General features: G+C 43.7%; 1 protein-coding gene across 5 annotated transcripts; it reads left to right on the forward strand.

Annotated features, from left to right (window-relative positions):
• The first annotated feature begins 590 nt into the window (after window positions 1-590).
• LOC139544534 (poly(ADP-ribose) glycohydrolase-like) lies at window positions 591-48,598 on the forward strand. Of its 5 annotated transcripts, none has more exons than XM_071351741.1 (24): window positions 591-729; window positions 2,635-3,333; window positions 9,328-9,423; window positions 10,203-10,436; window positions 10,521-10,680; window positions 11,054-11,520; window positions 11,760-11,873; window positions 12,171-12,263; window positions 12,407-12,478; window positions 15,360-15,446; window positions 15,727-15,887; window positions 16,003-16,082; window positions 16,296-16,362; window positions 16,725-16,800; window positions 17,197-17,344; window positions 17,546-17,624; window positions 17,738-17,846; window positions 17,938-18,046; window positions 18,600-18,728; window positions 19,117-19,225; window positions 45,889-45,997; window positions 46,089-46,197; window positions 46,742-46,870; window positions 48,091-48,598. In XM_071351741.1, exons 2-24 carry the CDS (start codon window positions 2,743-2,745, stop codon window positions 48,201-48,203), a joined length of 3,441 nt encoding a protein of 1,146 aa, XP_071207842.1. In that variant the 5' UTR covers window positions 591-729; window positions 2,635-2,742; the 3' UTR covers window positions 48,204-48,598. The 5 variants fall into 5 exon arrangements, with proteins under 5 accessions (XP_071207842.1, XP_071207843.1, XP_071207841.1 ...); XM_071351742.1 differs by having other exon boundaries at window positions 11,057-11,520; XM_071351740.1 differs by having other exon boundaries at window positions 10,521-10,679; window positions 11,047-11,520.
• The last annotated feature ends 23,491 nt before the right edge of the window (window positions 48,599-72,089 follow it).

Below are 72,089 nucleotides of genomic sequence, written 5' to 3' on the forward strand. Positions count from 1 at the left end.
AGATGTAGGATTTTAATTTGATAACTCCTTTGCTGCCAAGACTTGATTTGCCTTAACCAAAAATGTATCAACCCCTACAAAAATGTCCATTAATTATAATCCACATGAAATTTCAATTTCAAATTTTCCTGGAAAATTTCAAATTATTTTCCTGCATACCAAAACTTGCTCGAGTTCTGTTGTTCTGTCTGTCTGGAACTACTGAAGGAGCCGGTGGCTATTCCCTGTGGACACAGTTACTGTAGAAGCTGTATTGAGGGCTACTGGGATCAGGATGATCAGGGCATCTACACCTGTCCTCAGTGCAATCAGACCTTCACTCCAAGGCCTACTCTGAGGATAAATAACATGTTGGCTGAGGTGGTGGAGACACTGAAGAAGACAGGACTCCAGGCTGCTCCCCCTGCTCTGTGCTATGCTGGACCTGGAGATGTGGCGTGTGATTTCTGCACTGGGACCAGAAAGCAGAAAGCCCTCATGTCCTGTCTGGTGTGTCTGGTGTCTTACTGTGAGACTCACCTCCAGCCTCACTATGAACTTCCTGTACTAAAGAAACACAAGCTGGTCAAAGCCACCGCACAACTACAGGGGAAGATCTGCTCTCATCATGACCAACTGCTGGAGGTTTACTGTCGTACCGATCAACAGTGGATCTCGTATCAATGTATGATGGATGAACATAAAGGCCATGATACAGTGTCAGCTGCAGCAGAGAGGACTGAGATACAGGTTAGACCAGAACAATTCTAAACATAGAATTTAAGACACAGTAGGAAGACTGTTTTAATAAGAGAGAGAAAAAGTAACATTGTTCAAATAAACGTGATCCAAGGAGAATAAATATGAACGTGAAACCTGAGTTATGAGCATTTGAAACCCCATTATCATTCTGAATGCTCTTTTATCAGTCCAAAGTTCAGTCTCTCTAATACATGTTGTGTTTTGTAAAAACCATAATCATTCAATCAATTGTGTGCTGTGGTGACTGTGTAGTAACTGTGTGCTGTGGTGACTGTGTAGTAACTGTGTGATGTGGTGACTGTGTAGTAACTGTGTGCTGTGGTGACTGTGTAGTAACTGTGTGCTGTGGTGACTGTGTAGTAACTGTGTGCTGTGGTGACTGTGTAGTAACTGTGTGATGTGGTGACTGTGTAGTAACTGTGTGCTGTGGTGACTGTGTAGTAACTGTGTGATGTGGTGACTGTGTAGTAACTGTGTGCTGTGGTGACTGTGTAGTAACTGTGTGCTGTGGTGACTGTGTAGTAACTGTGTGCTGTGGTGACTGTGTAGTAACTGTCTGCTGTGGTGACTGTGTAGTAACTGTGTGATGTGGTGACTGTGTAGTAACTGTGTGATGTGGTGACTGTGTAGTAACTGTCTGCCGTGGTGACTGTGTCGTAACTGTGTGCTGTGGTGACTGTGTATTAAATGTGTGATGTGGTGACTGTGTAGTAACTGTGTGATGTGGTGACTGTGTAGTAACTGTGTGATGTGGTGATTGTGTAGTAACTGTCTGCTGTGGTGACTGTGTAGTAACTGTGTGCTGTGGTGACTGTGTAGTAACTGTGTGCTGTGGTGACTGTGTAGTAACTGTCTGCTGTGGTGACTGTGTAGTAACCGTGTGCTGTGGTGACTGTGTAGTAACTGTCTGCTGTGGTGACTGTGTAGTAACTGTGTGCTGTGGTGACTGTGTAGTAACTGTGTGATGTGGTGACTGTGTAGTAACTGTCTGCTGTGGTGACTGTGTAGTAACTGTGTGCTGCGGTGACTGTGTAGTAACTGTGTGATGTGGTGACTGTGTAGTAACTGTCTGCTGTGGTGACTGTGTAGTACCTGTGTGCTGTGGTGACTGTGTAGTAACTGTCTGCTGTGGTGACTGTGTAGTAACTGTGTGATGTGGTGACTGTGTAGTAACTGTGTGATGTGGTGACTGTGTAGTAACTGTGTGATGTGGTGACTGTGTAGTAACTGTGTGCTGTGGTGACTGTGTAGTAACTGTGTGCTGTGGTGACTGTGTAGTAACTGTGTGATGTGGTGACTGTGTAGTAACTGTCTGCTGTGGTGACTGTGTAGTAACTGTGTGCTGTGGTGACTGTGTAGTAACTGTGTGCTGTGGTGACTGTGTAGTAACTGTGTGATGTGGTGACTGTGTAGTAACTGTCTGCTGTGGTGACTGTGTAGTAACTGTGTGCTGTGGTGACTGTGTAGTAACTGTGTGATGTGGTGACTGTGTAGTAACTGTGTGATCTGGTGACTGTGTAGTACCTGTGTGCCGTGGTGACTGTGTAGTAACTGTGTGATGTGGTGACTGTGTAGTACCTGTGTGCTGTGGTGACTGTATATGAACTGTGTGCTGTGGTGACTGTGTAGTAACTGTGTGCTGTGGTGACTGTGTAGTAACTGTCTGCTGTGGTGACTGTGTAGTAACTGTGTGCTGTGGTGACTGTGTAGTAACTGTGTGCTGTGGTGACTGTGTAAGAACTGTGTAATGTGGTGACTGTGTAGTAACTGTGTAATGTGGTGACTGTGTGCTGTGGTGAATGTGTAGTCACTATGTGCTGTGGTGACTGTGTAGGAACTCTCTCATTTCTCTCTCTCCCTTCCTCCCTCTGTTTCTTTAACTCCACCCTCTAGCATAACCAGGAAGTCCCTCCCCCTCCCACAAACTCTCTTCTGAGGAAACGAAACTGATCTGAGCCTCTCTGTCGTCTGTCTGTGTGAGAGTGAACAACAACAGTCTAAATGGCTCAGCAGGGAGTTCTGCTGGATCAGGACCAGTTCTGTTGTTCTGTCTGTCTGGAACTACTGAAGGAGCCGGTGGCTATTCCCTGTGGACACAGTTACTGTAGAAGCTGTATTGAGGGCTACTGGGATCAGGATGATCAGGGCATCTACAGCTGTCCTCAGTGCAATCAGACCTTCACTCCAAGGCCTACTCTGAGGATAAATAACATGTTGGCTGAGGTGGTGGAGACACTGAAGAAGACTGGACTCCAGGCTGCTCCCCCTGCTCTGTGCTATGCTGGACCTGGAGATGTGGCGTGTGATTTCTGCACTGGGACCAGAAAGCAGAAAGCCCTCATGTCCTGTCTGGTGTGTCTGGTGTCTTACTGTGAGACTCACCTCCAGCCTCACTATGATCTTCCTGTACTAAAGAAACACAAGCTGGTCAAAGCCACCGCACAACTACAGGGGAAGATCTGCTCTCATCATGACCAACTGCTGGAGGTTTACTGTCGTACCGATCAACAGTGGATCTCGTATCAATGTATGATGGATGAACATAAAGGCCATGATACAGTGTCAGCTGCAGCAGAGAGGACTGAGATACAGGTTAGACCAGAACAATTCTAAACATAGAATTTAAGACACAGTAGGAAGACTGTTTTAATAAGAGAGAGAAAAAGTAACATTGTTCAAATAAACGTGATCCAAGGAGAATAAATATGAACGTGAAACCTGAGTTATGAGCATTTGAAACCCCATTATCATTCTGAATGCTCTTTTATCAGTCCAAAGTTCAGTCTCTCTAATACATGTTGTGTTTTGTAAAAACCATAATCATTCAATCAATTGTGTGCTGTGGTGACTGTGTAGTAACTGTGTGCTGTGGTGACTGTGTAGTAACTGTGTGATGTGGTGACTGTGTAGTAACTGTGTGCTGTGGTGACTGTGTAGTAACTGTGTGCTGTGGTGACTGTGTAGTAACTGTGTGCTGTGGTGACTGTGTAGTAACTGTCTGCTGTGGTGACTGTGTAGTAACTGTGTGGTGTGGTGACTGTGTAGTAACTGTGTGATGTGGTGACTGTGTAGTAACTGTCTGCCGTGGTGACTGTGTCGTAACTGTGTGCTGTGGTGACTGTGTAGTAACTGTCTGCTGTGGTGACTGTGTAGTAACTGTGTGCTGTGGTGACTGTGTAGTAACTGTGTGATGTGGTGACTGTGTAGTAACTGTCTGCTGTGGTGACTGTGTAGTAACTGTGTGCTGTGGTGACTGTGTAGTAACTGTGTGCTATGGTGACTGTGTAGTAACTGTGTGATGTGGTGACTGTGTAGTAACTGTCTGCTGTGGTGACTGTGTAGTAACTGTGTGATGTGGTGACTGTGTAGTAACTGTGTGATGTGGTGACTGTGTAGTAACTGTGTGCTGTGGTGACTGTGTAGTAACTGTGTGCTGTAGTGACTGTGTAAGAACTGTGTGATGTGGTGACTGTGTAGTAACTGTGTGCTGTGGTGACTGTGTAGTAACTGTGTGATGTGGTGACTGTGTAGTAATGGTGTGCTGTGGTGACTGTGTAGTAACTGTGTGCTGTGGTGACTGTGTTGTAACGGTGTGCTGTGGTGACTGTGTAGTAACTGTGTGCTGTGGTAACTGTGTAGTAACTGTGTGCTGTGGTGACTGTGTAGTAACTGTGTGCCGTGGTGATTGTGTAGTAACTGTGTGCTATGGTGACTGTGTAGTAACTGTGTGATGTGGTGACTGTGTAGTAACTGTGTGCTGTGGTGACTGTGTAGTAACTGTGTGCTGTGGTGACTGTGTAGTAACTGTGTGCTGTGGTGACTGTGTAGTAACTGTGTGCTGTGGTGACTGTGTAGTAACTGTGTGCTGTGGTAACTGTGTAGTAACTGTGTGCTGTGGTGACTTTGTAGTAACTGTGTGCTGTGGTGACCAGGGTTGGGGAGTAACGGATTACATGTAAGGCATTACAAAAAAGCAGTAACTGTAATCCGTTACCAGCAAAAATATTGTTATCAGATTACAGATACTTTTGAAAAACTAGATGATTACTTAGAGGATTCATTTTAAATTCAGAAAGCATGTTTGTGGAAAAAAAAACTTTGACAATTCTCTGTTTTCTTAATGGCATTCAAATCAGCATTGAAAAAAAGGGGCAAGTTTCAGTTTGTTCCACCTGAGCGAGTCTGACCACAAGTCAGAGACCACTATAATAACACACCAAATGTGTTTGATGGATCGTGGTTAAAGAGCAGGAATAGTTTTTTGTAGGCTACAGTCCAAGCTGTGTCTTCCAATGGTGCGACTGCTGTCGGCATCCAAAGATGATTCAACATGAATAAAGGCTTAGAGGTAAGGATGACAGCAGTGGTGTAGTCTACTGAGATACGGATATCACTTTTTATTGATATCTACATAGCGCATCGATGTGAATCACACTGCTGCTCTCTCATTTAGCTACAGTTGAAGCCGGAAGTTTACATACACCTGAGCCAAATACATTTAAACTCAGTTTTTCGCAATTCCTGACATTTAATCCTAGTAGAAATTACCTGTCTTAGGTCAGTTAGGATCACCACTTTATTTTAAAATTGTGAAATGTCAGAATAATAGTAGAGAGAATGATTTATTTCAGTTTTAATTTCTTTCATCACATTCCCAGTGGGTCAGAAGTTTACATACACTTAATTATTATTTGGTAGCATTGCCTTTAAATTGTTTAACTTGGGTCAAACGTTTCGGGTAGCCTTCCACAAGCTTCCCACATTAATTTGGGTGAATTTTGGCCCATTCCGCCTGATGGAGCTGGTGTAACTGAGTCAGGTTTGTAGACATCCCTGCTCGCACACGCATTTTCAGGTCTGCTCACAAGTTTTCTATAGGATTGAGGCCAGGACTTTGTGATGGCCACTCCAATACCTTGACTTTGTTGTCCTTGAGCCATTTTGCCACAACTTTGGAAGTAAGCTTGGGGTCATTGTCCATTTGGAAGACCCATTTGCGACCAAGCTTTAACTTCCTGACTGATGTCTTGAGATGTTGCTTCAATATATCCACATCATTTTCCTGCCTCATGATGCCATCTATTTGGTGAAGTGCACCAGTCTCTCCTGCAGCAAAGCACCCCAGAACATGATTCTGCCACCCCCGTGCTTCACGGTTGGGATGGTGTTCTTCTCCCCATTTTCCTCCAAACATAACGCTGGTCATTATGGCCAAACAGTTCTATTTTTCTTTCATCAGACCAGAGGACATTTCTCCAAAAAGTACGATCTTTGTCCCCATATGCAGTTGCAAACCGTAGTCTGGATTTTTATGGCAGTTTTGGAGCAGTAGCTTCTTCCTTGCTGAGCAGCCTTTCAGGTTATGTCGATATAGGACTCATTTAACTGTGGATATAGATACTTTTGTATCAGTTTCCTCCAGCATCTTCACAAGGTCCTTTGCTGTTGTTCTGGGATTGATTTGCACTTTTCGCACCAAAGTACATTCATCTCTAGGAGACAGAATACGTCTCATTCCTGAGCGGTATGACGGCTGCGCGGTCCCATGGTGTTATTACTTGCGTACTATTGTTTGTACAGATGAACGTGTTACCTTCAGGCGTTTGGAAATTGCTCCCAATGATGAACCAGACTTGTGGAGGTCTACAATTTTTTTTCTGAGGTCTTGGCTGATTTCTTTTGATTTTCCCATGATGTCAAGCAAAGAGGCACTGAGTTTGAATGTAGGCCTTGAAATACATCCACAGGTACACCTCCAATTGAATCAAATTATGTCAATTAGCCTATCAGAAGCTTCTAAAGTCATGACATAATTTTCTGGAATTTTCCAAGCTGTTTAAAGGCACAGTCAACTTAGTGTATGTAAACTTCTGACCCACTGGAATTGTTATACAGTGAATTATAAGTGAAATAATCTGTAAACAATTGTTGTAAATCATAAACAACAGAGTAGGGCTGGCTAATAAGTCCTTAGTTTTTGGTTTATGATCAGGTCAAATTAATTTGGCTTATCTATACTTCCATATTTCCAAGTCTTATTCCTGAACATCAAGGGGTATAACATTTAAAGGAGTGACGGGAATTCTGATTGTCACGGCTTTCTTCCTGGGATGAAGGAGAGGACCAAAATGCAGCGCAGTTAGTGTTCAACATGTTTAATATAACGAACTGTGAACACTTACAACAATACAAAAACAACAAACGCGAAAACCGAGACAGTCCTATCTGGTGCAGAACACAAACACAGAGACAGGAAACAACCACCCACAATCCCCAACACAAAACAAGCCACCCATATATGATTCTCAATCAGGGACAACGATTGACAGCTGCCTCTGATTGAGAACCATATTAGGCTGAACACAAAAACAGACAAACTAGACACACAACATAGAATGCCCACCCCAACTCACGCCCTGACCATACTAAACAAATACAAAACAAGGGAAAACAGGTCAGGAACGTGACACTGATAGACTTTGTTTTTTAATGTAAATATATAATTTAATCATATTATTATATTTAGTAGAAAGCGATGGGTTAGAAGAAGCCTACATAACCAACCCATAAAGTAAAATGTAACATCCACATATGGCCAGCTATGTAAACTTTAACATTTATTTATCCTGCAATAGATGTCGTTCAATTGGTAACATACATTTTTGTCTTCTTCTAAAGCCTCTTAAGGGGAAAGTAATCTAAACGTAACGGAATGTAATCAGATTACGTTGCTGAGTTTGGACAGGTAATTAGTAACTGTAATGGATTACTTTTAGAAAGTAAGATACCCAACCCTGGTGGTGACTGTGTAGTAACCGTGGGCTGTGGTGACTGTGTAGTAACTGTGTGCTGTGGTGACTGTGGTGATTGACATGTGATGTAGGTGAGAACACAGTTTGGTTGAGAGGACTGGCCTTTTTAACAATCAACAATATATATATATTTCTTACCTTTATTTAACTAGGAAGTCGGGGCACCAAGGAAAATATTCAGATTACAAAGTTATAATTTATAATTTTACTATCTGATCAATTAGTCTTCGAATTAATGAATTATTATTTACCTCACGTCAGTCTCATTCCAAACGTCGTAAATTGTTGGTTATCTGCACGAACCCAGTCTTCACTATGAGTCATCCATACATCAATTGTCTTAAAATCATTTATTTACTAACTAAGTAATTTACAGAAATGCATAAACAAACAGTAGATAGTTACAAGGAAATGATAACGGAGTTTCCCTAGTGGGATAAACCGGTAAACGATAAACCACCTTTTGGTGGACAAAAAGGGAAGTGGGGGTCAACTGAGATGAGACACTACAAAGTTGATAATTATAACAATTTAAATGCTAATCCTTTGCACATGAACGCTCACTCATTCGGGAACAATTGCAATCAATATATATATTTACGCTCAGTGTGTCGTCGGGATCTCTGTTGAAAAGTTTGTTTCTGATGGAGAGTCTGTCCGCCTTCTGTCGTGGTTAGAATGGATAGTTCAGAGTGACATTCATTCATGTCGGTCTTCGCGTTCAATGATACCAAATTCCTAGCTGCAGACTAGTAATTAATATCAAAGACTTGTTCTTATTCTGTCGGTATCGATAGTCTAAGAGTTTAACCACGTGGTATGGTTAAAAGATTCAGCCATCTACTCAAACCTTAGGTTTATGGTCTCTACTCAAACCTTGGCCCTCTCGTGGTAAGCTGGTCTGCAACCTTTAGCCATCTCGTAATTGCGGTAAGCTCGGTCTGTTGATAGAAAACCGGGGTGGGGGTTTTATTCGGAAGAGCAGAAAAGGGCCTGTCCCAGGACGCCAGACCATAACTGTGCTCATGGGCGGTCCTCTGATTTAGTTAAACTCCAAAGGGAATCTTCATTAAACAGTCCAAAATCACATTACACAATTTCACAAACAGTATCATCCTCACTCATTCATCTTATACAACAATTAGATGTTAGCCTCATATCTGAGGCTATTGTATAAACAGCGTTATGGTAATGTGGCCATATTGTCTCTCATGAGTTTTACAAAATTGTAACAAATGGACCAGTTCGTAGCTGGATTCTTCACCGATCTTTTATACATTCTCCAGAACATAAATACTGTTCGGACCTCCAGTTCTGTGAGGTGGAAGAAATTCCTTTGTTCTCTCCATGAAAACTTCCTCTCTCTCTATACTGTGGCCATGAGGAGATAATCTCCTCCAGGAATTTACGACCTGAGGTTCCAGCAGCCTGAGTGTAGGAGACAGAGAGAGGGGGATGGTGATCGCTGTACCCAAAGAGGGCAACGTCATGACACTACCCTCTATGTTACTTCACTGTTGAACTATTGGACACATTAGAAAAACAGTATGATGGGTCCACACATATGGCTTTACTTCATTTTACTTTTTTATTTTCACTGCATCAGGTAAAACGTAGACAGACGTTTCAGCATTTTAGCATTCTTCAGTGTGTAGGTACCTACGGGATTTTCACACCAACCAAACCTTTGGAAGAGCGTGATGGTCCCCTTTTAATTATTGTAACTAATGGACATATAAAACTTGGTAGCTCAATGAAGAGTGTTTCACCACAGAGTCAGCTGGGAATGAGTCAGCAGAAGCTCCAGCAGAGAGTCCAGGAGAGAGAGAAGGTGCTGAAGGAGCTCCAACAGGCTGTGGAGTCTCTCAAGGTGAGTATTATTATTGACCAGAGGATATGCACATTTTACTTCCCTCCTCCAGTCAGCCAGTGAGGGAGAGGCCCTCTCCAATCAGACTTTCTGAGTCCCACTGTGGGGAACAGGCAGGGCCGGCACTAGGCATAAGAGACATAAGCTGTCGCTTAGGGCCCCAACCCCCCCTGAAAAGGTTTGAGGGACTCAGCCAGGTTCTCAACTTCCTGTTGAGAGTTAGAGAGTTAGTAGAATACACAAGTTGCAATTTTGAAATGTGGTTGTGGATCAGCAGTGTTCCTCTTGTTATGTCAGTCACTGACAGTCACTCAATTAGCCCATGTCAGCAATACATTTTTAGATTGGTAAGTTAGTCTAGCCAGCTATCTAAACTTGTAGTTATCATGGCCAAATTACCGATTGAGCACGAAGGGTACCTGCCCATGGGCCTTGACCTTCAGGGCAGGAAATTAGCTTCAAACTGCAAAAATGTATCTCCACACCATGGCTAAATGTGTAGAATTGCAGGAAATGTACTTTAAAAAGGAAACATTTTCTCTCTACCGTCAAGAGGGGGGACACTAAAATGTTTTACCCGCGAGGTGGGGAGACCCCCAGGCAAATCTCTCTTAGGGCCTCCAAAAGGCTTAGGTCATCCCTAGGAACAGGCTGTCTGGGCTCCTAGTCACAGAGAGGATAGACTGATAACATGGAGCCTTCACTATTTTGTCCTCTTCTCTCTATTCATTCTATCTCCCTCTCTCTTTCTTTCTCTTGCTCTCTCTCTGTCCTAACAGCGCTCTGCAAATGCAGCAGTGGATGACAGTGAGAGTATCTTTACTGAGCTGATCCGCTCCATGGAGGAAAGGCGCTCTGAGGTGAAGGAGCTGATCAGAGCCCAGGAGAAGGCTGAAGTGAGTCGAGCTGAAGGTCTACTGGAGCAACTGGAACAGGAGATAGTTGAGCTGAGGAGGAGAGATGCTGAGCTGGAGCAACTCTCACACACAGAGGATCACATCCATTTCCTTCAGGTGACTATACTGCCTTGTTAGGCCTATACATGATATGAATATGAAGTTACAGTAATGTAAATCTCTCTCTCTCTCTCTGTCCAGAGTTATCAATCTCTCTCAAGTCCCAGTGTATCTTCAGACTTGCCCAGCATCATTGTCTGTCCTCTTCAGTACTTTGGAGATGTGAATAAGTCAGTGTCTGAGCTGAGAGTGAAAGTAGAAGACCTCCTTAAAGGAGAATGGACCAAGATCTCCACTACAGGTGGGTTGGAAATACTAAATCTACGAGTTATACAGGTGGCCCAAATCTGATCTTTTGCCCAATTATTTGTCTTTTGACCAATCAGATCAGATCGTTTGCCAATAATTGTGCAAAAGATCAGAATTGGGCTGCCTGTGTTAATGAAGCCCTTTATTTAAATACAAAATCTCGTACCTTTCTTAACTATTGAATTAACTATTTCTATCATGTTACCGCTGCTCACGAACCAAATTTCCCTCTGGGGACAATTAAAGTTTGATGGATTGATTATAATAACATCAACTTATTCTTATTGAAGGTCCTACAGCTATCAAATACAGCATTAAATTGTCATCCTGTGTCCTCCTGTCTCTCTGTCTCTCTCTGGGGATAGCAGGTCATAACAACCACAGCTCCCAGATGAAAGCTGCTCTGCAGCAAGACGACCCCATGGAGGACAAGGACAGGGGTCAGGAGGTCAAACGCCGCCCAAGCAGCGAGTTCCCTGTTGGAAACCTGGTCGATATTGACAACACTCCGGTCGCCAAATCACTGCATGGAGACAGTGAGAGAGAAAGGGATGAGGAAAGGGAGAAAAAGAGGGGTGGAGGGAGGGAAGTTGAAATGGATGGCGCAAGTGTAGGAGAGAGGGATGGAACAACTGAAAGAGAGATGGAGGGGGTGAGGGAAGAAGCGATGGATATAGGGTGGGAAAGCGAGAAGGATGGAACGAGAGAAGGAGTGAGGGATGAGGAGGAGAAGAGGTCGTGCTGCTCTCTCTCTGAGCTGAAGAAAGTCCCTCAGTGTCACGTGGAGCTGGAGCCGCTGTCCTTCAGCAGAACTCACAACGTCCTCATAGATGTAAGACTCTCTGGCATCGCTCTGTCTGGTCAGAATAACTGTGGTGTCTTTCTTTGTTTGTGATTATGGAGAGAATGAGGAGGAGGAGGTAGAGTGAGATAGTTAAAACAGTCTAGCTCAATGAAAAATATTGTTTTTAAAGCGACAGAGTGAACTGGATCTTTACACCAGAAAATGTATGTTGAAATCATTGCTGTCTCTCACAGATCATTCATGTCTCTGTCTACCTCCCTATTCAGGTGAATGAGTTCCACCATAAAAGGACATTAAAACCTCATTCTGGACATCATGTGTGGCACAGTGACTTTGTTAAGATGCCCTGCTCACCAGAAAGCCTCATCAAGAATGGATGGGTGTGTTCATTGATTCATTCATTTACTGTTTAATTTATACATTATTTGTCGATTGATTGGCTTATTGAATGTTTGGTTGATTGGTTAATTGATTGATTGGTTTGTTGGCTGAATTATTGATTTGTTAGTTGGTTGAGTGGTAAGGTAGTTGATTGGTTAGTTGGTTGATTGGTCAGTTGCTTGAATGGTTAGTTGGTTGATTGGTAAGGTAGTTGATTGGTTAGTTGGTTGATTGGTCAGTTGCTTGATTGGTTAGTTGGTTGATTGGTTAGTTGGTTGATTGATTGACTTTCCCAGGTAACCAGCTCTGAGCGAAGTCGGTGGGACGTGGTCTCTAAACAGCTAGAGATTCTGGCCAAGAAGACCACTGCATCAGTGGGTGACGTAGAGGTACGACACACACACACCTCCGTTATCCTAACATTTCCTAACATGCCTCATGTTAACCTGGGTTTGGGGTAAGAGTTAAGGTAGGGGTTAGCATGTTTGACCAGTACTGTTTAACTATGACCTACATGTTTCTCTCCACTTAGAAAGCCATAAAGAAATACAACCCAAAGTATGAAGATCAATGGTCCTTTGATGCCCTGCATACCTTTGTTCAGGTCAGTTACCACTTCACTGTGAAGGAACTCTCTCTAATGGTGTTGTTATGTAGAATTAAGCAATAAGGCATGAGAACCTGGGAGGCCCGACACGGAGCGGAGGGCCGGAGAAACAGCCCTTAGGAGGGTGTTATTCCTAATAATTCCCGGGTTCGAGGGCCTTATTGCTTTTGTAAAACGCTTACCAACAAAGACGAATGACATGTTTTCATTGAAAAAGTTATTTTAATAAGTAAATTAGTTTTATTTCATTTTTCCACCAGACATTATAGTCCAGGCAAAATCCAGTTTTTAGTTCTGAGATTCTGAAGTTGCTAACCAAACAAGCTGGTCGTCCAATCCAAATGTTCTAAGCAAAAAGGTTGCCATGAAGGCTAGCTACTTCTCCTTTGCTAGCTAACCAACTAAGGCCGAGATTCAATCAGATCTTTTGGCGGTGTCAGAGGTGGAACTGGGTTGAAGCCATCAAGTTGGTGAGCAACTGCTCTTGTGGTCATTGTCACACCCATCTTACTCGCATTCAGGACGAGAAAGTGTAGTCTGTATAGAAACAATTACGCTCAAACTGAAAAATCATTCAACAAAATGTTTTGGATTTCTATTATCCTAATTGAGGTGTATTCCAGTGTTCCAACTTGTAAACAAGGCTGCATGGGATTGCAACCTGATCTCAGTCTATTTCGTATTATTCTGTAGGTAAATCCAAGACACTCCATTTAGTATGATATGTTACGTTTCGTATGGTATGTATTAATTTGTGGATGTCCTTCACCCATTTTGTATCAAATCAAATTTTATTTGTCACATGCGCCAAATACAACAGGTGTAAACCGTAAAACGCTTACTTACAAGCCCTTAACAAATAATGCAGTTTCAAGAAAAATAAGGGTTAAGAAAATATTGACTAAATAAACTAAAGTAAAAAAATAAAAGTGCAACAATAAAATAACAATAACGAGGCTATATACAGGGAGTACCGGTCCCGAGTCAATGTGCGGGGCTACAGGTTAGTCGAGGTAATTGAGGTAATATGTACATGTAGGTAGGGGTAAAGGGGGGGGGGGGGGGGATCAATGCATATAGTCCGGGTAGACATTTGATTAGCTGTTATGCAGTCTTATGGCTTGGGGGTGGAAGCTGCTAAGAAGCCTTTTGGTCCGAGACTTGGCGCCCAGTACCGCTTGCCATGCGGTAGCAGAGAGAAAAGTCTATGACTTGGGTGGCTGGAGTCTTTGGCAATTTTTAGGGCCTTCCTCTGACACCGCCTGGTATGGAGGTCCTGGATGGCAGGAAGCTTTACCCAAGTGATGTACTGGGCCATACGCACTACCCTCTGTAGCGCCTTGCAGTCGGAGGACGAGCAGTTGCCACACCAGGTGGTGATGCAACCAGTCAGGATGCTCTCGATGGTGCAGCTCTAGAACTTTTTGAGGATCTGAGGGCCCATGCCAAATCTTTTCAGTCTCCTGAGGGGGAATAAGTGTTGTCGTACCCTCTTCACGACTGTCTTGATGTGTATGGACCATGATAGTTTGTTGGTTATGTGGACATCAAGGAACTTGAAGCTCTCACCCTGCTCCACTACAGCCCCGTCGATAAGAATGAGGGCATGCTCGGCCCTCATTTTCCTGTAGTCCACGATCATCTCTTTTGTCTTGATCACGTTGTGGGAGAGGTTGTTCTCCTGGCACCACATGGCCAGGTCTCTGACCTACTCCTTATAGGCTGTCTCATCATTGTTGTGATTAGGCCTACCACCGTTGTGTCGTCGGCAAACTTAATGATGGTGTTGGAGTTGTGCTTGGCCACGCAGTCATGGGTGAACAGGGAGCACAGGAGGGGACTGAGCATGCACCCCTGAGGGGACCCCGTGTTGAGGATCAGAGGGGCAGATGTGTTGTGCCTACTCTTACCACCTGGGGGCGGCCCGTCAAGAAGTCCAGGATCAAGTTGCAGAGCGAGGTGTTAAGCCCCAGGGCCCTTAGCTTAGCTAGGCTAGGGGTTAGGGTTAAGTTTAGGAGTTAGGTGAAGGGTTAGCTAAAGTGCTAAAGTTGTCCGTGATGAGATTTGAACTCGCAACCTTTGGGTTGCTAGACGTTCTCATTATACGCACACCCATCCACCCTGACCAACCACCCTACTTTCGTTTTTGTAACATAACATATCATACTAAATGGTTGACTCTGATTTACATACAGAATAATACGAAATGCTCTTCACTTAATGCGACTTCATGCAGCCATTGTCAGTGTCCTTTTTAGGTATAATGCCAGAAACCACTTGTACATTAGACAGCGCTAACGCAGTTCCACCTCCGAGACTGTCAAAATAACCATTATGCGGATGTCGGCTAAAGTGGATCTGATTGAATAGAGTGCCAAAGCTAACACACAATCACATCAAGCAGCTGAAATGACAGCCAACTATGTCCATTTTTATTTGTTTTACGTTTGTTTCTATTGCCAGTTATTTTGATATATCCATTATAATGATGCTGATAAATGAGTTGGCCTGGCTCAGAGAAGCTGAGAAGTCTCGTCATGTTCATTCTCTCTATGACACAGTGGAGATCGCTAAAAGATACTACTTTGTTGCACAAGTTGGAGAGGCAGGCAGCAAGGTTAAGACAAACCGCAGCTGTTGCAAACAAAATGCTAGCCTAGTAGCATGGGACAATAATGTCTTGACACTTTTTTCCATGGGAGATTAAGTTTATAAATTGCCTGGCTGGGCTGTGGGACAGTGGATGCACATTGATATTTCAAATGGAACAGGCATTACCCGGGGATTGGGGTGAATAACTCCCTGCAATCAACAAATCAGCATCCAGGACCAAAACAACCCCTTTACAATGATATATTCTCCTTTCCCTCTCCTCTAGAAAGCACCTAAAGAAGAGAACTACTACACGTCTGTTTTTCCTAAGATAGCAGAGCTGGCCTCCAACCTGCCTCGAAATATCAAGAAGGTAACAACATAGGAACTGAATGATGTACTATGGTACAGAGGTAGTGTACTATGTAGGGTACAGAGGTAGTGTACTATGTAGGGTACAGAGGTAGTGTACTATGTAGGACACAGATTGTAGAGGTACTGGATGTGTGTTCTCTAGTCTGTTAAATGTGTGTGTGTGTGTGTGTGTGTGTGTGTGTGTGTGTGTGTGTGTGTGTGTGTGTGTGTGTGTGTGTGTGTGTGTGTGTGTGTGTGTGTGTGTGTGTGTGTGTGTGTGTGTGTGTGTGTGTGTGTAGGCTATCCCTCTGCTCCAGAAGGGCCAGACTCAGTCCATCACGTTGTCCCAGAGTCAGATAGCTTGTCTGCTGGCCAACGCCTTCTACTGCACCTTCCCCCACCGCAACTCCCCCAACCCCAGAGCAGAGTACCATAACTACCCCACCATCAACTTTAACAGGTCAGAACACACACAACAAAGTCCACTGAGGACCCACACACATAGAGACAAACATGAAGTATTCCAACTTCAACAGATGATAACATGTGACCACTCTATCTCTCTGTGTTGTCAGTCTGTTTGAAAACTGGTCTGAGAGGAAGAGAGAGAAGCTGAGAGCCCTCCTTCATTACTTCCACACTGTCACAGACCCAGGTACGTTACTACCACACACTACTATAGTCACTATAATGACTGGAATACAAGTACTGTAGTGTACTGTAGGGTACAGAATAAGTGTATTATGTAGGTTACAGGAACCTATTTAAGACAGTCTGATGAGTGTCGATGAGGAATACCCTCTGATAATAGTTGCTGTGGGAACCAGATTTACCTGTCTGAACTTGACCCTTGTTGTTGCCATGACAGCGACCAGGCCCCGTGGACTGGTGACCTTTGAGAGGCGCTACATCAGAGACATGCCCAACTGGAGGAGGTACACACACACACACAGACACACACAGACACACACACACACACACACACACACACACACACACACACACACACACACACACACACACACACACACACACACACACACAAACACACTTAGTGTTACACACTCACAAATTCACACACACACACACACACACACACACACTTAGTGTTACACACTCACAAATTCACAAACGCACACACATACAGCATTACACACACACACACACACACACACACACACACACACACACACACACACACACACACACACACACACACACACACACACACACACACACACACACAGACACACAGACGAACTTAATACGTTCCCTCTTGTCTTTCTCTTTGTGTCAGTTGTAAGGAGACTGTTCCTAAACTCCACGTCTCCTCAGTAGGCTTCATAGAGGAACAGGGAGCAGGAATGCTACAGGTTGGTGACATCTACTGGCTTGGCACAAGCTTCGTGTCAACACATCTGGTGTCTGCTCCAGTCCCTGCCGGAGCCTGTTTGTCGTGTGTGTGTGTGTGTGTGTGTGTGTGTGTGTGTGTGTGTGTGTGTGTGTGTGTGTGTGTGTGTGTGTGTGTGTGTGTGTGTGTGTGTGTGTGTGTGTGTGTGTAATGCTGTATGTGTGTGCGTTTGTGAATTTGTTAGTGTGTAACACTAAGTGTGTGTGTGTGTGTGTGTGTGTGTGTGTGTGTGTGTGTGTGTGTGTGTGTGTGTGTGTGTGTGTGTGTGTGTGTGTGTGTGTGTGTGTGTGTGTGTGTGTGTGTGTGTGTGTGAATTTGTGAGTGTGTAACACTAAGTGTGTGTGTGTGTGTGTTGCAGGTGGACTTTGCCTGTAACATGATAGGAGGTGGAGTGTTGGGCTCAGGTCTGGTTCAGGAGGAGATTCTGTTCCTGATGAACCCTGAACTCATCGTATCTCGACTCTTCACTGAGAAACTAGCAGACAATGAGTGTCTCTTCATCACAGGTGTGTGTGTGTGTGTATGTGTGTGTGTGTGTGTGTGTGTGTGTGTGTGTGTGTGTGTGTGTGTGTGTGTGTGTGTGTGTGTGTGTGTGTGTGTGTGTGTGTGTGTGTGTGTGTGTGTGTGTGTGTGTGTGTGTGTGTGATCACAGGTTATATCATCTCTCCTCCCTTTCCCTCAGTCACATTTTCTCTCTCTCTCTGTAGGTTCTCAACAGTTCAGTCAGTACAGTGGCTACAGCGACACTTTTAAGTGGGTAGGGCCTCACAGAGACGACTTTGAGAGGTGAACACACACACTCACTCACACACACACACACTCACACACACACTCACTCACACACACTCACACAATCACACACACACTAAAGTCCCTGATTGCTCTGCCTGTGTTTGCAGGGATGAGTGGCAGAGGCTACACAGACAGATTGTGGCCATGGATGCTCTCCACTTCAGACACCAGAGAGAACAGTACAACATGAAACAGGTCACCAGGGAACTCAACAAGGTGAGAGACAACCCTCCTCTCCTGTAGGGGCCAGATTACAGCTGATTAGTAGAATCTGATGTCGGTGGTCTCCTGTAATATCCTCCCTCAGGCGTATTGTGGCTTTAAGGCAGATGACAACACTTACCCAGACTTCCTTCCTGACATCGCCACGGGCAACTGGGGCTGCGGAGCCTTCAATGGAGACCCCAAACTCAAAGGTACCGCTAACTGTTAACCCCTTACTCAAAGGTAGCCCTAACTGTTAACCCCTTACTCAAAGGTACCCCTAACTGTTAACCCCTTACTCAAAGGTACCCCTAACTGTTAACCCCTTACTCAAAGGTACCCCTAACTGTTAACCCCTTACTCAAAGGTACCCCTAACTGTTAACCCCTTACTCAAAGGTACCCCTAACTGTTAACCCCTTACTTAAAGGTACCCCTAACTGTTAACCCCTTACTCAAAGTTACCCCTAACTGTTAACCCCTTACTCAAAGGTACCCCTAACTGTTAACCCCTTACTCAAAGGTACCCCTAACTGTTAACCCCTTACTTAAAGGTACCCCTAACTGTTAACCCCTTACTCAAAGGTACCCCTAACTGTTAACCGCTATCCCTTGACCCTTAAGTTAAAGGTACCCCTAACTGTTAACCCTGGCTCCTAACCCCCCAAACAATAACTCAACTCTACTCACAGAGACCCACTCTGAAAATTCACACAAAAAGACTCTGTGACGACTGGTTGTTTTTTTTTTTTTTTTCCCCTCCCAGCTCTGATCCAGCTGATGGCTGCAGCCAGGGCCAAGAGGGGCGTGGCCTTCTTCACATTCAATAACTTCAGCTTGGAGAGAGAGCTGCAGACCATGCACCACCTACTGGTCACACACAGAACTACAGTGGGTGAGTTAGTACACACAGAGCTACAGTGGGTGAGTTAGTACACACAGACTACAGTGGGTGAGTTAGTACACACAGAACTACAGTGGGTGAGTTAGTACACACAGAACTACAGTGGGTGAGTTAGTACACACAGAACTACAGTGGGTGAGTTAGTACACACAGAACTACAGTGGGTGAGTTAGTACACACAGAACTACAGTGGGTGAGTTAGTACACACAGAACTACAGTGGGTGAGTTAGTACACACAGAACTACAGTGGGTAGTTGGACTGCAGGAGGTGGAACCTGATCTGAAAGTCCTCCTTCCCCTCACTGTGTTTAGTCAAACCTCATATCCTCCTAGTGGCCATGTAAATCAAGTTTGATTTATTCCTCTCCCCTGTCTCAGGTGAGCTGTATGAGTTGTTGGATGACTACTGTGCTGTGATACGATCGGCTCACACACATGTGGACCTGTTTGATTGGATCAGGAATACCCTGAAACACATGAGTCAGCTGTGAGGACACATCTCCATACTCTAAAGGAGCTTCCTTTCCTTGTCTCCTTTCCTTTTTTCACATTATTGAGATGCACCCCAGAGATAGAGTGGCTCTATGAATGATCTGTAATGGTTGATTATGAATGTGCTTGTCTTTTCAATAGTTAAACTGTTCCTAAATCAAACTGATATATTCGTAACTACTGCATACTGAACTATTTAGAAAACTACTAAATGTGATGATAAAACAAAGCTAATGAAATGATGTCAGCACAATCAGGGTTCCTGCTTTTTGATTTCTCCCTTGATGATAGCCAACAACTTAACCAAACACTGGAAACTATGCACATCACAGGAGGTTGGTGGCACCTTAATTTGGGAGAACGGGCTCGTGGTAATGGCTAGAGAGGAATCAGTGGATTGGTATCAAATACATCAAACATATGGTTTCTATGTGTTTGATGGCATTCCAATTTCTCCTTTCCGGCCATTATTATGAGCAGTTCTCCTCTGCTGTGATGCACATGAAGTGTACTGTAAAATACTCTAGAATTATTATTATTTTTAAATGATTAATAAATCCTCTTTATAATCTAGTAATAAATTCCTCTTTATAATCCAGTAATAAATTCCTCTTTATAATCCAGTTTTTATTTTGTGGCTGTTTTTAGCACCATAGCTTTTTTGAGCAGTGTGACTGTTTTCAACATTTTGGCTGACACATACACACACTTAAAACAAGGACTTGTTGTAAGTCCATGTGGGCCACCATCTTTATGCACCTCTACTATTGTCACTCTAACGGTGTAACCAAGGACAGATTGTTTAACCAATCAGAATTATGATGACCACCTGACCCATACAGAGTGTGTTTGGAAATGATGACTGTACTGTTAGCTTTGGCTGAGACAGACAGACGCTAGGCTGGCTGTTGTGTTTAGTTCTGTTGCAGAACCCTTATTCTGTACTATAACCCCATTTTCACTACACATTTTCAGAGGCATATACCTGTATATAATATAGTACAGTACATATACACATTTACATCATCTGCCACTAAACTAGGTTGTTGTTGATCAACCCGATTTTCAGCTATTGGAACATTTAGTGACATGAGTAGATTTTTTTTAAGGAGATGGCTGGATAGGAGCAAAAGCAGGGAGATAAAGTAGAGTTTATTTAAGGAGATGGCCGGATAGGAGCAAAACCAGGGAGATAAAGTATAATTTATTTAAGGAGATGGCCGGATAGGAGCAAAAGCAGGGAGATAAAGTAGAGTTTATTTAAGGAGATGTCCGGATAGGAGCAAAACCAGGGAGATAAAGTAGAGTTTATTTAAGGAGATGGCCGGATAGGAGCAAAAGCAGGGAGATAAAGTAGAGTTTATTTAAGGAGATGTCCGGATAGGAGCAAAACCAGGGAGATAAAGTAGAGTTTATTTAAGGAGATGGCCGGATAGGAGCAAAAGCAGGGAGATAAAGTAGAGTTTATTTAAGGAGATGGCCAGATAGGAGCAAAAGCAGGGAGATAAAGTAGAGTTTATTTAAGGAGATGGCCGGATAGGAGCAAAAGCAGGGAGATAAAGTAGAGTTTATTTAAGGAGATGGCCGGATAGGAGCAAAAGCAGCGAGATAAAGTAGAGTTTATTTAAGGAGATGGCCGGATAGGAGCAAAAGCAGGGAGATAAAGTAGAGTTTATTTAAGGAGATGGCCGGATAGGAGCAAAAGCAGGGAGATAAAGTAGAGTTTATTTAAGGAGATGGCCGGATAGGAGCAAAAGCAGGGAGATAAAGTAGAGTTTATTTAAGGAGATGGCCGGATAGGAGCAAAAGCAGGGAGATAAAGTAGAGTTTATTTAAGGAGAACGGAATTCTGAACTCCTTTTGTATTTGTTATGTATTATTTATGATATACACAGGCCCCATGCTGGGATTGAATAGAGATCTCCACCCCATTACTGGTACTGGGCTCACTAGAGTGGTAGACTGTTCACCATGACCAGGTAAGAGACCAATGTTAAATCAGTCCAGTCAGGTAAAAGGCTTAACTGAATAAACAACAGAGACAACACATGAATATGAAAGTATTAAAATAGTTTAGCGGATGGCCTCGTCTGTGAAGCGTTACCCCCAGAGCCAGATGCTGGCTTGGCAAGTAGCCCTTTGGTGGGCAGCTGGCATGGAAACCCCCCATCCCGCTGAGTGAGAGGTTCCGATTACGGAACTTCAGCTGGTGGCGGTGGGTGGGGAGGTGGTGGGTCGACGGTAACACTTGCTGCAAGACAGCGAGAGATAGAACAGGGGTAAATACATCACAAGATGTATGCCCGTTGTTGAGAGGAGAGCAAGCTGATCATCGTACAGGGATTCCCAGGTTATTTAGCAAGAGTGGTGAGGTTCTATTATTCTTTTACATTGGTCCCGTGTGGCTCAGTTGGTAGAGCATGGCACTTGCAACGCCAGGGTTGTGGGTTCATTCCCCACGGGGGGACCAGGATGAATATGTATTAACTTTCCAATTTGTAAGTCGCTCTGGATAAGAGCGTCTGCTAAATGACTTAAATTTACATATTATTTATTCACTTTTTCCCCAAACAATTACAAACATACATATACGAACCACAACATACAGACGCACACAAACATCGAATACACCCCAACGGCCCACCCAAATGTTCATACCCCTAGGCTTACTATGCTGTTTTTCATGGTTCGGACTAGGCCCTTCTAGATGATTCTGTGCTTCCAACTTTGTGGCAGCAATATGGGGAAGGCCCTTTCCTGTTTCAGCATGACAATGCCACCATACACAAAGCGAGGTCCATACAGAAATGGTTTGTCGAGGTCGGTGTGGAAGAACTTGACTGGCCTACACATAGCCCTAACCTCAACCCCATCAAACACCATTGGGTTGAATTGGAACGCTGACTGCGAGTAATCATCCAACATCAGGGCACAACCTCACTAATGCTTTTGTGGCTGAATGGAAGCAAGTCCCTTCAGCAATGTTCCAACATCTAGTGGAAAGCCTTCCCAGAAGAGTGGAGGCTGTTGTAGCAGCTAAGGGGGGACCAACTCCATATTAATGCCCATGATTTTGGAATGAGATGTTTGACATGCACGTGTCCACATACTTTTGGTCATGTAGTATATATGTCTAACATGTCCATCCGACCTGGGACCCAGGCTCGATTCTTTCTGAATAAATTATTACGAACCTTCTGCAAAGACAATTCCCCTGGGAACACTGAAAGAGAACCATGTTATTTTTCATTTCTTGTCAGTGAGTTCAAACCTCAAATCTACACAGAACTAGTCAGCTTGTAGTAGTACAGATGTAGGATTTTAATTTGATAACTCTTTTGCTGCCAAGACTTGATTTGCCTTAACCAAAAATGTATAAACCCCTACAAAAATGTCCATTAATTATAATCCACATGAAATTTCAATTTCAAATTTTCCTGGAAATTTTCAAATTATTTTCCTGCATACCAAAACTTGCTCGAGTTCTGTTGTTCTGTCTGTCTGGAACTACTGAAGGAGCCGGTGGCTATTCCCTGTGGACACAGTTACTGTAGAAGCTGTATTGAGGGCTACTGGGATCAGGACGATCAGGGCATCTACACCTGTCCTCAGTGCAATCAGACCTTCACTCCAAGGTCTACTCTGGGGAAAAATAACATGTTGGCTGAGGTGGTGGAGACACTGAAGAAGACAGGACTCCAGGCTGCTCCCCCTGCTCTGTGCTATGCTGGACCTGGAGATGTGGCGTGTGATTTCTGCACTGGGACCAGAAAGCAGAAAGCCCTCATGTCCTGTCTGGTGTGTCTGGTGTCTTACTGTGAGACTCACCTCCAGCCTCACTATGATCTTCCTGTACTAAAGAAACACAAGCTGGTCAAAGCCACCGCACAACTACAGGGGAAGATCTGCTCTCATCATGACCAACTGCTGGAGGTTTACTGTCGTACCGATCAACAGTGGATCTCGTATCAATGTATGATGGATGAACATAAAGGCCATGATACAGTGTCAGCTGCAGCAGAGAGGACTGAGATACAGGTTAGACCAGAACAATTCTAAACATAGAATTTAAGACACAGTAGGAAGACTGTTTTAATAAGAGAGAGAAAAAGTAACATTGTTCAAATAAATGTGATCCAAGGAGAATAAATATGAACGTGAAACCTGAGTTATGAGCATTTGAAACCCCATTATCATTCTGAATGCTCTTTTATCAGTCCAAAGTTCAGTCTCTCTAATACATGTTGTGTTTTGTAAAAACCATAATCATTCAATCAATTGTGTGCTGTGGTGACTGTGTAGTAACTGTGTGATGTGGTGACTGTGTAGTAACTGTGTGATGTGGTGACTGTGTAGTAACTGTCTGCTGTGGTGACTGTGTAGTAACTGTGTGATGTGGTGACTGTGTAGTAACTGTCTGCTGTGGTGACTGTGTAGTAACTGTGTGCTGTGGTGACTGTGTAGTAACTGTGTGATGTGGTGACTGTGTAGTAACTGTGTGATGTGGTGACTGTGTAGTAACTGTGTGCTGTGGTGACTGTGTGATGTGGTGACTGTGTAGTAACTGTGTGATGTGGTGACTGTGTAGTAACTGTGTGCTGTGGTGACTGTGTAGTAACTGTGTGATGTGGTGACTGTGTAGTAACTGTCTGCTGTGGTGACTGTGTAGTAACTGTCTGCTGTGGTGACTGTGTAGTAACTGTGTGCTGTGGTGACTGTGTAGTAACTGTCTGCTGTGGTGACTGTGTAGTAACTGTGTGCTGTGGTGACTGTGTAGTAACTGTGTGATGTGGTGACTGTGCAGTAACTGTGTGATGTGGTGACTGTGTAGTACCTGTGTGCTGTGGTGACTGTGTAGTAACTGTGTGCTGTGGTGACTGTGTAGTAACTGTGTGCTGTGGTGACTGTGTAGTAACTGTGTGATGTGGTGACTGTGTAGTAACTGTCTGCTGTGGTGACTGTGTAGTAACTGTGTGCTGTGGTGACTGTGTAGTAACTATGTGCTGTGGTGACTGTGTAGTAACTGTGTGATGTGGTGACTGTGTAGTAACTGTCTGCTGTGGTGACTGTGTAGTAACTGTGTGCTGTGGTGACTGTGTAGTAACTGTGTGATGTGGTGACTGTGTAGTAACTGTGTGATGTGGTGACTGTGTAGTACCTGTGTGCTGTGGTGACTGTGTAGTAACTGTCTGCTGTGGTGACTGTGTATGAACTGTGTGCTGTGGTGACTGTGTAGTAACTGTGTGCTGTGGTGACTGTGTATGAACTGTGTGCTGTGGTGACTGTGTAAGAACTGTGTAATGTGGTGACTGTGTAGTACCTGTGTGCTGTGGTGACTGTGTATGAACTGTGTGCTGTGGTGACTGTAAGAACTGTGTAATGTGGTGACTGTGTAGTAACTGTGTGCTGTGGTGACTGTGTGCTGTGGTGAATGTGTAGTCACTATGTGCTGTGGTGAATGTGTAGTCACTATGTGCTGTGGTGAATGTGTAGTCACTATGTGCTGTGGTGACTGTGTAGGAACTCTCTCATTTCTCTCTCTCCCTTCCTCCCTCTGTTTCTCTAACTCCACCCTCTAGCATAACCAGGAAGTCCCTCCCCCTCCCACAAATTATCTTCTGAGGAAACGAAACTGATCTGAGTTTCTCTGTCGTCTGTCTGTGTGAGAGTGAACAACAACAGTCTAAATGGCTCAGCAGGGAGTTCTGCTGGACCAGGACCAGTTCTGTTGTTCTGTCTGTCTGGAACTACTGAAGGAGCCGGTGGCTATTCCCTGTGGACACAGTTACTGTAGAAGCTGTATTGAGGGCTACTGGGATCAGGACGATCAGGGCATCTACAGCTGTCCTCAGTGCAATCAGACCTTCACTCCAAGGCCTACTCTGGGGAAAAATAACATGTTGGCTGAGGTGGTGGAGACACTGAAGAAGACAGGACTCCAGGCTGCTCCCCCTGCTCTGTGCTATGCTGGACCTGGAGATGTGGCGTGTGATTTCTGCACTGGGACCAGAAAGCAGAAAGCCCTCATGTCCTGTCTGGTGTGTCTGGTGTCCTACTGTGAGACTCACCTCCAGCCTCACTATGATCTTCCTGTACTAAAGAAACACAAGCTGGTCAAAGCCACCGCACAACTACAGGAGAAGATCTGCTCTCATCATGACCAACTGCTGGAGGTTTACTGTCGTACCGATCAACAGTGGATCTCGTATCAATGTATGATGGATGAACATAAAGGCCATGATACAGTGTCAGCTGCAGCAGAGAGGACTGAGATACAGGTTAGACCAGAACAATTCTAAACATAGAATTTAAGACACAGTAGGAAGACTGTTTTAATAAGAGAGAGAAAAAGTAACATTGTTCAAATAAACGTGATCCAAGGAGAATAAATATGAACGTGAAACCTGAGTTATGGGCATTTGAAACCCCATTATCATTCTGAATGCTCTTTTATCAGTCCAAAGTTCAGTCTCTCTAATACATGTTGTGTTTTGTAAAAACCATAATCATTCAATCAATTGTGTGATGTGGTTACTGTGTAGTAACTGTGTGCTGTGGTGACTGTGTAGTAACTGTCTGCTGTGGTGACTGTGTAGTAACTGTGTGATGTGGTGACTGTGTAGTAACTGTCTGCTGTGGTGACTGTGTAGTAACTGTGTGATGTGGTGACTGTGTAGTAACTGTGTGATGTGGTGACTGTGTAGTAACTGTGTGATGTGGTGACTGTGTAGTAACTGTCTGCTGTGGTGACTGTGTAGTAACTGTGTGATGTGGTGACTGTGTAGTACCTGTGTGATGTGGTGACTGTGTAGTAACTGTGTGCTGTGGTGACTGTGTAGTAACTGTGTGATGTGGTGACTGTGTAGTAACTGTCTGCTGTGGTGACTCTGTAGTAACTGTGTGCTATGGTGACTGTGTAGTAACTGTGTGATGTGGTGACTGTGTAGTAACTGTGTGCTGTGGTGACTGTGTAGTAACTGTCTGATGTGGTGACTGTGTAGTAACTGTGTGATGTGGTGACTGTGTAGTACCTGTGTGCTGTGGTGACTGTGTAGTAACTGTGTGCTGTGGTGACTGTGTAGTAACTGTGTGATGTGGTGACTGTGTAAGAACTGTGTAATGTGGTGACTGTGTAGTAACTGTGTGCTGTGGTGACTGTGTAGTAACTGTGTGCTGTGGTGACTGTGTAGTAACTGTGTGCTGTGGTGACTGACGTGATGTAGGTGAGAACATAGTTTGATTGAGAGGACTGGCCTTTTTAACCATCAGCAATATATATATATTTTTAACCTTTTTTTTAACTAGGCAAGGCAGTTAAGAACAAATCATTATTTTACAATGACAGCCTACCCCAGCCAAACCCGGGCTAATTGTGCGCCGCCCAATCACAGCCGGATGTGATACAGCCTGGATTCAAACCAGGGACTGTAGTGACATCTCTTGCGCTGAGATGCTGTGCCTTAGACCGCTGTGCCACTCGGAGCCCTAACAATATAGATCACATACTTTTCCAAATGGACTTTCTCCAGATTTTCATCCCTACTGTCGTGTCTTTGGCATCATTAAAACTGAAGACTTATTTATCAAATAACTCTCTGTAATTATTATTACGGGATTAAACTGATTAATCATGTAACTGTAATTAACTAGGAAGTCGGGGCACCAAGGAAAATATTCACATTACAAAGTTATAATTTTCCTAATATAACTTTCAGATGTTTTAATATCTGATCAATTAGTCTTCGAATTAATGAATTATTATTTACCTCACGTCAGTCTCATTCCAAACATCGTAAATTGTTGGTTATCTGCACGAACCCAGTCTTCACTATGAGTCATCCATACATCAATTGTCTTAAAATCATTTATTTACTAACTAAGTAATTCACAGAAATGCATAAACAAACAGTAGATAGTTACAAGGAAATGATAACGGAGTTTCCCTAGTGGGATAAACCGGTAAACGATAAACCACCTTTTGGTGGACAAAAAGGGAAGTGGGGGTCAACTGAGATGAGACACTACAAAGTTGATAATTATAACAATTGAAATGCTAATCCTTTGCACATGAACGCTCACTCATTCAGGAACAATTGCAATCAATATATATATTTACGCTCAGTGTGTCGTCGGGATCTCTGTTGAAAAGTTTGTTTCTGTTGAAGAGTCTGTCCGCCCTCTCTCTGTCGTGGTTAGAATGGATAGTTCAGAGTGACATTCATTCATGTCGGTCTTCGCGTTCAATGATACCGAATTCCTAGCTGCAGACTAGTAATTAATATCAAAGACTTGTTCTTATACTTCATTTTACTTTTTTATTTTCACTGCATCAGGTGTAACGTAGACAGACGTTTCAGCATTTTAGCATTCTTCAGTGTGTAGGTACCTACGGGATTTTCACACCAACCAAACCTTTGGAAGAGCGTGATGGTCCCCTTTTAATTATTGTAACTAATGGACATATAAAACTTGGTAGCTCAATGAAGAGTGTTTCACCACAGAGTCAGCTGGGAATGAGTCAGCAGAAGCTCCAGCAGAGAGTCCAGGAGAGAGAGAAGCTGCTGAAGGAGCTCCAACAGGCTGTGGAGTCTCTCAAGGTGAGTATTATTATTGACCAGAGGATATGCACATTTTACTTCCCTCCTCCAGTCAGCCAGTGAGGGAGAGGCCCTCTCCAATCAGACTTTCTGAGTCCCACTGTGGGGAACAGGCAGGGCCGGCACTAGGCATAAGAGACATAAGCTGTCGCTTAGGGCCCCAACCCCCCCTGAAAATGTTTGAGGGACTCAGCCAGGTTCTCAACTTCCTGTTGAGAGCTAGAGAGTTAGTAGAATACACAAGTTGCAATTTTGAAATGTGGTTGTGGATCAGCAGTGTTCCTCTTGTTATGTCTGTCACTGACAGTCACTCAATTAGCCCATGTCAGCAATACATTTTTAGATTGGTAAGTTAGTCTAGCCAGCTATCTAAACTTGTAGTTATCATGGCCAAATTACCGATTGAGCACGAAGGGTACCTGCCCATGGGCCTTGACCTTCAGGGCAGGAAATTAGCTTCAAACTGCAAAAATGTATCTCCACACCATGGCTAAATGTGTAGAATTGCAGGAAATGTACTTTAAAAAGGAAACATTTTCTCTCTACCGTCAAGAGGGGGGCCACTAAAATGTTTTACCCGCGAGGTGGGGAGACCCCCAGGCAAATCTCTCTTAGGGCCTCCAAAAGGCTTAGGTCATCCCTAGGAACAGGCTGTCTGGGCTCCTAGTTACAGAGAGGATAGACTGATAACATGGAGCCTTCACTATTTTGTCCTCTTCTCTCTATTCATTCTATCTCCCTCTCTCTTTCTTTCTCTTGCTCTCTCTCTGTCCTAACAGCGTTCTGCAAATGCAGCAGTGGATGACAGTGAGAGTATCTTTACTGAGCTGATCCGCTCCATGGAGGAAAGGCGCTCTGAGGTGAAGGAGCTGATCAGAGCCCAGGAGAAGGCTGAAGTGAGTCGAGCTGAAGGTCTACTGGAGCAACTGGAACAGGAGATAGTTGAGCTGAGGAGGAAAGATGCTGAGCTGGAGCAACTCTCACACACAGAGGATCACATCCATTTCCTTCAGGTGACTATACTGTCTTGTTAGGCCTATACATGATATGAATATGAAGTTACAGTAATGTAAATCTCTCTCTCTCTCTCTGTCCAGAGTTATCAATCTCTCTCAAGTCCCAGTGTATCTTCAGACTTGTCCAGCATCATTGTCTGTCCTCGTCAGTACTTTGGAGATGTGAATAAGTCAGTGTCTGAGCTGAGAGTGAAAGTAGAACACCTCCTTAAAGGAGAATGGACCAAGATCTCCACTACAGGTGGGTTGGAAATACTAAATCTGCGAGTTATACAGGTGGCCCAAATCTGATCTTTTGCCCAATTATTTGTCTTTTGACCAATCAGATCAGATCGTTTGCCAATAATTGTGCAAAAGATCAGAATTGGGCTGCCTGTGTTAATGAAGCCCTTTATTTAAATACAAAATCTCTTACCTTTCTTAACTATTGAATTAACTATTTCTATCATGTTACCGCTGCTCACGAACCAAATTTCCCTCTGGTGGCAATTAAAGTTTGATGGATTGATTATAATAACATCAACTTATTCTTATTGAAGGTCCTACAGCTGTCAAATACAGCATCAAATTGTCCTCCTGTGTCCTCCTGTCTCTCTGTCTCTCTCTGGGGATAGCAGGTCATAACAACCACAGCTCCCAGATGAAAGCTGCTCTGCAGCAAGACGACCCCATGGAGGACAAGGACAGGGGTCAGGAGGTCAAACGGCGCCCAAGCAGCGAGTTCCCTGTTGGAAACCTGGTCGATGTTGACAACACTCTGGTCGCCAAATCACTGCACGGAGACAGTGAGAGAGAAAGGGATGGAGAAAGGGAGAAAAAGAGGGGTAGAGGTAGGGATAGAGGGTGGGAAAGAGAGAGGGATCGAGGAAGGGAAAGCGACAGGGATGGAGCGAGCAAAGGAGAGAGGAATGGAGGAAGGGAAAGAGAGAGGGATGGAGGAAGGGAAAGAGAGATGGAGGGGGCGAGGGAAAGATCGAGGGATAGAGGGTGGGAAAGCGAGAGGGATGGAACGAGAGAAGGAGTGAGGGATGAGGAGGAGAAGAGGTCGTGCTGCTCTCTCTCTGAGCTGAAGAAAGTCCCTCAGTGTCACATGGAGCTGGAGCCGCTGTCCTTCAGCAGAACTAACAACGTTCTCATAGATGTAAGACTCTCTGGCGTCGCTCTGTCTGGTCAGAATAACTGTGGTGTCTTTCTTTGTTTGTGATTATGGAGAGAATGAGGAGGAGGAGGTAGATGTCTGAACAGCGCATTCTTCACCACACTGTCTGTGTGGGTGGACCATTTCAGATTGACATTTCAGATTGATGCCAAGGAACTTGAAGCATTTCACCTGCACTAAACAGTGCAGATTAATAAAAAAGCTTGCATCTAAAGCGACTGAGAGGGAACTGGATTGTTGAAATCATTGCCGTCTCTCACAGATCATTCATGTCTCTGTCTACCTCCCTATTCAGGTGAATGAGTTCCACCATAAAAGGACATTGAAACCTCAGTCTGGACATCATGTGTGGCACAGTGACTTTGTTAAGATGCCCTGCTCACCAGAAAGCATCATCAAGACTGGATCGGTGGGTTCATTGATTGATTTATTGATACTTTATTTGTCGATTGACTGGTTCAATAGAATGGTTGGTTGGTTGGTTGGTTGGTTGGTTGGTTGGTTGGTTAACTGATTGATTGATTTGCTGGCATAATGATTGATTTGTTAGTAGGTTGGTTAGTTGAGTGGTTAGTTGGTTGAGTAAATAGTTGATTGATTGGTTAGTTGGTTGAATGGTTAGTTGGTTGATTGGTCGGTTGGTTGATTGATTGACTTTCCCAGGTAACCAGCTCTGAGCGAAGTCGGTGGGACGTGGTCTCTAAACAGCTGGAGAGTCTGGCCAAGAAGACCACTGCATCAGTGGGTGACGTAGAGGTACGACACACACACACACCTCCATTATCCTAACATTTCCTAACATGCCTCATGTTAACCTGGGTTTGGGGAAACAGTTAAGGTAGGGGTTAGCATGTTTGACCAGTACTGTTTAACTATGATCTACATGTTTCTCTCCACTTAGAAAGCCATAAAGAAATACAACCCAAAGTATGAAGCTCAATGGTCCTTTGATGCCCTGCATACCTTTGTTCAGGTCAGTTACCACTTCACTGTGAAGGAACTCTCTCTAATGGTGTTATGTAGAATTACATATATTCTCCTTTCCCTCTCCTCTAGAAATCACCCAAAGAAGAGAAATACTACACATCTGTTTTTCCTAAGATAGCAAAGCTGGCCTCCAGCCTGCCTCACTATATCAAGAAGGTAACAACATAGAAACTGAATGATGTACTATGGTAGAGAGATAGTGTACTATGTAGGGTACAGAGGTAATGTACCCTACATGTGTGTGTGTGTGTGTGTGTGTGTGTGTGTGTGTGTGTGTGTGTGTGTGTGTGTGTGTGTGTGTGTGTGTGTGTGTGTGTGTGTGTGTGTGTGTGTGTGTGTGTGTGTGTGTGTGTGTGTGTGTGTGTGTGTGTGTGTGTGTGTGTGTGTGTGTGTGTGTGTGTGTAGGCTATCCCTCTGCTCCAGAAGGACCAGACTCAGTCCATCACGTTGTCCCAGAGTCAGATAGCTTGTCTGCTGGCCAACGCCTTCTACTGCACCTTCCCCCACCGCAACTCCCCCAACCCCAGAGCAGAGTACCATAACTACCCCACCATCAACTTTAACAGGTCAGAACACACACAACAAACTCCACTGAGGACCCACACACATAGAGACAAACATGAAGTATTCCAACTTCAACAGATGATAACATGTGACCACTCTATCTCTCTGTGTTGTCAGTCTGTTTGAAAAGTGGTCTGAGAGGAAGAGAGAGAAGCTGAGAGCCCTCCTTCATTACTTCCACACTGTCACAGACCCAGGTACGTTACTACCACACACTACTATAGTCACTATAATGACTGGAATACAAGTACTGTAGTGTACTGTAGGGTACAGAATGAGTGTATTATGTAGGTTACAGGAACCTATTTAAGACAGTCTGATGAATGTTGATGAGGAATACCCTCTGATAATAGTTGCTGTGGGAACCAGATTTACCTGTCTGAACTTGACCCTTGTTGTTGCCATGACAGCGACCAGGCCCTGTGGGTTGGTGACCTTTGAGAGGCGCTACATCAGAGACATGCCCAACTGGGGGAGGTACACACACACAGACACACACTCACACACACACACAGACACACACACACAGACACACACAGACACACAAACACACAGACAAACACACAGACAAATAAACACACAGACAAACACAGACACAAACACACTTTCTCTGTGTGTCAGTTGTAGGGAGACTGTTCCTAAACTCCACGTCTCCTCAGTAGGCTTCATAGAGGAACAGGGAGCAGGGATGTTACAGGTTGGTGACATCTACTGGCTTGTGTGTGTAACACTGTATAAGTGTGTGTTTGTGAATTTGTGACTGTGTAATGCTAAGTGTGTGTGTGTGTGTGTTGCAGGTGGACTTTGCCTGTAACATGATAGGAGGTGGAGTGTTGGGCTCAGGTCTGGTTCAGGAGGAGATTCTGTTCCTGATGAACCCTGAACTCATCATATCTCGACTCTTCACTGAGAAACTAGGAGACAATGAGTGTCTCTTCATCACAGGTGTGTGTGTGTGTGTGTGTGTGTGTGTGTGTGTGTGTGTGTGTGTGTGTGTGTGTGTGTGTGTGTGTGTGTGTGTGTGTGTGTGTGTGTGTGTGTGTGTGTGTGTGTGTGTGTGTGTGTGTGTGTGTGTGTGTGTGTGTGAAGAATAGTAAAGAAACAAACATTTTACCAACTGGGGGACATTTTGTTTGTCCCCACGAGGTCAAATGCTATTTCTACAGGGTTTAGTGTTAAGGTTAGAATTATTGTTAGGGTTAGAATTATGTTAAGGGTTAGGAGCGAGGGTTAGTTTTAGGGTTACATGCTGACCACACTGCTCGCGTCGCGTGCAAAATAAATGTACACATACATGTTATTCAATCATTGCACCCACAATGCTTGCACGCGCCAACGAGCGTCTGCGTTGCCAGGCGCTAAAATAGAAGTTACTTCTATTTGTGGCGCAGAACATGTTGCAAGTCCTGCCTCTCCCATCTCTAAATTGGTTAATGGAAGCAGATACCCACGTGCCATCTCCTCATTGGTTATACCCACGCGGCTGACTGAAAAACGAACTGAGGTAGGTCGTCATCATGGTAATAGTATTGCCAATCGCCATGTAAAGTCCAAAGAAGAAAAAGCGTGGAAGGAGGAGAGATGACAAGAAATTATTTGGTTGACTGTTTTATGTGTGGATTCATTGTCGGAGTAGAGGACCTTGTGCATTTCAGGCAAAATAACATATTAACGTTTATATCCCAGGACAAATTGGCTAGAAACAGCAAGCTAGCTAAATAGGACAAATTAGCTAGCAACTGCAAGCTAGCTAGCTAAATTGCCATAAATGTTTAATGCTTTTCGACCTGTCCCCAAATTAATATAATTGATTCAGAGTTTGTTTTGATATTTCAACCAGCGTGTCATGATCGTGTTTGGTGTGGGGGGACAAAATCTACTTGCGCACGATGGCGCACGATGGCGCGACCAGTTTGGGTATGGTGTCAGGGTTAGGATTTTGGGTTAGGTTTAGAGTTAAGGTTAGGGTAAGGGTAAGAGTACGGGTTAGGGTTAGGTTTAGGGTTAGGAGCTAGGGTTAGGTTTAGGGTTAAGGTTAGGTTTAGAGTTAAGGTTAGGGTTAGGGTTAGGGTTAGGGTTAGGGTTAGGGTTAGGGTTAGGGTTAGGGGTTAGGGGTTAGGGAAAATAGGAGTTTGAATGGGACAAGGTTAGCTGCCCACCACCATACCTACCACCTTTTATATCTGTCCCCTTCTCCCTACATCACATCTTCTCTCTGTCACATGTGGTGGTTCATTTCTTTACTATCAAATGAGGAGAGACAAACTTATCACACAAGTCAGAGTTATACTTAAACTAAATCTTTATTCACTTATTAATAAGGGAGCAGGTCAATACAACACACACATATAAAGTGAATCGATTGAGCGCTCTACAATAATGATGGCTGGTCGACGAATCAGCCTCAGATGATTCGTTGAGAGCCCCGAGACAAAAGTACAAAGGTATTTTATAGCCAAGATACACCCCTTTCAACCTACATGACGAATAACAGATGTATAGTATGGGTCACAAGGTTAAGATTTGAATGAAAGATACGTATCATTCACAGCAGACAGTATCTGCTGTAAAATCAGTTCTCTCTCCCTGGTACCATATAGAACAGAAACATTAACTCATGCTCTGGAATTCGGTCTCTTTAGGTTTCATCACCCAAAAGACATTGTAAATCTCCTGACAGTGTTATCTCCCAGAGGCCCATCCTCAGTAGAACCAGCCCAGCCTCACATTCAATTTGCGCATATATGTACAAAATGTATTTCAGCAGATTTCGTGCGTTTTTGTGCATTTTTGGGGTGGTTCAATTCGTGCGAAAATACACGAATTTCTGTGCTACTTAATTCGTGCGAAAAGACACGAATTTAACCAGTAGGGACGACACACAAGCCGTTGCAACAACCATAGACGCGATCGCCTGTATTCATTTATTTTACGTTATGAATATATAGATATTTTGTCTTTTTTTAACCATTTAACCATAAGAGGTTATATATATATTGTCTTTATTTAATCCCTATTAAAACATTGTGGTTTTATGCCTATATGTACTGTTTTCGATTTTTCTGAACAGACTTTTCAGGATAGAATGAATGTAAGCAATGCATGATGGTTAATGGTGTTTTATTCGGTTGTAGTTCCATGTATTTCTTAAAAAATAAACGTGTAAACCATTTTTATTGAACAGAATGTAACTGAAAATACAATGGCAGCCTTGCCATTGTCCATCAATAACAAAACATTTTTTTTTCGTATAACATTTGGGGAAACGTATGCAGTCATTGTAGTCTTACATTTTGTTGGCCAACCAAAATTACCAAAACGTTAACCCGTAATAAGGCTAGGGTGGCTGAGTGTAAATACATGGCTCTGAGTGTAAGCACCTTTTCACTAGAAACGTTCTTGTGTTCAAATTACCGTCAGTGCGAAATAGCTAGAAAGCTTTCGTATTTCCACTTGGCTGCACCTACGGTTACGATAACGATAAATCAAGTGCAATACCTGCGTCGACCTGTGTCGAGCAGCAAAACACCGGAAAGCTTCTAGCCTACCGGACAGTTACAAGAAGAACAAGAATAGTTACCTCATCCGGTCATGTGACACTCTGGATGCCCCCTAAAAGCAATTTCAACCGTTTTGAAAAATGACGCCTGGTAACCCCAAAAAAATACCAGGTGCATGAAAAGTTTGGACTTAGAATATTTTTTGAAAACCTCCATAAATCACTCAGGCCAGCACCCATTGATTTGGGGCGGTAGTATAGCGCTCCCAGAGCGGGTATGGAAGTCTGGATCCCCCCTAAAAGCATTTAAGGCTCTGTGTGTCTTTAAGCACCATACTTTTTCACTCCATCCTTGCGTGTGTGTGTGTGTGTGTGTGTGTGTGTGTGTGTGTGTGTGTGTGTGTGTGTGTGTGTGTGTGTGTGTGTGTGTGTGTGTGTGTGTGTGTGTGTGTGTGTGTGTGTGTGTGTGTGTGTGTGTGTGTGTGTGTGTGTGTGTGTGTGTGTGTGTGTGTGTGTGTGAGAGAGCTTTTCTTTGACATCTGTTTAGCGAAATTACTGATTTACAGTTCATGAGGGTTGACCGATTCACACATTTAAAGTTTTGGAAAGATCTGACTTTTTTAAACCTTCGAAACAGCACCTATGACCCCATTTTAAGGCACTTCCGGTTGGCACAGGAAGCTATAAGTAAATACATATCCTGATCGGGGTATGTTTTTACAGAATCCTGAGTTTTAAGTCTATACGTTAAGAACTGACTGATTTACACAAGGTTGAATGCACTATATATCACAAACTGCTGGTTGGGTATGGCAAAACACTTTTAGGGTGATTTTATCACTTCCGGTTGCTCCAGGAAGCTTAGAATCAACACAGGTAGACCTCATAGTGGCTTGATGGATTGTCATTGAAGACAGGTTCATAAGACATTCATAACCCACATAGGCTTCAGGTTGAATTTAGGGGTGCAGGCAATGTGTTCCTATGGGGTGAGATGTCATTGTAAACTGTTTGATGTAAACACCTTCTTTTAACTGTTAAGGGTTAATGCCACACGGACAATGTTAGGCTTGCACAGAGACCTTAGGAACGTTCCTGAGGTCAAATTGTGCTTCTAAACCTTAACAGTTCTCTCTCTGTCTCCCAAAAGCAAAAGACTTGAAATGTAGGTCAAGGGTCATCTTCTTGTCACTGTCGCTGCGCTCAGACCGAGCAAGCTACGGTCAAGCGGGGCATCTCGTTGAACTCGGCACGGCTATGGTGATGTCATTTTTAGTGGTGATTTCAGAATGCTATTTTGGTGGTTTTTCACTGTTGAAACATATTGCAAATGCACAAAAGTCAACTAGCAAGTCAGTGTCCATCAGCCAATTAGATATTTTCAGACACCAAACTGATACCATCTGACTCCAAACTCACTTTTTCCAACTCGTTTAGAAGCCAACTATCACATATTTCAGAGCAGGCCCAAAATTCACAGCGCCTTCCATTTAAACCATAATAAAACAAATAATACGTAGTTATGTTCTAGCTGCGGGTCCAGTTTTCACATTATGTTTAGCCCTATGTGAGGCGACCTCGAATCCCAAGTTTCGGCTCGATAGGTCATTCGGTGCCCGAGCAAAACCTTAATTGGTGCTGAAATTCCACTTTTTTCCATGCCTTGCTACGGGGTCCTTGAATGAGCTATCGGACAGAAATGTCGGGATCCGTCTCTATGGGCCGAGCCGGTTTCAATGCACCTAGTCTTGCAACTCTGGGACTTTTCTAAATGTCACCATTTTGTAATGCTCAAAATGAATTGAAGTCAATGCAAATGCACCGAGGCTTTTTATCGGTCCGAGAACCTTCTAGAGCCACATAACTCACTGTGCTTAATCGACCTGAGCTCTAGAACAGGTTTGTAAAGTTTCAGAACTCTAGGTCTGACGGTTCTTTAAAAGTTCAAACAAAAGTAACTATTGCAGGCACTGTCTGCCTCTAAGCCCCTCAGTATGTTACTCCATCCTTTCTGTGTGGGTGTGTAAATTTTTCCTTGAAATCTGATGGGATGAATGACTGATTTACAGTTCATGAGGGTTGCCTATTCACATATATTAAGTTTTGGAAAGATTTGACTTTTTTAACCCTTCGAAACAGCCCTTTTGACACCAATTATGGCACTTCCGGTTGGCACAGGAAGCTGAAAGTAAACACATATCCTCATTGGAGTGGGCTTTTACAGAATCCTGAGTTTTAAGTCTATACGTTAAGAACTCACTGATTTACATAGGGTTGAATACACTATTTCTCTCAAACTGCAGGTTGGGTATGGCAAACACTTTTAGGGTGATTTAAAATCGAATCTTTAGAATCGACACAGGTAGACCTCATAGTGGCCTGATGGATTGTCATCGAAGACAGGTTCATAAGGCATTATTAACCCACATAGGCTTCAGGTTGAATTTAGGGGAGAAGGAAATGTATTCCTATGGGGAGACATGTCATTGTAAACTGTTTGATGTAAACACCTTCTTTTAACTATTAAGGGTTAATGCCACACGGTCAATGTTAGGCTTGCACAGATCGGGAGGACCTTAGGAACGGTAAGAGTACGGGTTAGGGTTAGGTTTAGGGTTAGGAGCTAGGGTTAGGTTTAGGGTTAAGGTTAGGTTTAGAGTTAAGGTTAGGGTTAGGGTTAGGGTTAGGGTTAGGGTTAGGGTTAGGGTTAGAGTAAGGGTTAGGGTTAGGGGTTAGGGGTTAGGGGTTAGGGAAAATAGGAGTTTGAATGGGACAAGGTTAGCTGCCCACCACCATACCTACCACCTTTTATATCTGTCCCCTTCTCCCTACATCACATCTTCTCTCTGTCACATGTGGTGGTTCATTTCTTTACTATCAAATGAGGAGAGACAAACTTATCACACAAGTCAGAGTTATACTTAAACTAAATCTTTATTCACTTATTAACCTCTAACGAGCCTCTACCCCGGGTCCGGGATCACCCCCCACCCCCCCCACACACTGATTAGCATAGCTAGCATAGCTTCACAAGTAGATAGTAGCATCTAAATATCATTAAATCACAAGTCCAAGACACCAGATGAAAGATACAGATCTTGTGAATAAAGCCACCATTTCAGATTTTTAAAATGTTTTACAGGGAAGACAAAATATGTAAATCTATTAGCTAAACACGTTAGCAAAATACACAATTTCTTTGTCCACCATTTTTTCTCTCCACCAGTAGCTATCACCAATTCGGCTAAACTAAGATATTGATAGCCAATAACCTATAAAAAACCTCATCAGATGACAGTCTGATAACATATTTATGGTATAGGATAGGTTTTGTTAGAAAAAAGTGCATATTTCAGGTAGAAATCACAGTTTACAATTGCACCGACCATCACAACACGACTAGAATTACTATAGAGAGCAACGTGTATGACCAATTTACTCTTAATAAAACATTTCATAAGAATAGACAAAGCATAGCAATGGAAAGACCCAGATCTTGTGATTCCAGACAATATTTCAGATTTTCTAAGCGTTTTACAGCGAAAACACAATAAATCGATAAGTTAGCATACCACATGTGAAAACGTTACCAGAGCATCGATTCAAGCCAAAGAGAGCTATAACGTAATCATCGCCAAAATATATTAATTTTTTCACTAACCTTCTCAGAATTCTTCCGATGACACTCCTGTAACATCATTTTACAACATACATATACAGTTTGTTCGAAAATGTGCATATTTAGCCATACAAAACCGTGGTTACACAATGAAAATACTAGGAAATCAAGCCTCAAAATGTCGGACGTCATCTTTCAGAGTGATCTAGTTTAATTGAAAGCTAATCATATACTTGACTAAAAAATACAGGGTTGACAGGAATCGAAAGACAAATTAGTTCTTAATGCAATCGCTGATTTACATTTCTAAAATTATCCTTACTTTCTTATACAGCGTTCGCCAAGAGAAGCTATAACAAACAAAATGGCGTAATATGCGTTTAAAATATTTCGACAGAACAACGATTTATCATATTAAATATTCCTTACTATGAGGTGATTTTCCATCAGATTCTTGGGCAATGTATCCTTTCTTGGGTCTAATCTTCTTTTGGTCGATAGATGTCCTCTGTCCTTCGAAATATCCACTAACGATCGAACGGGACCCCGAAACGTGCCCAAAGTTTCAGAGTGCACGACAAAGAAATTCCTCAAAATCGCACTAAACGGATATAAATTGCTATAAAACGGTTCAAATTAACTACATTATGATGTTTTTAACAACTATAACGACTAAAAACATGACCGGAGAAATATCACTGTCTAAACAACCATTTGGAAGGAGGCAGGTCTGATGTCCATCTTGCGCAAGACGCATGCAGGAAGAGAATGGTACTTCCACGTTTTGTTGTTTTATAGTGGCTCTGATTGCGCAATCGACTCCATTCAAAACGTCATGACGTACTGACACCCAGAGGAAGACGTAGGCAGTGTCGGTTTCTCCATAGCATCTACTGGCACCTTAAAACCGATCCCAGATCAGGGGTAAAAATTTCTGAAATCTGACTCCCTGTCAGGAAAAGTGCTGTAGAAGTAGTTCTGTACCACTCAGAGACAAAATTCCAACGGCTATAGAAACTAGAAAGTGTTTTCTATCCAATAATAACAATAATATGCATATTGTACGATCAAGAATTGAGCACGAGGCAGTTTAATTTGGAGACCAAAAAATGCTAATGCGGAACAGCACCCCCTATAGTTGCAAGAAGTTAATAAGGGAGCAGGTCAATACAACACACACATATAAAGTGAATCGATTGAGCGCTCTACAATAATGATGGCTGGTCGACGAATCAGCCTCAGATGATTCGTTGAGAGCCCCGAGACAAAAGTACAAAGGTATTTTATAGCCAAGATACACCCCTTTCAACCTACATGACGAATAACAGATGTATAGTATGGGTCACAAGGTTAAGATTTGAATGAAAGATACGTATCATTCACAGCAGACAGTATCTGCTGTAAAATCAGTTCTCTCTCCCTGGTACCATATAGAACAGAAACATTAACTCATGCTCTGGAATTCGGTCTCTTTAGGTTTCATCACCCAAAAGACATTGTAAATCTCCTGACAGTGTTATCTCCCAGAGGCCCATCCTCAGTAGAACCAGCCCAGCCTCACATTCAATTCGCGCATATATGTACAAAATGTATTTCAGCAGATTTCGTGCGTTTTTGTGCATTTTTGGGGTGGTTCAATTCGTTTGAAAATACACGAATTTCTGTGCTACTTAATTCGTGCGAAAATACACGAATTTCTGTGCTACTTAATTCGTGCGAAAAGACACGAATTTAACCAGTAGGGACGACACACAAGCCGTTGCAACAACCATAGACGCGATCGCCTGTATTCATTTATTTTACGTTATGAATATATAGATATTTTGTCTTTTTTTAACCATTTAACCATAAGAGGTTATATATATATTGTCTTTATTTAATCCCTATTAAAACATTGTGGTTTTATGCCTATATGTACTGTTTTCGATTTTTCTGAACAGACTTTTCAGGATAGAATGAATGTAAGCAATGCATGATGGTTAATGGTGTTTTATTCGGTTGTAGTTCCATGTATTTCTTAAAAAATAAACGTGTAAACCATTTTTATTGAACAGAATGTAACTGAAAATACAATGGCAGCCTTGCCATTGTCCATCAATAACAAAACATTTTTTTTTCGTATAACATTTGGGGAAACGTATGCAGTCATTGTAGTCTTACATTTTGTTGGCCAACCAAAATTACCAAAACGTTAACCCGTAATAAGGCTAGGGTGGCTGAGTGTAAATACATGGCTCTGAGTGTAAGCACCTTTTCACTAGAAACGTTCTTGTGTTCAAATTACCGTCAGTGCGAAATAGCTAGAAAGCTTTCGTATTTCCACTTGGCTGCACCTACGGTTACGATAACGATAAATCAAGTGCAATACCTGCGTCGACCTGTGTCGAGCAGCAAAACACCGGAAAGCTTCTAGCCTACCGGAAAGTTACAAGAAGAACAAGAATAGTTACCTCATCCGGTCATGTGACACTCTGGATGCCCCCTAAAAGCAATTTCAACCGTTTTGAAAAATGACGCCTGGTAACCCCAAAAAAATACCAGGTGCATGAAAAGTTTGGACTTAGAATATTTTTTGAAAACCTCCATAAATCACTCAGGCCAGCACCCATTGATTTGGGGCGGTAGTATAGCGCTCCCAGAGCGGGTATGGAAGTCTGGATCCCCCCTAAAAGCATTTAAGGCTCTGTGTGTCTTTAAGCACCATACTTTTTCACTCCATCCTTGCTGTGTGTGTGTGTGTGTGTGTGTGTGTGTGTGTGTGTGTGTGTGTGTGTGTGTGTGTGTGTGTGTGTGTGTGTGTGTGTGTGTGTGTGTGTGTGTGTGTGTGTGTGTGTGTGTGTGTGTGTGTGTGTGTGTGTGTGTGTGTGTGTGTGTGTGTGTGTGTGTGTGTGAGAGAGCTTTTCTTTGACATCTGTTTAGCGAAATTACTGATTTACAGTTCATGAGGGTTGACCGATTCACACATTTAAAGTTTTGGAAAGATCTGACTTTTTTAAACCTTCGAAACAGCACCTATGACCCCATTTTAAGGCACTTCCGGTTGGCACAGGAAGCTATAAGTAAATACATATCCTGATCGGGGTATGCTTTTACAGAATCCTGAGTTTTAAGTCTATACGTTAAGAACTGACTGATTTACACAAGGTTGAATGCACTATATATCACAAACTGCTGGTTGGGTATGGCAAAACACTTTTAGGGTGATTTTATCACTTCCGGTTGCTCCAGGAAGCTTAGAATCAACACAGGTAGACCTCATAGTGGCTTGATGGATTGTCATTGAAGACAGGTTCATAAGACATTCATAACCCACATAGGCTTCAGGTTGAATTTAGGGGTGCAGGCAATGTGTTCCTATGGGGTGAGATGTCATTGTAAACTGTTTGATGTAAACACCTTCTTTTAACTGTTAAGGGTTAATGCCACACGGTCAATGTTAGGCTTGCACAGAGACCTTAGGAACGTTCCTGAGGTCAAATTGTGCTTCTAAACCTTAACAGTTCTCTCTCTGTCTCCCAAAAGCAAAAGACTTGAAATGTAGGTCAAGGGTCATCTTCTTGTCACTGTCGCTGCGCTCAGACCGAGCAAGCTACGGTCAAGCGGGGCATCTCGTTGAACTCGGCACGGCTATGGTGATGTCATTTTTTGTGGTGATTTCAGAATGCTATTTTGGTGGTTTTTCACTGTTGAAACATATTGCAAATGCACAAAAGTCAACTAGCAAGTCAGTGTCCATCAGCCAATTAGATATTTTCAGACACCAAACTGATACCATCTGACTCCAAACTCACTTTTTCCAACTCGTTTAGAAGCCAACTATCACATATTTCAGAGCAGGCCCAAAATTCACAGCGCCTTCCATTTAAACCATAATAAAACAAATAATACGTAGTTATGTTCTAGCTGCGGGTCCAGTTTTCACATTATGTTTAGCCCTATGTGAGGCGACCTAGAATCCCAAGTTTCGGCTCGATAGGTCATTCGGTGCCCGAGCAAAACCTTAATTGGTGCTGAAATTCCACTTTTTTCCATGCCTTGCTACGGGGTCCTTGAATGAGCTATCGGACAGAAATGTCGGGATCCGTCTCTATGGGCCGAGCCGGTTTCAATGCACCTAGTCTTGCAACTCTGGGACTTTTCTAAATGTCACCATTTTGTAATGCTCAAAATGAATTGAAGTCAATGCAAATGCACCGAGGCTTTTTATCGGTCCGAGAACCTTCTAGAGCCACATAACTCACTGTGCTTAATCGACCTGAGCTCTAGAACAGGTTTGTAAAGTTTCAGAACTCTAGGTCTGACGGTTCTTTAAAAGTTCAAACAAAAGTAACTATTGCAGGCACTGTCTGCCTCTAAGCCCCTCAGTGTGTTACTCCATCCTTTCTGTGTGGGTGTGTAAATTTTTCCTTGAAATCTGATGGGATGAATGACTGATTTACAGTTCATGAGGGTTGCCTATTCACATATATTAAGTTTTGGAAAGATTTGACTTTTTTAACCCTTCGAAACAGCCCTTTTGACACCAATTATGGCACTTCCGGTTGGCACAGGAAGCTGAAAGTAAACACATATCCTCATTGGAGTGGGCTTTTACAGAATCCTGAGTTTTAAGTCTATACGTTAAGAACTCACTGATTTACATAGGGTTGAATGCACTATTTCTCTCAAACTGCAGGTTGGGTATGGCAAACACTTTTAGGGTGATTTAAAATCGAATCTTTAGAATCGACACAGGTAGACCTCATAGTGGCCTGATGGATTGTCATCGAAGACAGGTTCATAAGGCATTATTAACCCACATAGGCTTCAGGTTGAATTTAGGGGAGAAGGAAATGTATTCCTATGGGGAGACATGTCATTGTAAACTGTTTGATGTAAACACCTTCTTTTAACTATTAAGGGTTAATGCCACACGGTCAATGTTAGGCTTGCACAGATCGGGAGGACCTTAGGAACGTTCCTGAGGTCAAATTGTGCTTCTAACCTTAACGGTTCTCTCTCTGTCTCCCAAAAGCAAAAAAATATGAAATTGAGGTCAAAGGGTCATTTGGGTCCTTCTTCTTGTCCCTGTCGCTGCACTCAGACCGAGCTAGCTACGGTCAAGCGGGGCATCTCGTTGAACTCGGCACGGCCTGGAGATAATGGCAATGCCATTTCAGGCTTTGTGTGTCTTTAAGCACCGTACTTTTTCACTCCACAATTTTCTTCGTGGTATCCAATCGCTAGTAATTACTATCTTGTCTCATCGCTACAACTCCCGTATGGGCTCAGGAGAGACGAAGGTCGAAAGCCACACGTCCTCCGAAGCACAACCCAACCAAGCCAACACAGCGCGCCTCCAACCCGGAAGCCAGCCGCACCAATGTGTCGGAGGAAACACCGTGCACATGGCCCCCTTGGCTAGCGCGCACTGCCCCTCGGCCCGCCACAGGAGTCGCTGGAGCGCGATGAGACAAGGATATCCCTACCGGCCAAACCCTCCCTAACCCGGACGACGCTAGGCCAACGGACCTCCCGGTCGCGGCCGGCTGCGGCAGAGCCTGGGCGCGAACCCAGAGACTCTGGTGGCGCAGCTAGCACTGCGATGCAGTGGCAGAGCTTCGAGACCCACTTAAAAAATGTTCGTCTGAACACACTGCAACTGGATCTGTAACTTTTTTTTTTTTTACTCCTTTTTGTGAACATGACCAATTTGTCAATGTACGATTTCTCTTAAATTACGATAGATAAATGGCTGGTTCTTTTTTTCCTGACACCGTATGCTTATGTACTTTGACGTGAAGCGGTCAAATTAGCACCCTACTTTACGTTTTTGACCTTTAATCCCAGAAAAATGGCCATAACTCAAAAAGCGTTGAGGCCTCGACGCCATCTTGTTCGGGGCCAACTGTCCATTACGTCTTCGAAATATTTTCCGTTTAGGAGAAAAGGCCACATGCATTTGCAATGTGCTTGTGCATTTGCAATATTATTTATTTTCCCTCTGGTGGGAATTTCCTAGACTGCGGAAAAATGACCAAAATGTGTTATTTTTATAAAACGGAAACCGAACGTCGGAGAGATTTAGTTTGATGACTTCCTGAAAGATCTCTCCCCCGCGCACAGCCCGACGCCGTCCGCGAATTTTAGAAACGTTGCAGGACGTCTAGTAAGGGACCTTACATTTGCAATGTGGCGTTTCTCACTAACGATATGGCGAGTGCTAAAATGTTCCCTTAAGGTATGGAAAGGCCTTGGAAAGGCCATAAGTGTAAGCCAACATAATTCATTATTTTACATTAACATGTAATACATGCATTATGAAGACAATTGTGTAATTTAGGCTCCACGAAATATGAAATGGGTTATGAAGAAAATCATGTATGGTTGCCTACATGACAAAAAGGCGTTCTGATTACAAGTGCACCAGTATCCAAAGTATTAAGCGAAATCAAGCACAGAAAACAGCATTGGCATTAATAAAACAATATTTCCCACAAATTAAGTCGCAGGTAAATGTGCGTCTTTTCTCAAAAATTCTGTTCAGCAAGTCTAAAACAGTACATATAGGCATACAACGACACATTTTAAAACATGGTTAAACAAAGACAACATTTCTGTATATTCATGACGTTGAATTAGCCATTAAGAAGAACAAAAATGAAATATAAATTATCGCGTCTATATGGTTGTTGCAAAGGCTTGTGTCGCCTACTGGTTAAATTCGTGTCTTTTCGCACGAATTAAGTAGCACAGAAATTCGTGTATTTTCGCACGAATTAAGTAGCACAGAAATTCGTGTATTTTCAAACGAATTGAACCACCCCAAAAATGCACAAAAACGCACGAAATCTGCTGAAATACATTTTGTACATATATGCGCGAATTGAATGTGAGACTGTGTTGGTAGAACATACTCAGTTGAGCATTCTAACAACCCCTTATTCTGTTGCATAAAACAACCATTTGATACAATAATAGCATCATAACATAATCTTGTAATTTCCACCATACACATCTCTCTCTCTCTCTCTCTCTGTAGGTTCTCAACAGTTCAGTCAGTACAGTGGCTACAGCGACACTTTTAAGTGGGTAGGGCCTCACAGAGACGACTTTGAGAGGTGAACACATACACTCACTCACACACACTCACACACACACTCACACACACTCACACACACACACTCACACACACACACTCACACTAAAGTCCCTGATTGCTCTGCCTGTGTTTGCAGGGATGAGTGGCAGAGGCTACACAGGCAGATTGTGGCCATGGATGCTCTCCACTTCAGACACCAGAGAGAACAGTACAACATGAAACAGGTCACCAGGGAACTCAACAAGGTGAGAGACAACCCTCCTCTCCTGTAGGGGCCAGATTACACCTGATTAGTAGAATCTGATGTCGGTGGTCTCCTGTAATATCCTCCCTCAGGCGTATTGTGGCTTTAAGGCAGATGACAACACTTACCCAGACTTCCTTCCTGACATCGCCACGGGCAACTGGGGCTGCGGAGCCTTCAATGGAGACCCCAAACTTAAAGGTACCCCTAACTGTTAACCCCTTACTCAAAGGTAGCCCTAACTGTTAACCCCTTACTCAAAGGTACCCCTAACTGTTAACCCCTTACTCAAAGGTACCACTAACTGTTAACCCCTTACTCAAAGGTACCCCTAACTGTTAACCCCTTAACTCAAAGGTACCCCTAACTGTTAACCCCTTAACTCAAAGGTACCCCTAACTGTTAACCCCTTACTCAAAGGTACCCCTAACTGTTAACCCCTTAACTCAAAGGTACCCCTAACTGTTAACCCCTTACTCAAAGGTACCCCTAACTGTTAACCCCTTAACTTAAAGGTACCACTAACTGTTAACCCCTTACTTAAAGGTACCACTAACTGTTAACCCCTAACCCTCGACCCTTAACTTAAAGGTACTCCTAACTGTTAACCCCTAACCCTCGACCCTTAACTTAAAGGTACCCATTAGATATGCAGTACCACAGGCCTGCTATATGGGTCTACATAGCTCTCTGTCTAAAACTGACAATGACTCTGTGATCTGATTGGTTGATTTTCCCCTCCCAGCTCTGATCCAGCTGATGGCTGCAGCCAGGGCCCATAGAGGTGTGGCCTTCTTCATATTCAAGAACTTCAGCTTGGAGAGAGAGCTGCAGAACATGCACCACCTACTGGTCACACACAGAACTACAGTGGGTGAGTTAGTACACACAGAACTACAGTGGGTGAGTTAGTACACACAGATCTACAGTAGGTGAGTTAGTACACACAGAACTACAGTCGGTGAGTTAGTACACACAGAACTACGGTGGGTGAGTTAGTACACACATAACTACAGTGGGTGAGTTAGTACACACAGAACTACAGTGGGTGAGTTAGTACACACAGAACTACAGTGGGTGAGTTAGTACACACAGAACTACAGTGGGTGAGTTAGTACACACAGATCTACAGTGGGTGAGTTAGTACACACAGAACTACAGTGGGTGAGTTAGTACACACAGAACTACAGTGGGTGAGTTAGTACACACAGAACTACCGTGGGTGAGTTAGTACACACAGAACTACAGTGGGTGAGTTAGTACACACAGATCTACAGTGGGTGAGTTAGTACACACAGAACTACAGTGGGTGAGTTAGTACACACAGAACTACAGTGGGTGAGTTAGTACACACAGAACTACAGTGGGTGAGTTAGTACACACAGAACTACAGTGGGTGAGTTAGTACACACAGATCTACAGTGGGTGAGTTAGTACACACAGCACTACAGTGGGTGAGTTAGTACACACAGAACTACAATGGGTGAGTTAGTACACACAGAACTACAGTGGGTGAGTTAGTACACACAGAACTACAGTGGGTGAGTTAGTACACACATAACTACAGTGGGTGAGTTAGTACACACAGAACTACAGTGGATGAGTTAGTACACACAGAACTACAGTGGGTGAGTTAGTACACACAGAACTACAATGGGTGAGTTAGTACACACAGAACTACAGTGGGTGAGTTAGTACACACAGAACTACAGTGGGTGAGTTAGTACACACAGAACTACAGTGGGTGAGTTAGTACACACAGAACTACAGTGGGTGAGTTAGTACACACAGAACTACAGTGGGTGAGTTAGTACACACAGAACTACAGTGGGTGAGTTAGTACACACAGAACTACAGTGGGTGAGTTAGTACACACAGAACTACAGTGGGTGAGTTAGTACACACAGAACTACAGTGGGTAGTTAGTACACACAGAACTACAGTGGTTGAGTAACTATAGTAAATATTAGACTGCAGGAGGTGGAACCTGATCTGAAAGTTCTCCTTCCCCTCACTGTGTTTAGTCAAACTTCATATCCTCCTAGTGGCCATGTAAATCAAGTTTGATTGATTTATTCCTCTCCCCTGTCTCAGGTGAGCTGTATGAGTTGCTGGATGACTACTGTGCTGTGATACAGTCGGCTCACACACATGTGGACCTGTTTGATTGGATCAGGAATACCCTGAAACACATGAGTCACCTGTGAGGACACATCTCAATACTCTAAAGGAGTTTCCTTTCCTTGTCTCCTTTCCTTTTTTCACATTATTGAGATGCACCCCAGAGATAGAGTGGCTCTATGAATGATCTGTGGATAGAAACATGGTACAATTCCAAGTAATGGTTGATTATGAATGTGCTTGTCTTTCACTATTATGCTGTTCCTAAATCAAACTGATAAACTATACAGGGCTTTTTAACTGCTGCGTACAGAATTAAATGATGTCAGCTAAATCAGAGGTCCTGCTTTTTGATTTCCCCCCTTGATGATAGCCAACAACTTAACCAGCACTGGACATTATGCACATGAAGTGTAGTGTAAAATACTCTAGAATTATAATTGTTCCTTAATAAATTATGATTAAATTCCTCTTTATAATCCAGGGACTTCACCGTTTGTTTTGTGTTTGTATTGAGCATTGTGGCTGTATTGTGGCTGTCACAAACACACACATGCACAATATTTATCGCTCTCACACACACACACACACACACCATCTCTCTCTCTCTCTCACACACACACACAATCTCTCTCTCTCTCTCTCTTTCACACACACACACAAACTCTCTCTCTCTCACACACACGCACGCACGCACACACACACACACACACACACGCACACACACACACACACACACACACACACACACACACACACACACACACACACACACACACACACTCACACACACACACGCAGAAAAAAGAGAGTAACATGAACTTATTTCTGCTGTACTGCCCTCCATTCTCCTTCTCAAGGTCCAAGGTCCAAAGTCCAAGAACAAACATTTCACAGACATTCTTCTTCCCTGTATCAACATGACATGTTTGTCCACATTGTATTGATGACACCACCGTGGCACCCGCAAATGAAAAAAAAACATTTTCATTATCATATTTGTGCCTTTTTAGTGCATAGGTTTTGGGGAATTGACCTGTTTGTCTGTTTGTTTCACCAGAGAAGAACACACATCACAGAGCGAGAGAGTGTAAGGAGTGTGTGTGTGTGTGTGTGTGTGTGTGTGTGTGTGTGTGTGTGTGTGTGTGTGTGTGTGTGTGTGTGTGTGTGTGTGTGTGTGTGTGTGTGTGTGTGTGTGTGTGTGTGTGTGTGTGTGTGTGTGTGTGTGTGTGTGTGTAAGGAGTGTGTGTGTGTGTGTGTGTAAGGAGTGTGTGTGTGTGTGTGTGTGTGTGTGTGTGTGTGTGTGTGTGTGTGTGTGTGTGTGTGTGTGTGTGTGTGTGTGTGTGTGTGTGTGTGTGTGTGTGTGTGTGCGTGTGTGTGTGTGTGAATCAGCATTATGATAACCCCTGACCCCTAGAGACCCTAGGCTAGCAGCTGTGTGTAGTTCTGTTACAGAACCCTTATTCTGTACTATGAACCCATTTTCAACACAAATATTAAACTGTATAAACATAGATATAATATAGTACAGTAGAAATACACATTTACATAATCTGCCACTAAACTACGCTGTTGTTGACTGACCAGATTTTCAACTATTGGAACATTTAGTGACAGGAGTAAATTTGTAAACTGACAACACCATCAGGTTTGTTGATGCCTGTTCTCTGGGATTATATTTTTTAAGGAGAACAGAAATCTGAATTCCTTTTGTATTTTGTATTTATTATTTATGACATACACAGTCCCCATGCTGGGATTGAATAGGGATCCCCACCCCAGAGGGATGTATACGGTTCAGGAGGAGAGAAAGTTAACCACTAGACCAGACTCCAGGACATGTAAACCACATTGAAAACCTGTGGTTTGAATTGAAGAGGGCAGTCCATAAGCACAGACTGTCACATCATTACACACACCTGGCAACCCATCATTAGGCACACCCGGACTTCATCACTGCCCTGATTACTTCCCCTTTATCTAGCACTCCCTAGCATTACTCTTCAAGCAGTATTGGTTCTGTTCTGTTCATGTCCAGACGCTGCTCTTGTTTTGTATCGCTCAATGTTCTTTATTATTAAACTCACCAACTGCACCTGCTTCCTGACTCCCAGCGTCATTGTTACAGAATACTGCCTCAACAAATAGAAGAAGCAGGGTATCAAGACATCTCCCAGATGGTCGCCAAACAGGGACTCCTACTTCGCCAACACCACGACCAGCTGGCACAACTGGGGAAGGCTATGGAGGAGGTCCTCTGCGTACTTCAACGTCTCGATATTACCCAAGGGGCATAACCTCCAACTAGCGGAGGATAGTCGCTACCACGTTTTGACCCAGCGAGGCAGCACCCCAGCCCATCCAGCAGTCCCCCCAGGTCAGTGATGCCCGTTTGTCTGTCCCCGACAAATATGACTGGACTCCATGCAAATTCCGTGGCTTCCTACTCCAGTGCTCCCTTTATTTCGCTCATCAGATGGGAGGCCCCACCACCGAGAGGTCCAAGGTTGCCACGGTTATTTCCCTGCTGACCGGACAGGCGTTGGAGTGGGTTACGGCCGTCTGGGAGAGAGGAGAGGAGGAGCTGGGCTCCTATGAGGGGTTCATGGCTCTGTTCAGAGGAGTCTTCAATCATCCACCGGAGGGCAGAGAGCGGGGTGAGCGCCTACTCCAACTACGGCAGAATGTCCAGACCGCTGCGGAGTACGCCCTCACCTTCCGTACAGGGGAAGCATCTAGAGGATGGAATGAGCCGGCACTCCAAACCTTATTCAAAAGAGGACTGCGCAAAGAGGTCGAGACGGAGTTGGCATGCCGAGACGACACTCTCTCCTTGGACACACTCATCGCGATGGCCATCCATCTGGATAACCTTCTTCGGGAGCGTCGGCACCCCCATTCGCCTTTCTCCCTCCTTCGTTGACCGTTCTGAGTCAGAGCCTGAACCCATGGAGGTAGGGGCAACATGTCTCCCCGCGGCTGAGCGACGCCGTCGACACAGCTGGGGCTCTTTCCCTATTGCGGTCAAGAGGGGCACCAGCTTCAACAGTGTCCGATACGTTCCAACCCGGAGTCTACGAGAGCAGAGGGACGGCTCCGTGATCATCCGTCTCCTGGGTTAGGTGTTAGTATTCCATCATCATCACTTTCCACCAAACCATTGTTATTATTGATTTCACTAACTCACTGTCCCTCATGTATTGTTTCTACAGCTCTAGTGGATTCCGGAGCTGCTGGGGATTTTATTGACCAGGCCCTTGCCTCCTCCCTGAACATCACCTCATACCTGCTCTCCTCCCTGTTTCCGGATCAAGCGCTGGATAATCGACCACTGGGATCCGGGACTATCACACACATCACAACACCACTCACCCTCACCATGGAGTCCATACATCAAGAAAGCCTTCCCTTCCTCATCATCAGTGAACCTGTACACAAGATCATCCTCGGCCTCCCAAACCTGCAACGCCATAACCCCACCATCTCATGGTCGAGGATGACAATCACTTGCTTTCCCTTCCCCTGTGTTTCCACGTCGGTTGAGAGTCCTGTGGTTTCCCTTCAGCCCAACATCCCGGAGGTATACCAAGACCTGCAGGGTTTTTTTCCAAGACCCGCGCCACCTGTCTCCCTCCCCATGTGACTGTGCCATCGACCTGCTTGCAGGCTCTGTGCCTCCGCGTAGCCACATCTACCATCTGTCGGTGGCTGAAACAGAAGGCTATGGAGGAGTACATCCATGAGGCGCTCCAACAGGGTTTAAGCTGCACGTCCACCTCCCCTTCGTGGCAACGAAGGATGGAGTGTTACGCCCGTGCACTGATTACAGAGGTCTGAATTCCATCACCACTAAATACCGTTACCCTCTCCCGTTGGTGCCGGCAGCAATAAAAATTACTATAAATTACTATAAATATTTAACTTTCATAAAATCACAAGTGCAATACATCAAAATAAAGCTTAACTTTGCTGTTAATCCAGCCGCCGTGTCAGATTTCAAAAAGGCTTTACGAAAGCAAACCATGCGATTATCTGAGGACAGTGCCCCGCATACCAACACATGAAAAACATATTTCAACCAGGCAGGTGCGACACAAAAGTCCGAAATAACAATAAAATTCATGCCTTACCTTTGAAGATCTTCTTCTGTTGGCACTCCAAAATGTCCCAGAAACATCACAAAAGGTCCTTTTTTTCGATACATTTCTTCTTTATATCCCGAAAATGTGAATTTATTTGGCGCGTTGGATTCAGAAATACACCGGTTCCAACTCGCCCAACATGACTACAAAGTATCTAATAAGTTACCTATAAACTTGGTCCTAACATTTCAAACAACTTTCCTAATCCAACCTTAGATATCCTAAAACGTAAATAATCGATAAAATTAAAGACGGAATATACTGTGTTCAATAACGGATAAAAACAATGTGGAGTGAGCTCCAGTTCACGGGCGCCACACAGAAGAGTCCACTTGGCTTGACACTCACAATGAACAGCCCTACTTCTTCATTTCTCAAAAGAAAAACATCAACCAATTTCTAAAGACTGTTGACATCTAGTGTAAGCCATAGGAACTGCAACCAGGTTCCTCATAAATATAGTTTCCCATAGAAAGTGAATTGAAAACACAGTGACCTCAATTTTCTTTTTCCTGGATGGTTTGTCCTCGGGGTTTCGCCTGCCAAATAAGTTCTGTTATACTCAAAGACATAATTTGAACAGTTTTAGAAACTTTAGAGTGTTTTCTATCTAAATCTACCAATTATATGCATATCCTAGCTTCTGGGCCTGAGAAACAGGCAGTTTACTTTTTGGCACGCTTTTCATCCGGACGTGAAAATACTGCCCCCTATCCCAATGAAGTTTTAACAAGGTGTTCCGGGACATGCTCGGACACCAGGTGGTTGTGTATATCGACGACATCCTGGTCTACTCAGCTGCCTTGGATGATCACATCGCTCACATCCGAGTAATCCTGGAATGCCTCCTGGCTAACCACCCATATGTCAAAGCGGAGAAGTGCCAATTCCATCAGGAGGCTGTCTCCTTTCTGGGTTACCAGATCGGCCCGCATGGAGTGATGATGGACGGTAAGAAGGTAGATGTTGTCAGGTCATGGCCATTCCCAACCACCATAAAGGGGTTACAACGGTTTCTGGGGTTTGCCAACATCTACTTCAGTTTCATCAAGAACTTCAGCTCTATCGCCTCTCCTCTTACCTCTTTCCTTGGGGTGGAGTCCTGCACCCGACGAAGCCTTCTGCCTACTGAAGGGATGTTTCACCTCTGCCCCATTGCTCAAACACCCAGATCCTGCCCTTCGTGGTGGAGGTGGACGCTTCAGAAGTAGGTGTGGGAGATGTCCTGTCCCAATGACAAGGTAATCCACAAATTGTATCCATGGCCACACAACTGGCCGCACACAGCTGTCATTGCTGGACTTCCAGATATCACCTGCACTATTCAATCCATCTCTGGAAAGTACTACTGGCGCAGGACGTCACTCGCTATGTCAACTCCTGTTCCGTATGTGCCCAAACCAAATCTCCAGGCACGCTCCAGCAGGGAAACTCCTTCCCCTTCCCATGCCTCAGTGTCCCTGGTCTCATCTGTCCATTGATTTTGTCACTGATCTCCCCTCCTCTGATGGTTTCACCACCATTTTGGTGGTTGTGGACATATTCTCTAAACCCTTCCATTTTTATCCCTCTCTCTGGTCTCCCTACCGCTCTCCAGGTCGCGGAGGCACTGTTCCAGCAGGTCTTCCGGTGCTATGGTCTTCCGGAGGACATCTTCTCCGACCATGGCCCCCAATTCACGTCACGGAAATGGAAAGCCTTCATGGAGAACCTGAGGGTCACGGTCAGCCTCACGTCCGGGTACCAGGCTCAGTCTAACGGGCAGCTGGAGAGGATAAACCAGGAGCTGGGGAGGTTCCTGAGGAGTCACGGCCAGGACCGGCAGGGGGAGTGGACCAATTCCTTTCCTGTGCGGAGTACGCCTAGAATTCATTGCTTCAGTCCTCCACCATGTTGACTCCCTTCCAGTGTGTTCTGGGTTATCAGCCAGCCCTGGCTCCATGGACCTCGAGCCAGACCGAAGCTCCTGCGGTGGACGAGTCGTTCAGGCGCACAGAAAAGGTTTGGAACAATTCCCACATGAGACTCCAGCGCGCAGTCCACCACCAGAAGGAGCAGGAGGATGCAAGGCCACTGCAAGGCTCCTGTTTTCCATCATGGGGATTGCATCTGGCTCTCTGCCTGTCCTGTAAGAAGCTGAGCCCCCGGTTTGTGGGGCCGTTTAAGGTCTTCCGGAGGGTTAACGATGTGACATATACAGTGCCTTCGGAAACTATTCAGACCCCTTTACTTTTTCCACGTTACAGCCTTACTCTAAAATATATAAAATAGTTTTTTTCCCTCATCAATCTACACACAATACCCATAATGACAAAGCAAAATAAGGTTTTTTTAAATTCTTGCTATTAGTAAAACATTATTTTTTAAATATTACATTTACATAAGTATTCAGACCCTTTACTCAGCACTTTGTTGAAGTACCTTTGGTAGTGATTACAGCATTGAGTCTTCTTGGGTATGACACTACAAGCTTGGCGCACCTGTATTTGGGAAGTTTCTCCCATTCTTCTCTGCAGATCCTCTCAAGCTCTGTCAGGTTGGATGGGGAATGTTGCTGCACAGCTATTTTCAGTTCTCTCCAGAGATGTTCGATCGTGTTCAAGTCTGGGCTCTGGCTGGGCCACTCAAGGACATTCAGAGACTTGTCGCGAAGCCACTCCTGCATTGTCTTAGCTGTGTGTTTACGGTCGTTGTCCTGTTGGAAGGTGAACCGTCGCCCCAGTCTGAGGACCTGAGCGTTCTGGAGCAGGTTTTCAACAAGGATCTCTCTCTACTTTGCTCCATTCATCTTTACCTCGATCCTGACTAGTCTCGTCGGCTTGAGGGGGAATATACACAGCTGTGACTATAACCAAAGAGAATTCTCTTGGGAGGTAACACGGTCGGCATTGGATTGTGAGGTATTCAAGGCCGGGTGAACAAAAGGACTTGAGTTCCTGTATGTTATCACAATCACACCATGAGTAGTTCATCATGAAACATACACCCCCGCCCTTCCCGGAGAGATATTTATTCCTGTCTGCGCAATGAACTGAGAACCCATGTTTCCGTGAAGCCATGTTTCCGTGAAACAGAGTATGTTACAATCCCTGATGTCTCTCTGGAAGGAAATCCTTACCATGAGCTTGTCTACTTTATTGTCCAGAGACTGAACATTAGCGAGTAATATACTTGGAAGCGGTATGTGGTGTGCTCGCCTCCTGAGTAAGACTAGAAGTCCACTCTCCGAGTACCTCTTCTCCGCCGCCGATGTTTTGGATCAGCTTCAGTAATCAGTTAATTTGCCCTGACAAACAAAGGATCCAATTGGGAAAGACGTATTCCTGGTCGAAATTCTGGTAATGGTGGTAAGTTACTGTCGTTCTGATATCCAAAAGTTCTTCCTGGCTGTATGTAATGACACAAAAAAAAATCTAGCCTAATAATGTAAGAAATGAGGGCCTCCCGGGTGGCGCAGTGGTCTAGAGCACTGCATCGCAGTGCTATGCTGCGCCACCAGAGTCTGGGTTCGCGCCCAGGCTCTGTCGCAGCCGGCCGCGACCGGGAGGTCCGTGGGGCGACGCACAATTGGCTTAGCGTCGTCCGGGTTAGGGAGGGTTTGGCCGGTAGGGATATCCTTGTCTCATCGCGCTCCAGCGACTCCTGTGGCGGGCCGGGCGCAGTGCGCGCTAACTGAGGGGGGCGGGTGCACGGTGTTTCCTCCGACACATTGGTGCGGCTGGCTTCCGGGTTGGAGGCGCGCTGTGTTAAGAAGCAGTGCGGCTTGGTTGGGTTGTGCTTCGGAGGACGCATGACTTTCGACCTTCGTCTCTCCCGAGCCCGTACGGGAGTTGTAGCGATGAGACAAGATAGTAATTACTAGCGATTGGATACCACGAAAATTGGGGAGAAAAGGGGATAAAAATAAATAAATATAATAATAATAATAATAATAATAATAATGTAAGAAATAACACAGAAAAAAACTAAAACTAAATAAGGGCAAAATTACCTAGGGGCAAGAGGCAATGATGATCTTTATGCCATCAATGGGGACTGTTTCCTCATACACCCAGGAGATCTTTAGGACTGGGGAATGTTGCCTCACACAACCAGGAGATCTTTATATCATCAATGGGGACTGTTGCCTCACACAACCAGGAGATCTTTATGCCATCAATGGGGACTGTTTCCTCATACACCCAGGAGATCTTTAGGACTGGGGAATGTTGCCTCACACAACCAGGAGATCTTTATACCATCAATGGGGACTGTTGCCTCACACAACCAGGAGATCTTTATGCCATCAATGGGGACTGTTGCCTCATACATCCAGGAGATCTTTAGGACTGGGGAATGTTGCCTCACACACCCAGGAGATCTTTATGCCATCAACGGGGACTGTTGCCTCACACACCCAGGAGATCTTTATGCCATCAATGGGGACTGTTGCCTCACACAACCAGGAGATCTTTATGCCATCAACGGGGACTGTTGCCTCACACAACCAGGAGATCTTTATGCCATCAACGGGGAATGTTGCCTCACACAACCAGGAGATCTTTATGCCATCAATGGGGAATGTTGCCTCACACACCCAGGAGATCTTTATGCCATCAATTGGGGAATGTTGCCTCACACAACCAGGAGATCTTTATGCCATCAACGGGGACTGTTGCCTCACACAACCAGGAGATCTTTATGCCATCAACGGGGACTGTTGCCTCACACAACCAGGAGATCTTTATGCCATCAACGGGGACTGTTGCCTCACACACCCAGGAGATCTTTATGCCATCAATGGGGAATGTTGCCTCACACAACCAGGAGATCTTTATGCCATCAACGGGGACTGTTGCCTCACACAACCAGGAGATCTTTATGCCATCAACGGGGACTGTTGCCTCACACAACCAGGAGATCTTTATGCCATCAACGGGGACTGTTGCCTCACACACCCAGGAGATCTTTATACCATCAATGGGGACTGTTGCCTCACACACCCAGGAGATCTTTATGCCATCAATGGGGAATGTTGCCTCACACAACCAGGAGATCTTTATGCCATCAACGGGGACTGTTGCCTCACACAACCAGGAGATCTTTATGCCATCAACGGGGACTGTTGCCTCACACAACCAGGAGATCTTTATGCCATCAACGGGGACTGTTGCCTCACACAACCAGGAGATCTTTATGCCATCAATGGGGACTGTTGCCTCACACAACCAGGAGATCTTTATGCCATCAACGGGGACTGTTGCCTCACACAACCAGGAGATCTTTATGCCATCAACGGGGACTGTTGCCTCACACAACCAGGAGATCTTTATGCCATCAACGGGGACTGTTGCCTCACACAACCAGGAGATCTTTATGCCATCAATGGGGACTGTTGCCTCATACATCCAGGAGATCTTTAGGACTGGGGAATGTTGCCTCACACAACCAGGAGATCTTTATGCCATCAATGGGGACTGTTGCCTCACACAACCAGGAGATCTTTATGCCATCAATGGGGACTGTTGCCTCATACATCCAGGAGATCTTTAGGACTGGGGAATGTTGCCTCACACAACCAGGAGATCTTTATGCCATCAACGGGGACTGTTGCCTCACACAACCAGGAGATCTTTATGCCATCAACGGGGACTGTTGCCTCACACAACAGGAGATCTTTATGCCATATTTGGCAGGCTTGCTGGGCATGTACTGTGTGAACCTGCTTCTGCCCCGGAACTGCACAAGCTGCTCATCCACTGTGACGCAGTCGCTGGGGATGTACCTTCCTCTACAGTTTGCTAGGAAAAGGTCCCACACATACCGGAATTATTTGAATGTGAACCTCATAGACCACTATTGCGGCTAATCCTATCTTCACACAGGCCTCTCTCCTTACTCACAAATTGCTGTTTTGTGTCACACCCTGATCTGTTTCACCTGTCTTTGTGCTTGTCTCCACCCCCCTCCAGGTGTCGCTCATCGTCCTTATTATCCCCTGTGTATTTATACATGTGTTCTCTGTTTGTCTGTTGCCAGTTCGTTTGTTTCCCTGCTCCTGCATTTTTCTTGCTCCCTTTTTCTATTCCTTCCCGGTTTTGACCGTTCTGCCTGACGTTTTTGTACCTTACCCACCATTCTGGATTATTGACCCCTGCCTGCCCTGACCCTGAGACTGCCTGCCGTTCTGGTCCCTTTACACCCTCTCTGGATTATTGACCCCTGCCTGCCCTGACCCTGAGACTGCCTGCCGTTCTGGTCCCTTTACACCCTCTCTGGATTATTGACCCCTGCCTGCCCTGACCCTGAGACTGCCTGCCGTTCTGGTCCCTTTACACCCTCTCTGGATTATTGACCCCTGCCTGCCTTGACCTGTCGTTTTCCCCCTCCTGTTGTTAGGAATATACTTTTGTTTCTTCAACTCTGTCTGCATCTGAGTCATACCTCAAACGTGATAGTTTGCACATCTACAAATCTTTTTGTCATGGCTAGGCGCTAAAGCACTGCCAAAAGTCTGAGCGCCTGAAATCGACATGCACAAGCAATTATTGCTTGCAAATATTAAGCTACATGTTTGCGAATGTGATTACAACTACACATGTGCTTTATTCATGTTCAAAACTCATCCATTATGCGCTTGCAAATTGTGTTTACAACAAATCTATTCTATACACTCAAATCTTTACATCAGTGATTGACCTTCATACAATTGCACCTAATTTCTATGGAGTGTGTGTGTGTGTGTGTGTGTGTGTGTGTGTGTGTGTGTGTGTGTGTGTGTGTGTGTGTGTGTGTGTGTGTGTGTGTGTGTGTGTGTGTGTGTGTGTGTGTGTGTGTGTGTGTGTGTGTGTGTGTGTGTGTGTGAGAGAGAGGTTTCTCTCCCAAAAATTGCATTGTCACTCTAACAGTGTAACCAAGGACATAGATTGTTTAACCAGTCAGCATTATGGTAACCCCTGACCCCTACAGAATGTGCCAGGACATTATGCCTGTACTGTTAGCTTTGGCTGAGACAGACAGATGCTAGGCTAGCTGTTGTGTTTAGTTCTGTTACAGAACCCTTATTCTGTACTATTTTCAGAGGCATATACCCGTATATAGTATACACATTTACATAATCTGCCGCTAAACTAGGCTGTTGTTGATCGACCCGATGTTCAGCTATTGGAACATGTAGTGACTGGAGCAGATTTGTTGAACAGACAACGTCATCAGGTTTGGTGATGACTGTTCTCTGGGATTATATTGTAAATGTTTTTGTTTTTATGAGATGGAAGGATAGGAGCAGAAGCAGGGAAGACGGAGTATACTTTTAAGGATAACAGAGTTCTAAACTATTTTTATATTTTTTATGTATTATTTATGACATGCAAAGGCCCCATCCTGGCATTAAACAGGGATCCCCACCATGGATGGAAGTATATGGTTCCGGAGGTGTCACGATCGTCGTATGGTGGAAGAGAGGAGGACCAAGGCGCAGCGTGAAATGAATACATCTTCTTTATTAATGAAGACGAAAACGAAACGAAACAAAACACTATACAAACTAGACAAAATAATAAACCGACGAACGTGAAGCTATATAAACAAAAGTGCAGACACAGGCATCTTAGACATAGACAATCACCCACGACATACCCAATGAATATGGCTGCCTAAATATGGTTCCCAATCAGAGACAACGATAGACAGCTGTCTCTAATTGAGAACCAATCTAGGCAACCATAGACATACAAACACCTAGACTGAACACTGCCCCATAAACATACAAAAAACCCTAGACAATACAAAAACACATACATCCCCTATGTCACACCCTGACCTAACTAAAATAATAAAGAAAACAAAGATAACTAAGGCCAGGGCGTGACAGTAACCCCCCCCCCCTAAAGGTGCGGACTCCGGCCGCAAAACCTGACATAGAAGGGGAGGGTCCGGGTGGGCCTTCTTACGGCGGCGGCTCGGGTGCGGGACGTGGCCCCCACTCCACCATAGTCAATACCCGCTTTGGTGGCGCCTCTGGAGCGAGGACCCTTACAGCGAGTCCCGGACTGAAGACCATCCTAGAGGGCGCCACTGGACGGAGGGGCAGCTCCGGACTGTGGGGCAGCTCCGGACTGATGGGAAGCTCCGGACCAAGGGGCAGCTCATGACTGGAGGGCAGCTCATGACTGAATGGCAGCTCATGAATGGAGGGCAGCTCATGACTGGAGGGCAGCTCATGACTGGAGGGCAGCTCATGACTGGAGGGCAGCTCATGACTGGAGGGCAGCTCATGACTGGAGGGCAGCTCATGACTGGAGGGGAGAGCGTTAACTACTAGACCAAACTCCAGGCCCTGTAAACACATTTTGTATGATTAATCTGGCTAGAAAATGGTTGGATAAATATGGGTGTGTTGTTGTGTGTGATAGCTCTGTTCAATCTCACCAGGAGACACATCACATTGCTAGTACTGGGCTCTAGAGGGTAGACTGTTCACCAGGAGACACATCACATTGCTAGTACTGGGCTCTAGAGTGGTAGACTGTTCACCAGGAGACACATCACATTGCTAGTACTGGGCTCTGGAGTGGTAGACTGTTCACCAGGAGACACATCACATTGCTAGTACTGGGCTCTAGAGGGTAGACTGTTCACCAGGAGACACATCACATTGCTACTACTGGGCTCTAGAGTGGTAGACTGTTCACCAGGAGACACATCACATTGCTAGTACTGGGCTCTAGAGTGGTAGACTGTTCACCAGGACCAGGTAAGACACCAAAAAATTACACCACGTGTCAAACTCATTCCACGCAGGTCGGAGTGTCTGTGGTTTTTCACTCCTACTTCATTGATGAATTAATGTCACACATTTTTAAGGATCTCCCCTCATCTGGTTGTCTAGGTCTTAATTGAAAACAAAAAACAAAAATCAGCCGACACTAGGCTCTCAATTGAATGAGTTTGACACCACTGCCCTACACCCTCCCTAATTTTCACTCCCTTAGATTTGAGACACTTGTCCATACAATATGTTGGAGGAACGAAAAATGGAGGGCCAAGGGTTTCCACTAACAATTGTCTTTATCATGAAAATTCATGAAAACAGGCATAAGGTTAGCAGTGTGGTTAAGGTTAGGGTTAAGTATAGAGTTAGGTTTAACATCGATATTTAAGAAGATATATTGTAGAGATAGGTGGGGTTTATGACTTTGTGGCTGTGGTAACTTGTGACGACCAGGGTCGAGTGGCGAGGTGAAGGGTGATTTGGGATTCAGACATAAGGCTTCTTTGAGTGGTAAGGCTGAAACAACCGACTGCAGACGGAAGTCGAGGAGTCAGTCGGGGGAGGTGCATCTGCGACAGCCCGAAAGTTGGACACTGATGGGTTTTTTCAACAGCAAGGCTCAGTGCAACAGGGCAGTGTTGTCATTGTTTATAAATTATTAAGACTTTCCCTTTGTAATGTTGAAATAAACATTTCTCCAACCCCCATATCACACATTCACAAACTGTAAATATATGTATTGTACTATAAATTTGGGAGTTAATTCAAAATGAATAAATTCGAAATGTATTTACTAAAAATTTAATTAAGTACAATCAAATATTTGTTTGTTGTTGACTGCAAGGTTCAATCAGTTCAGTCAAATGTGAATATGAAACGTGTAAAATAGTTTAGGGGATGGCTTTGTCTGTGAAGGATTACCCCTGGAGTCAGATGCTGGTGTCGTGTCTTTGGCTGTGCCGGATTAAGTGATATGACATGCTATTCTATAAAATCCTTTCTCTGTAATTAATATTACCTGATTGAGCTAATCATGTAAATGTAATTAACTAGAAAGTCGGGGCACGACAAAATAATATTTATAGAGCTGTTATCTTCTGAATAAACTCTTAAAGACCTAGTAATATTTTACATCAATAGCAGTCAATATTAATCGTCACCTTATTTCAGTCTCATCTGAAAGTTGTAAATTCTTGGTTATCTTCACGAACCCTGGCTAACAAGTTGAATCAGCATTACAAAATTGGGTTTAATTATTTATTTACTAACTATTCACAGAATTACATATACACAGAATGAATCATACCTTGATTACAAATTATGTCATAAATGAAAACGTCCCTAGCGGACAGAGCAGATATGACAGCTGGTTACACAAAGGAAAATGGGTTGGGTTTGAGTGAAAGAGCGGGAAGACTGAAGAACAAAGGGAGAAGTGATGTCTCTATCGGGCCGTAGGCAGCTACTCTATCGTAAATACAGAATCTTATGCATTCTAAATTACCGCTCATTTGGAAAAGGAAAATGCAATAAATATTTACTCTGAGCTGCGCTTCGGTAGGTTGGTGGTAGATGGAAGGCCGTGTTGCCCAACAGAGTCCTTTGTCCTTTGAAGAATGTCTCTGCTGATAAATTGGGTACGTTGTAGTGTCGTCGTTGTGTGGCAGACTGGATACTCTGTCTGTTCTTTCCTAGCCCACGTTTACAGCTGCTGTTGCTAACTCAACGGCTAGGAGGTATCACTTCTGTAGTGAATAAGAGTTCAAAGTTCATACCATTCGCAACCAAAGCTCACGCTGAGGTTGGCTTAGTTCTGTAGTTATTATCTGAACCATTCTGACATCGGATCGTCATCCTAATGTACCCGGAACAGCTTAAAAGGGCAAGTTATTTGCCCTTTTAACGCAGAGGCTGCAGGTCTCGCATACTTGGAACAGGAGGTTACATTTTCATCAAGGCTTTATATAGTGGAGGGAGAAGGGTGTGTCTTCATAGTTTTATAACCCATGTCTCTTCACAGGGGCGGGCCACTGATTGAGCAGAGCCCTAACCTTATGAAAACCCAAATCTCTCATTTGGAAGCTAAAATTACATTTAATCTTTTCACCAATAATTTTATATTCAAACATTTAAATTGCCCAACAATTCCATGTGAATCTGATAACTCTAATGTGTAGACTTTCCACTGTAGAGTTTAGGTCATCATATCATTGATGAGAATGTCTCAGATGACAACCGAACTGACATCATATTCATTAAGTACCAACCCATATGTTCAACTGGTCGGATTACCAAAACATGGTTCATTTCCCCCCACCTTCTGATGTTCCCAGAATCTCTATGTTAACCAAGGGATTTTCAAATGTCACATCAGTAGGGTAGAGAGAGGTATTTATGACTGTCATAAACCTACCCCCAGGCCAACGTCATGACACTGGCTTGGCAAGTAGCCCTTTGGTGGGCAGCTGGCATGGAAACCCCCCATCTGGGAAAAGAGGGTGCCTTCAGCTTGTGGCAGTGGGGAGGTGGTGGGTATATGGTAACACTGTTGTTTCAAGACAGCGAGAGAGAAAAAAAGGGTAAGCGATCATTTAAATACGTCACAAGATATACGCCCATTGGTGAGAGGAGAGCAAGGTGATTATTGTACAGGTATGCCCATAGGTTATTTGGCAAGCTTGGTGAGGTGTGCTCATTAATTATAGGGTAAAGGTGATTGACATTCCGCACGTGGCTAATTGATAGTAAAGGAGGAGTGACATGATGCTGTTTACGAGAACATTTGTAAACATCACAGATATAAATTCCTGCTGTGCCCATGATAAAGGATGTGATGTGAATTATGTTGTAGCCTACTACTGAATCAAAGTAGAATGTGAGGATAATCATTCAGATCAGCCTTACTGATTAAACTTACGTTAACTACATTAGTAGACTACATCTGTAATAGTTAATGAATATCTTAAAAGGATAGTTCACACAAAATATCCCAATTTCCACGTTTTTTCTACATAACTTTTCAACTACCATTTATTTGAACAGTTTGGGCTGGATTCTGTCCGTATCGCAGAAGATCCACGTTAAAAGGTAATGGTAATTTCCGATTGAGCCGACATATGCAGCGTTTACCATGAATGCAGTCTCTGAGACCGTCAATTGCGCTATAAGGTGGATCTTCAGCACTACAGATTGAATAGAGCCCTTTATCTTGATAACACTGCCCGTCATACTATCTCTCTGTAATAGGTTCACCATGGGGAGAGAAGGCCTGCTATTCATCTTCTTCCTGCTGCTTCCACTGGCCTTGGTCTGGGAAGACCCCTCAACTCAAATAGTGATCTCAGTAATATTGAGTTCGGCCACCTCTTCCCACGTCACGGCCTACATCTGCTCTACTTCATCGCCCACAAACTAGTCATGGATAACAACGATGCCCTCGTCATACCAGACAGGGGAGACTGGGGCTTCTATTTCCACAGTAACTTTGAAAGGGTGTTTCCACCGCTGCAAAATCAAAACCTACAGGGTTACTATGCAGTAGGGAATCTCAATACACGACACAATACGGACTCGCCCCTTATGTCCGACAAAGCTATCGCTACACCCCAGGGAATGTGAGGAGGAACAGGGACAGAGTAGCTATCAGAACCAGCCTCAACAGCCCGCTGTTAGAGCCACACTATATAACACAGCACTATCCTCGTGCCGGTCCCCGGAGCAATCACTATGACCCAGCTAACACCTGGCTCATAAGCCCTGCCCTCCTCAGAGAGATCCGGTTCGTCATAGCCAACCGGATGGACGGCCTGGCCGTGTTCCTGTTCATCGCTGACTATGATGTGAAATCCAGGTCCTTCGACCAGTTCTGCTACTGCTTCAGCTCATCCACTGCCAAACACACATATCAGGTGGAAGATGTAGCAGGCCCAGGGGCTCACAATGAGTCCACTGCTATAAAAAAAGGAGTTACAGTGAGTGAGAATAATCACCACTTGGAGTGCTATGCCATCGAGCTGCAGGTGAAATCCACTGACATCAGGTACGCCCGGATCAGATGGTCTAATGTCCCTGACAGTGTGCTGGACCTGGGGGTCAAAGTGACCCTCTATAAAGACCACATGTGGCTCGCTCACCTTATTGACAAGAGCAGCTATGGAAACTTTGACACCGACCAGTACCTAAAGCACAGCCTGAGCATCAGTCTCCTGCAGATGGATAGCACATACAGTGAGCACCATAATTCATTGGACAGTGACCATTTTTGGTTATTTTGGTTCTGTACTCTAGAACTTTGAGTTTGAAAGGATACATTGCCAACGAGTGTGAAGTACAGACTGCCAGCTTTAATTTGAGGGTATTTTCATACATATCGGATGAACCGTTTAGAAATGACAGTACATTTTGTACATGGTACCCCCATTTTAAGGTACTACAAGTATTTGTTTAATTGGCTTCACAGATGTGTGTCGTTAGGCAGGTGTATTAATTTGTGTCGTTAGTGAATGCAGGAGAGCTGTTGATGAATAGTATTGATTCTAGACTTTGCTATTGCCTTTTGGAGGTTGTTGTTGGGGTGTGACAACATGAGGAAGACAGCAGTGTCGATGCAAATGAAGCTGGCCGTCATTAGGCTCAGAAATTAAAATCAATCATTCAGTAACATTACAAAAACCCTGGGCATGCCCAAGTCAACAGTTTGGTTCATCATTAACAAGAAGAAAACAACCGGTGAACTCAATTATGTCAAAAGACCCGGTAGACTGAGGAAGACCACTGTAGTGGATGACCGGAGAATACTCTCTCTGGTGAAGAAAACCCCCCTGACAACAGTCCAACAGATCAAAAACACTCTCCTGGATGCAGGTGTAGATGTGTCAGTCTACCATACGTAGAAGACTACACCAGCAGGCCTACAGACGGTACACTACAAGATGCAAACCACTGATAAGCCTGAAGAACAGAAATGCGAGATTACAGTTTGCTAACAAGCACCCAAAAGCGCTCCAAGAGTTCTGAAAAAAAGTATTGTGGACAGATGAGACAAAGATTAACATGTACCAGAGTGATGGAAAGAGGAAAGTGTGGAGAAAAAAAAGACATGCCCATGATCCAAAGCATACCACCTGTATGGCTGCCATACATCGATGATGTGACTGCAGACAGAAGTAGAACAACGAATTCTGATCACATTTTTGATGTGACTGATGATGTGACTGCAGACAGAAGTAGAACAACGAAGTCTACAGAAATATTTTTTATGCTCAGATAAAACCAAATGCCTCCAAACTCATTGGACGCACTTTATCATGCAACAAGACAATGACCCTAAACATACTGCTAGAGCAACAAAGGGAAAATCCTTGACTGGCCGAGTCAATCAATGCAGGTGCTTCTACACCTGCATTGCTTGCTGTTTGGGGTTTTAGGCTGGGTTTCTGTACAGCACTTTGAGATATCAGCTGATGTAAAAAGGGCTATATAAATACATTTGATTTGATTTGATCTGAATCCAATTGAACATGCATTTTACATGCTGAAGAGGAGACTGAAGGCAATAAGTCCCCGAAACAAGCAGGAACTGAAGATTTCTGCAGTACAGGCCTGGCAGAGCATCACCAGGGAAGATATCCAGCATCTGGTGATGTCGATGCATCGCAGACTTCAAGCAGTCATTGCATGCAAAGGATATGCAACCAAATATTAACAATGATTACTTTATTCTACATTATGCTAAACTTTCCAATGTTTTTTGATGCCCGAAAATAGGGGGGACTATGTATAAAAGATTCTATAATTTCTAAACGGTTCATCCGATATGTATGAAAATACCCTCAAATTAAAGCTGACAGTCTGCACTTCACCCTCATTGTCATTGTATCCTTTCAAGAGAGTACAGAACCTAAATAACAAAAAATGGTCACTGTTCAATGAATTATGGTGCTTATTGTACGTCATCATGAGCGGCCCTAAGTTTGACGACACAGAGAGGAAGCATTCTGTTGTTATGATGTGACTATCATTAATCTGATGACTAATTTATTTTATCAACTAACTATGTTTAATTGATACTCGATTAAATGACTCATGTAACAATTAACTCATTAGGAATTTGGGACCACAGGAAAAGTTCTGGGAGTTACTATCTCCCAACTTAACTTCTTTTGGCTGCAATCCCGACACAGGTACACTTATGACAACATCCAGCTCGAAGTGCAGGGCGCGAAATTCAAAATCTAGTTTGTTAAAATATTTAACTTTCACACATTAACAAGTCCAATACAGCATATGAAAGGTAGACATCTTGTGAATCAAGCCAACATGTCCGATTTTTAAAATGTTTTACAGGGAAGACAAAATATGTAAATCTATTAGCTAACCACGTCAGCAAAAGAGAGCACTTTTCTAACACCATCAGTTTTTACCTCCATCACCAGCTATCACTAATTCGACCAAATAAAGATATAAATAGCCACTAACCAAGAAACAACTTCATAAGATGACAGTCTGATAACATATTTATTGTATAGCATATGTTTTTTTTGAAAAATGTGCATATTTATGGTATAAATCATAAATTACATTTCAGCTACAATCAGAAATTGCACCGAAAGCAGCCATAACATTTACAGACACCAACATCAAATACCTAATTACTCCTCATAAAACATATCTGAGAAATACATACTGTGCAGCAATTGAAAAACAGGATTCTTGTGATTCCAGACAATATTTCCGATTTATTAAATGTTTTACAGCGAAAACAAAATGTAGCGCTATATTAGCATAGCCACATTAGCCAGACACACTTGGGCGCGCACGACCAGTTGACATGCACGACAGATATATGAAATAACATTATAAATTGGGTCTTACTTTTGCTGATCTTTCATCAGAATGTTGATCAGGGTGTCCTTTGTCCAGATGAGTCGTTGTTTCGAGTCAGGATGGCAACTTTCCCTTCTCACTTAGCATTGGCACTGGTCGACTGGCACGGATTTGTCCAACGTTAAAAAAGTCAGAGACCGAAACACGGCAAAACTCCCGAAAAAAATTCAAATAATCTGATTAAACTATATTGAAAAAACATACATTACGATGATATGGTCTCATTTATCAAATAAAAACCCAGCCGGAGATTGTTCCCGTCCAAAACAGCAGCAAAACAGAACACAATATCACTCCCAAGTCGCGGGCTTCAGACTTCCGGAAGTGGTCGGTCACGTCAAAGAAATAGCTCTTATTCAACCTCTGAACAAGATATTCACTAAATTTCTTCTCTCATACCCTCTTGACACCCAGAGCAAGGCGTACGGAGTGTACGTAGGGTCTTACGTATAATGACCATGTATAGGCATAACGTTGAAGCGAGCATAGATTTCTGACATTCTACTTCTTGGTCAGGGAAAGTGCTGCCAAATGACTTCTGTACCACTCAGAGAAAAAATTAGAACGGTTTTAGAAACTAGAGATTGTTTTCTATCCAATATTAATATTAATATGCATATTGTAAGAGCAAAAATTGATTAAGAGGCCGTTTGAAAATTGGCACATATTTTCCAGTTTTTCCAATACGCCCCCTGCAGCCATAACAGGTTTTAAACTCTAAAGATATGTAAATATCTCTTACATCAATAACAGTCAATTGTCAATTATTACCTCATCATTGTCATTCTGAACGTTGCAGACCTCGTAAATCTGCACAAACCTGGGTCTCACTGATCATTCCATACCACACAAATTGACTTTTATTTATTTATTTTATTTCACCTTTATTTAACCAGGTAAGCTAGTTGAGAACAAGTTCTCATTTACAACTGTGACCTGGCCAAGATAAAGCAAAGCAGTGCGACTCAAACAACAACACAGAGTTACACATGGAATAAACAAGCGTAGTCAATAACACAATAGAAAAAAAAGAAAGTCTATATACAGTGTGTGCAAATGGCGTGAGGAGGTAAGGCAATAAATAGGCCATAGTAGCGAAGTAATTACAGTTTAGACAATTAACACTGGAGTGATAGATGAGCAGATGATGATGTGCAAGTAGAAATACTGGTGTGCAAAAGAGCAGAAAAGTAAATAAAAAACAATATGGGGATGAGATAGGTAGATTGGGTGGCTATTTACAGATGGGCTATGTACAGCTGCAGCGATCGGTAAGCTGCTCAGATAGCTGATGTTTAAAGTTAGTGAGGGAAATATAAGTCTCCAGCTTCAGCGATTTTTGCAATTCATTCCAGTCATTGGCAGCAGAGAACTGGAAGGAAAGGCGACCAAAGGGGGTGTTGGCTTTGGGGACGACCAGTGAGATATACCTGCTGGAGCGCGTTCTATGGGTGGGTGTTATCGTGACCAGTGAGCTGAGATAAGGTGGCGAATTACCTAGCATAGACTTATAGATGACCTGGAGCCAGTGGGTCTGGCGACGAATATGTAGCGAGGGCCAGCCGACTAGAACATACAGGATTAAGCTAAATGATAACATAAGATGCATACACACACACGGTATAGGTTATTGATTAGAAACTTAATACGATGACAACAGGTCCCTAGCGGACTAACACAATATGACACTTGTTACACAAGATAGAGAGTTAAAGAGAGAGGGAGAGAAAGCGAGAAAGAGAAGGAACACTTGGATACATTTGGAAACTATGCTTACAGTAGCCCTAATACCTTGCCCGAACTGCCGCTCTTTTGGGTAAGACGTAATGTATGTATTTACGTGTTGAAGGTCTTCATTGGGTATCTCTGCTGGGTATCTTTGTTGGGCCCAGGCCTTCGTGGGCAGGGTTCCCCTTGGTGAGAAGGGGGGCCTGTTCTCCGGATGGCCTTCTCCTTCGTTCTCGGGTTCTGATTGTCCACAAGAGGTCACAATGTCCCAAGATGGCAGCATGTCAAGTTGTTTGTCTGTGACTAGTAGATTTTAACCTACTAATAACCTATTCATTTATGGTTGAGTAAATCCACAATTTCCTTGTTGTGTAGTGCAAACTATTTTGTTTGGCTGGTGTAAAGATTGCGGGTCTCCCTCAATATATTGTTTTCTCGCTATTTGCACTTCTTTACTTGAAGTTTACCAAAGTAACCCTATCTCTGGCTGGCCTGAGTTCTTTCTTCAGCTTTCCCTCCGCAGAGTGTCTCATCCAAGCTGCTCATCTTCGCTCTCCGCCTGGCTGTCAGAGGCATCTCAACAATCCCCAACCCGTTTTCTCAATCGACCCCCACACCCAATCTACTCACACGCGCACACACTCACATACAGACTCATACATACACACTGTCCCTCTCTCCCCTTACCTTTCCTTGGCCTCTATTTCTTACATCTCTCAGAGAAAATGACAATTTTCATTGTATTGCTTTGTGCACTAACTTTACTGAACTCTGGAGAAAATGAACATTGTCGCTGGGTGAGCACATCTGACAATGTGCTCTCCCATCCATTAGACATTTTGTCTGCGGGAACTCGCTCTTTTTTACTCCGTCCACTTGTCCAAGTGCAGATGCATTTGTGGCATGATGTGAACAGTACGAACTTGTGTCACTACCAAAGTCTAATGGTTTGAAATTACTGTTTCGTATTGTCTGGAAACTCACTTGTAGAATTAGCTTGCTGTAGGTCTCTTAAAAAAGAGAAGCCGTGCAAGGTTATTAAACAGAGGTGCCTAGTTATTCTTCTTTTGTTGATAACAGGTAACGTGCAACCTAACCCTGGCCCTGATATGCAATGTCTCCAAACCCCCTCTGATTTTAAATCTAGATCTGTTTTTGGTATTTTTCATTTAAATGTACGCAACCTGTTGTCAAAAATGTATGGAGTTAGGATTTGGGCTAAATCAACTGATGCTGATGTAATTGTGTTTTCTGAAACCTGGCTCAGCAAGTCTGTTCTTGATAAGGATATTTGTATAAATGGTTACAATGTGTATCGCACTGATTGAGTTACAGGGATAAACCCCTTTTTTCAATTTTCGCCTAAATGACATACCCAAATCTAACTGCCTATAGCACAGGCCCTGAAGCAAGGATATGCATATTCTTGGTACCATTTGAAAGGAAACACTTTGAAGTTTAGGAACTGTGAATTGAATGTAGGATAATATAACACAATAGATCTGGTAGAAGAAAATAGAAAGAAAAAAACAACCGTTTTTTTTCTACCACCATCTTTGAAATGCAAGAGAAAGGTCCCAGTTCCAGCTATCAATCTGGTTGTAGTTCCGATGGCAGCAGAGTATGTGCAACGTTTCAGACAGATAACTTGAAGTATGAGCGAGCTACAGGACATTTAGTGTGAAGTCACCCAGGTACATATGGGCAAATCGTGAAAGAGACATTTGCATTCATATTACATTTTTCAGCAAGAATATCGTCAAATCTGTATACTTGGACTTTGATTTAGCTTTTCCAGTATTAGAAGGCATATTATAAGTTCAGCATTTGTGAAACAACCAGTTTTCATAACTTCCTAACTCCAAAAGGAAAAGGCATGCTGTCGCAAAAGGTTAGCACCTACATTTTGCGACAGACTTTGTTTTACCCCGATTGGTGCTTATTTGACAAAGATACAGTTGTTCAAGTGAAGACCGCCCGTGTCATCAGCGTGCCATGAAGGCGTCGCTCTCTGACCAAATATGGTGTCCTATGAGATATACTACACCCTTAATGATGTAGTGAAGTCTTGTTACGTTCTAGGATCTCTGAGGAATACATACGAACATGATTTGACTCGTTGAAACAACGTTTAGGGTGAGATTTTCATAGATTCCTTTCTTTGCAAATTGAACGAGAGGAAATACAAAATCGATCGTGCATGCTGTATGGACCTTTTTACGATATGAAAAATGATTTTATCTTACAAAACGACACTTCATGTTATCTCTGGAACCCTTTGGATGATAAATCAGAGCAAGAGTTCAGAATGTAAGTACACATTTCACCTTCAGAGGTGAATTTATCAAACCTATCGCGGTGAAAAAAAGTGTTTTGTTGTTAGGAGCTCTCCTCAAACAATAGCATGGCATTTTTTCGCAGTAATAGCTACTGTAAATTGGACAGTGCAGTAATATTAACAAGAA

This window comes from Salvelinus alpinus, chromosome 18 (genome assembly GCF_045679555.1).
Source record: "Salvelinus alpinus chromosome 18, SLU_Salpinus.1, whole genome shotgun sequence".
NCBI classification, from domain to species: Eukaryota; Metazoa; Chordata; class Actinopteri; order Salmoniformes; family Salmonidae; genus Salvelinus; species Salvelinus alpinus.

Bases quoted from the DNA above. Each gene is read 5' to 3' on its own strand.
- LOC139544534 (XM_071351740.1), top strand. From the start codon at position 2,743: ATGGCTCAGCAGGGAGTTCTGCTGGATCAGGACCAGTTCTGTTGTTCT. The intron at 16,083-16,295 runs GTACGTTACTAC...TTGCCATGACAG, and splicing joins CCACACTGTCACAGACCCAG to CGACCAGGCCCCGTGGACTG. The intron at 45,998-46,088 runs GTGAGAGACAAC...ATCCTCCCTCAG, and splicing joins TCACCAGGGAACTCAACAAG to GCGTATTGTGGCTTTAAGGC.